Genomic DNA, 60,948 nt, shown 5'->3' on the forward strand with positions numbered 1-60,948 from the left:
CATGGGAAGGGTGGGAGAGCAACTGTTCAGCCTGGGCTGAGGTAAGATCCTCCTTACTCAATTTCCCCACTGACACATGGCAGACTTTAAGCCTGACAGAACTCAAGTTGACAATCTACTCTTGCCTAGAATTGACATGAAGTTGGGGAGATATTGTTTCCCTGAAACGTCCCTACTCTTTTGGTGGCAATTTCCTATAGTCAAAAGGTTTGTAAGCTTAATACCCGATCTATTAAATTATAGTGTTGGTAGGGGAACGTCCGAGGTTAAGTCTAAAATTAAGCTATTAGGCTTAGAACTTTAGACAAACAACAAGTTAGGGTCCTTTAATTCTTAGTAATACTGTGGAGACAAATAGGTCAAGAGCTTGTGAAGCTAGCAAACATAAATATTATTTGTGTCTCAGTTGGTTAATGTTTAAAAAAAATTCTTTTGTGGTCCATATTGTAAATGCTTTAAAAAGAATTATCATCTGACCAAAAGTTTGAATTGTTTTATAAACTGTTTTAAAAATGAAAAATAAAATTTAGAAAAAAAATGAGAGATTGGTAATGTGTTTGTGTTGTTCAGTCATTTTCAGTCATGTCCAACTCTTTGTGACCTCTTTTTGAGGTTTTCTTGAGAAAGATACTGGATTGGTTTGCCATTTCTTTCTCCAGCTCATTTTACAGATGAGGAAACTGAGGCAAATAGGGTTAAGTGATTTGCCTAGGATCACACAGCTAGTAAGTGCCTGAGGTGGGATTTAAAGCCAGGTCTTCCTGATTCCAGTGCCTGCTCTCCATCCACTGTGCCAACTAGTTTGCTTGCCTAATAGGCCTAAGTTGGCAAAATGGGAAGTGTGGCTAAATACTTACTCAGAGTGCAATATCTGTGGATACCACCAGGTGGCACTCCAAGCTTAGGCTTCTCCTGCTTTCTTCCATTGCCCAGGGACAGATAGCTTCTACCTTTCCCTCTTTCAGTACCTTTCAGGGTTGCTAAGGGTTGAATATTTCCAATAATAATTCATAATGCTAGTTGGTTGTTTATCCAGTTCCACAGGATCTTAAACGTTTTTCCAACTTCCTGTGATCCTGAAAGACTGACTTATTCACATCTAGACAAAATGTAATCATTACTGCAACAAAAGCAATATTAATAATGTCAACTTTAAAATTCTAGAGAATGCTAGGCTGCCAGCCCTCCTGTTCTGGTCTGGAGATTCCAATTCTCTCCATACAGCCTTCTGGACCTGATTCTCCAAGAAGTCTTTTTAAGTGTCCCCAAGTGATCCAAGTCACAAGGAAAGGGGAAACCATCTTCCTGCCCTCAACTCTCAGAGTAAAGCACTCTCAACTGCTAGCCACCCCTAGATGAATCTGTCATTATATCTCTCAGTCAACTGATCTAGGGCATAGAGCCAGTGTCTTTCTCTGCCTCTCCTTTAGAGATATCACTGCCAAACTCTTGGAGTCACAGTTGCCCAAAGGGCACCAATGCCCAAAGGACAACTGCTGTTTGATGCCCTCACCAGCTGTTCAGTGTCCTTTTAGTCTTCTCCCAAGGTTCTCTTCTCCAGGTTTGATTCTGGGGTCCATTAGGGGATGGTGTCACACAAAATATGTGCACCTTTCTTAATAGAAAGAAAATGGACAGATGGAAAAAAAAAACCCTTACAGCCATTTTTTTTCTAGTAAGGGCTTGGCATTCAAACTTTACAAACAACTAAGAGATTTCAAAATGATCACTGAAGTCATGGAAGCTAACGTGAGTACCAAGAAAATACACATAGAGAAGGGAAGGTCCAGGGTAGAATCCTGGAGTATACTCATGCGTAAGGAGCAGAATACAGACGATGAACATACAAAAGAGACAAGGAAGGTAATAAGACAGGCAGGAAAAGAGCCACAACAGAGCAGTATCAGAAAATGCTAGGGAGGAGAGAGCATCCAAAATACTATACGACCCACAGTCATATATGTCAAGCGTCCCTTGTATTCATGCCCTAAGCTCAAACCTCCTGAAGAGCTAGAGTAAACTTCAGAATTCTGCCTTTTCAGTATCTCTCAGTTGTTTGGCATCCTTTGTAATCTCTGTTATTATACTTGCTGTGACTTCTTGAGGCTACTGAGCTCCACAGTTCTCATCTCTGTGGTTGGTATACTCAAGATGTATTCAGTACAGCGAACAAGTGATAGGTACTCATAAGGGCTGATCACCTTGGAGCTATATCTCTAACAAGAGAGAGTCTGGAAAGGCCTTCAGTAGGAGTTGTGCTTTGAAGGATAATACAAGGAGAAAGTGAAGAGGAAGTAAATTCCAGACATCAGCAACCCCTTGTGCAAAGGCACTAAAGTAGCAGGTTCTATGTGTAGAGAACAGCTAACAGGTCAGTTTGATTTGTGAAAGGGAGTATTATTAAATAAGGCTGGAAAAGTAGGTGGGAGCTAAAATATGGAGAGTTGTAGTTGCCAGGTTGAAGATTTCTTATTTTATCCCATAGGTAAGGTAGCAGGACTGGAGAAGGAAATGGCAAATCACTTCAGCATCTTTGCTAAGAAAACCCAAAGGGAGGTCATGAAGAGTTGGGAATGACTTAAATGACTGCATATCAAACAGTAACAAGGTAATTGGGAGCCAATGAAAATTCATTACTATGGGTATGGCAGGTGGTAAGCTGTGAAATGATCAGATTGGCATTATAGAAATATTATTTTGGCAGCTATATGGAGGGTAGTTTGGAAAAGGAAGAAATTGGAGGCAGGAAAAATAATTAGGAGGTTATTTTAATAGTCCATGCAAAAATGATGGCCTTAACTAGGTTAGAGGTTGGATGAATTGGAGAAAAGAGATGTGGTAAGAAAGGTGTTCTGCAGGTAGAACTAACATGTTTTGACAACCAAGTGGTATGTGAATTAAGGGAGTAGGAAAAGTAAAGGATTTTTCAACTAGTCAACCAATCCATCAACAATCATTTATTACGTCTACTACATACCGAGAATGGTACTAGACAATGGAGAAACAAATACTTGGGAGTTTACATTCTACTAGGGTGAAAGGACACATTTATAGAGAAGACACACACACACACACCTATATATATATATAGATATATATAATACATATTTTTATATATATTTTATATATATAATGACTACACTGACTTGTGGGGAGACACTAACAACGAAGGGAATCAGGAAAATCTCTTGATGGACTTGAAACTTGAGCCTTGAAGGAAACAAGAAGTTCTAAGAGGTAGGGATGAAGGAAAGGATTCCAGACCTGGGGGATAGTCTGTGCCCAGAGATCAGAGGTTAGAATGCCATGTAGAGAGAGCAATAAGTAGGTCAGTTTGGCTAGAGCTCAGTTATACTTGAAGGGAAGTAAAATGTCAGCAGTCTGGAAAGATAAATTAGAACCAGAAAGTAAAAGGCTTTTTGGACCAAACAAAAGAATGTATTTTATCCTAGTGGCAATAGGGAGTCGTTGAAGCTTCTTGATCTGAGGAGTAACAGATTTGTGATTTAGGAATGGCAATTTGACATCAGGTTGGAGTACATACAGTTTAGGGAGGGGAGAGACTGGTGAGAGGGAGACTAATTAAGGTGTAGTTGAAATCTTCCAGGGAAATTAACAACAAAACATTCAAAATAAAAATATCCTAAGCCACGTCTTAATAGATTTAATAGATGTTGAAAAAACCTTTGACAAAGTACAACACTCATGTATGCTAAAAATCCCTACAAAGCAAAGGTATAGAAAAGGAACTTTTAAAAATATAATAAATATCTAGCTAAAATCAAAAGCAAGTATTATGTGCAATAAGAATACACTAGAACCTTTCTCAATAATTTTCCAATAATTACAGGAATAAAGCAATACTACTGTCCCTGACAATAATATTTGATACAGTTCTGAAAATGCTAGCAATAACAAGACAAGAGAAAGACATTAAAGGCATCAAGATCAGTAAGTAAAATATATTTTTATAAGTATATCTTTATATACATATATAAATATATATTTTTATTTTTAAAAATCAGTTAAGTAAAACAATCCCTATTTACTGGTGATATGGTAGTTTACTTAGGAAATCTTATGGAATCACCAAAGATACTAATTTGAGACAATAGCAGACTATAAAATAAATACGCAAAAATCAATAGCATTTCTATATAACAATTAATATCATTTTCATATAATAATAAAAACCGAAGAGGACCTAAAACATAGAGAAATCCCATTTAAAATAACTACAAAACGTATAAAATTTGGGGGAGTCAATCTATCACCACACTTATCACTTCTATAGAAAAAAGTTACAAAGTTTCCTTAAAGAAATAAAGAACAACTTTTGTAGCTAGAATAAGATTCATTGCTCAAGGCTGGGTCATGCCAATATAATAAAAATGACAATACTGTCAAAATTAACTTACAGTTTTAATACCAATCAAATTATCAAAGGAATACTTTACAGAGTTTGATAGAACAATGACAAAATTCATTTGGAAAAAGAAAAGATCTAGAATATTGAGGGATATCATGAAAAGAGAGAGGAATGAAAGGGGAAGAGCACTTCTAGATCTTAAATTATATTATAAAACAGTAGTCATTAAAACCATCTGGTGTTGGTTAAAAATAAGAAAGCTAGATGAATGGAACAGACTAAAGAAGGACCATCATCATTTTCTTTTTGCATGGACTATCGAAATAATCTCCCAATTGGTTTTCCTGCCTCTAATTTTCTCCTTTTCCAAACCATCCATTGAAAAATGGGACTCAATAACTCAGTATTTGATAAACCAGAAACATAAATTACTTAGAAAGAGTTTTTTATTTGAAAAGAAACTTCTAGGAAAGCAGTCTGGCAGAAATTAGGCTTATACCAACACCTTATGCCATATACCTCTATACATTCTAAATGCATATATGACCTTAATATTAAAGATCATATTATTTTAAAAAATTAGAATAGGAACAAATCATATACTTTTAAAAGCTACTTGTAAAAGATATACTCATAACCAAACAAGGGATAGAGGCAATTACAAAAGAAAAAATAAATGAATTTGATTATATGAAACTGAAAAACTTCTACACAAGCAAAAGTTGTCCACCTAGGTTAAGAAAGAAAGTTGTGAAATGGGAAAAAAAAATCTTCATATCAAATTTCATTGATACAGGTATGGTATCCAAGCTATATAAACAACTAGCAGATAATCAAGATGATCGTTCAATCCATGGGGGTTGATGTGAATACAATATAATAATAAAAGTGTAAGAGGCACTAAGATATAGGGAAATTCCTATAATGAAAGAGAAGACTCATGGCAGAATCCTGAGGTATACTTATATGTAGGGGTCAGTATATGTATGATGAACCTACAAAGGAGAGGGAGAAAAATAATGACAAGTAAGAAGAGAAGCTTAGAGAAGCATCACAAAATATCAGAGAGGACGGAGTATCCTAAAGAGGGGGCATCAACAATGTCAAATGCTGCAAAAAACATACAAGAAAAATAAAACCTAAAAAAGGCTATTGGATTTATCAATAAAGTGATCTTTGGCAATCTTGAAGAGATTTTGCAGTCAAGTGGTAACAGGGAAATAAGATTAGAAGGGATTAAGAAATGGAGGTGATCCAGAGAAAGAACTAATGAACTCTGAATTGAAATTGAAGTATAATTTTTCACTTTCTTGATTTTTCTTGCTTTTTGTGACATGGTTAATACGGAATATGTTTTGTATGATTTCACATGTATAATGTTTGCATTCTAAATGGGTAGGGGAGACGTGGAAGAGAGAGAATTTGGAACTGAAAGTTTTTCTAAATGTTAAGAATAAATAATAATTTTTTTAAAGGAAGTTGAGGTGAGAAAGTAAAATAACAAGTTTAGACAGTTTTTTTCCCTAAGCGTTTAGCTGTGAAGAAAGATATAGATAGCTTGAAGGGCTGGTAAGGCCAAGTAAAAGTTTTTCCAAGAATGGGGGTATTCTGAGTATTTTATAGGCAGCAGGGAGTCATTTGATAAGGAGCAACTGAAAATTAGACAGAGAGAATGATTGAAAGGGAAAACTCCTAGAAGGGATGGGAGAAGATGGGACCAAGGGCATTAACAAAGGGATGGGCCTTGGCAAGGAAAAGAGCCACTTTGTCCTCAAAGATCAGAGCAAAGAAAGAGAAGAGGGGAAGACAATGAGAAAGTGATTTGAAGTGTGGAACTGGGGAGGAGAGGAAACTTGCTAAGTGACTTGCCTAAGGTCATACAGACCGTATATTTAAGAGGTGGGATTTGAATCCAAGTTTGCTGGACTCCAAAGCATGCTTTCTATCCACTATGCCAGGCTTCCTCTAGTCTTAAACCTAGAAAGTACTTAACGTACATTTATTGAATCGAATCTAGTCTCATTTCCCAATTGGACTATAAACTCTCCGAGGACAAAAACTGTGTATTTTCATCTTGGTATAATCAGTGGTGAACATAAGGCCCTTACTATCACAGATGCTTACTAAATATTGAATTGGATGTGACAGAGGGAGGGGAGAAGAGAGGCTTTCTGAGTTAGATTTGAGCAATCCTGGATCTAGTGCAAAGTAATTAGGCAATTGGGAAGGAAACCCATCAAGGATACAACCTGACTCTAGGATTCTGTAAGACAGGAAAAAAAGGAGAAATCATTTATTTCTTTACATTTCTTCACATCCCTTCACCAGTTTAGACCCTCTGCCCTCCTCCTCATTGAGTTTACCGTATTTCCCCTCTTTCCCTCAATGCCTCCTTTCTACTAACTCTAGGGCTCCATGAAGCAACTGAAGGAGAAATACCTCCTTACCTTGGAGGAAACCCCAGACCCTTAGGACAACTGTTGAAGGATGACAAAAGAAAGGGGAAACCACAGACCTCAGAAAACTGTTGGTGCCCAATTGCTTTAGATGCTCATTGCCCATGTAAGGCCAGGAAGGAGGTAGTGAATAAAAGATAACTCCTTCTGGATCATAGCATTGAGGATAAGGATGGCGAGGAGCTGGATCATGTGGCTGCCACCACTACTGCTACTGTTACTTACTCTGATGACTCCATTAATTGCTGACCAGATCCTGAACTACCAGAGTTTGGTGAACCGATTCATCACCAACTACAACAAGAAGTTGCTCTCAGGCAACCTCTTCCGACTCCTGGTTCTGAATCTGCAGCCTGAGATGGTGAGTATGGGGAAAGGACTCCCACCTGCCAAGGTGTCCCAATATGAACCTTTCACTTCAAATAATCTACTCTCCTAATTGAGGAATCAGGAAACTTGGGGAAGAGTTCCAGGCTTGACACTAGTTTCTTGGATCCTAAGCAAATGTGTTTCTTTCTCTGGGCCTTAGTTTCTTATTTTGAAAAATGGATAAGTATTCTTGAACAGTTCAACTGACATCATCTTTGTGAGGAAAACACCTTCGGAATGAGAAAGCATTTGGAAGGAGGAAGTGTGGTTTTCCTCATATTCAGTGGGTTCATTCTTGCTTCCATGATTCTCTTAAGTTATTCCCTTACCTAGAATGCTTTACCAATCCCTGCCCATCCAACCATACTTACATGTCAGAGTGTAACCCAAGTTCTCCCTAGTCACACTAGGTCATAGTTATATCCCCCTCTCCTGATACCCTACAGCAACAGTTCTCAAACGTTTTGGCCTCAAGATTCTTTTATACTCTTTAAAAATTATTGAGGACCCCTCCAAAGAGCTTTTATCTAGGTTTTCTCTTGATATTTATCATATTTAAAAACTGAAACATCATAATATTATTATGAACATAGTTTTACTTCTTGCACCACTGAAAGGGTTAGATTAGATTGTGTCTAATGTGACTTCTAGCACTAAATGCTACCATACCACTGTAGCTTACTGCTGGCCCTGAAGAAGCTCCAATGAGACCTTAGGCTGAAAGGCTATTCTGGTTTTCTCCCCAGAACAATGATCCTGCTACTCCCCGTCTTCTGAACTTTACCATGATGGAGACTGTCTGCCCCATTACCAAACCACACCGCAATCTGGATGAATGCGATTTTAAGCAGAATGGGGTGAGTGTATCGTGGATTGGGGATGTCAGGGTGGTCTCTTTCTGGAGATATTCCCCAGGAAGATGAATTTTGCTTTCCTACTGCCCTGAGGAAAGTAACTTGCTCAATACTAGAAGCAGAGAAAGACACCCCTTCTGGGCTGGTTTGGGGCAGAGCTGTGGTATCAGGTTTGAACTGCTGTTATCCTTGGCATGTCAGAAGTAGATGTCACAGGTTCCTAACTGAGTCCAATCTTCCCAACACCTTCACAGCTGGTGAAACAATGCTCCGGAACCATCTCCTTGGATGCTCCTCAGAACTCTATCAATATTTCTTGTGATGGGGTAAGTGATATCTCCCCATGGAATCTCGGGGGAAGAGATCAAACCTCCAGACTAGATCTATAGCTAGAAGAGTTTGGGATCAACTTTGACCATTCTGCCCTCTTTTGAACCTTGGCTACCACCTAGCTTCCCTTTCTTCTTCCAGGCTACAGTAGGAGATACAGCTGCAGAAATAGGAACATTTCTCTTCCCCATTCACCACACTCAACCCCGGTTCCAGAACTAGAGGGGTCTCTGGTCTCGGAGTCCTAAGGAAAGAGGAGGCAGTGGGACAGGAAGGGCCTAGACCTGTTCTTCCAGAGAATTAATCACAGGATTTAGAACTAAAAGGAACCTTAGAAACCACCTAGTTCAAACCCTCCTTTCCCCTGAATCCCAATTTATAGAGAGGGAATTGAGGTCCAAAGATGTGAAGTGACCTTGCCCAAGATCATATGGCTAGTAAATGACTGAGCTGAAATAGGAGGTGTGGATTTTAGGAAAAATTTTTATTTAATGAATGTTTTTTAAAAATGGGTAATGAAGAAGAAACCTCTGAGGCATTATCCTGCTGTGCTAGCTTCGTCCAGTGGAGTCCCAAAATCTGGGAATTTGAGGTTAAATACTGAGTCTGTCACTTACTAGATGTATAATGATCTGAGCCTTAGTTTCCTCTTCTCTAAAATGAGGTTGGATTGGATGATTTCTGGTCTTTCACCAGTCTAACTGCTATGACCCTAAAGGGCAATCATCTCCAAACCCTTAAGGTTAGTGTCTTTAAATCCATACCATCATTTAAAGAAAAATTTCTGGTGAGCATACTATGATCGAGAAGACATTTTCACAACAACACCTGCTCAATTGCTGGAGTTAGGGTTGGGCTATTTCTGCCCTGAGGAGCTATTGAGTAGCTTAGATGGGATACGATTGGAAGCTTACACAGTTGCAAAAGGAGGTAGAATGTGAAATTCTTGGGCTATAATGGGTGAAGGATAATTGTGATTACAGTTGTAGACAAACCCCATGATGCCTCTCTTGGGGGAGGGGGAATGTGCCCCATCTTCCTCGCCTCCAGTTAGTAAAGCATCTACCCGTTGGGGGAAAGTCATGGACCTCTTGGGATGACATCATACATACTCTTGCCCTGGTCCCCCCACTTGGAAGAACACCACAATAGAGGACAGGAATCTCGGTGTGCAGTTTTCTCCTGTCTTTGCAGGCTGATTCTCAGAGGCTACAACCTAAGGAGTTCTGTTTACCTTTTTTTCTGCAGACTGAAGAGTTAAAGAGTGAAGGTTTTTTACGTCGAATTACTCAGGGTTTTGCAAATCTCATTTATCAAAAATATAGAATCCTGCAGAATGTATTTAGGAAACTCCGGAATATTTTTTCTAGAGGACGTGACGATAAAGAATAATATCCTAGGGTGAATCTGCACCTTCACTTCTACTTCTGGCACCAAATTCTGCCCTGGTCCCCTTGCATTAATAAACTGTGTGTGAAATGGTCAGTTTTACCTTCTCTAACACAGTGTTCTCTCCAACTCCATTCTCAACTCCAGTTCAGTCCAGGTCAACTATTTCTTAAGTGCCTCTCATGAGCTCAATACTAGGGATGTGTGGGAAAAATAACACAGACCTGCCTTCAAAGAGCTGCCATCAGGGAAGGGCTGGGGACTGGGAAGTGCATTCATTTTCTTTTTATTTTTTAAATTTCTTTGTTTGTTTTTAGTTTTCCACATTCACTTTTGTAAGACTTTTGAGTTCTAAATTTCCCCTCTCCCTCCCTTCCCCCCTTCCCAAGATGGTGTGCAATCTGATACAGGCTACACATGTACAATTATATTAAACATATTTCCTTATTAGTCATGTTGTGAAAGAAGAATCAGAACAAAAGGGGAAAACCACAAAAAACAAAAAAGAGAGAAAATAATAGTATACTTTGATCGGCATTCAGACTCCAAAGTTCTTTCTCTGCATTTTCCATTTTCTATCATGAATCTTTTGGAATTGACTTAGATCATTGAATTTCTGGGAAGAGCCAGGTCTATCAAAGTTGATCATCGCATAATGTTGCTGTTACTGTGTATAATATTCCAGTTCTACTCACTTCACTCAGCATCAGATCATGTAAGTCTGTCCAGGTTTTTCTGAAATCCACCTGCTCACCATCTCTTATGGAACAACAGTATTCCATTACATTCATATACCACAGCTTGTTCAGACATTCCCCAATTGATGGGCATTCCCTCAATGTCCAATTCTTTGACCCTACAAAAAGAGCTGCTATAAATATTTTTGTACATGTGGAACCTTTTCCCTTTTTTATGATTTCTTTGGGATACAGACCGATTGTATTGCTGGATCAAAGAGAATGCACAGTTTGATAGCCCTTTGGGCGTAGTTCCAAACTGTTCCCCAGAATGGTTTGATCAGTTCACAATTCCATCAAGAATGCATTGGTGTAAAATGCACTAATTTTCAAAATGTGCTGGGGACAAGAGGAATATTAGGCAAAGCACTCTTGGAAATTTAAAGAGGGGGGTGATTACTTTTAGCCTAGGAGTTAAGGGAGGAAACCGTGGATCAGAGAAGAAGGTATGGAAGACTGCCATTTAACACAAGAAAGAATTTTATTATTGTAAAGAGAGTCACTTTTTTCTCCTTTCCCCAAGAGCTCTAGAAGCAAAAAAGAGTGGGGTAGGGCTGGAGCAGCTCCTCTGAGTGGTGTATCTTCATCTGCCATTAGAGCACTGTGAGCTTAGGCTACCATCTCCTAGCTCCATTCAGTTCCTCTTGGGTACCAATGGACTTGCTTGTGTCCTACCTCTCTCACTGTCTCATCTGAAGTTGCAGACTCACTAACATAGGATGGAAAGTTATGAAGATTATCAACAATAATCCATACATTTCTCAAAATGACTCATAACTCCATGTCCACTGAGATTCTCATCTTCTCAACATTGTGTGACTCAAAGTAGTCACACATTCACATCATAGATAATAGAATGGGATCAAACATAAAAGAAACAGCATTAAAACTCCTGAGAGACCAAGGCAGCCCCTTCTGGTAGGTTCTGAAATCTCAATTTCCCAGAATGCCCCCCTCCTCCTCTAAGACATGCTCTCACAGGGAAGAGGAGGCAAAGTCTCCAGAGACCACGGCATAAAAAATCCTTCCAAGCACCACCCCCCAATCAAAATCACACAGCAGATATCAATACTCCACTCCACTCCACCCCCACCCCATTTGTCTCCTGGACAATCAGCAGGCAAACATTCTCATCTCCTCATGATTCAGCAGGATGAACTCTAAAGGGACTCTCAAGTGTTTCTGACGTCATTTAGTGCTGCTGGATCCAAGGTCCCCAATCAATAACACCTATGTCCATCTTTACCTCCCTGTAGTCCATCAGTTTGAGATGGAGCAAGTGAATGTCCTTACGAGCCACAGGTATGCATGCTTAGAAACTATTCCAATCTGGGATGGAGCAAGTGTGATAAAAAAGAGAGTATATTTTCTTTTGCATTTTAATTCCACGTTATTAAATCTGTGTGATCATATACTGAGTGCCTGAATCTGAGTGCCAAGAGAAGAGATCTGAGAAAGTAAAATATCTCATGGAGTGGAAGCAATGATCCAAAATATAACTATTAGATTTCCTCTTGGGTTAAAAATTTGATTAACATTTCATTTTAGAGACTAGACTTGGATGAAGCAATAAGAGGAAAATAGCATATGTGGAAATACTGCATTGGAGGTGGAAAAAGCCTTGTTCTAGCTTTAAACCCTCCCTCCCCCGCTCTCCCACCCCCAAAAAAGGAGACTGACTTGCATACATATTTAGCAGAACTAAAGTGTGCCCCCTGGTGGCTAAATTATATACTGCATGCTGAGCCCAACACCCCCTCTCCCCCAATATGTTTTGTTACCTCAGTAATAGCGAATTCCACCGTCAATACTGTACAACCAGCACCTTAGACCTGTCTTAATTGTGCTTCTGGAGCAGGAGTCCTTAACCTTTTTTAATGTAATGGATCCTTTTGTCAGTCTGGTGAGATTTTTGGACCCCTTCTCAGAATAATGTGTTTAGATGCATAAAATAAAATGCATGCACACACACATATATATGTGTGTGTATATATATGTATATACACACATATGTATATACACACACATATATACGTGTGTGTGTGTGTATATATTATGTGTATGTGTGTGTGTGTCTATAGACCTCCTGTTCTAGTGAGACTGATGTCATTGTAAAGACCCTTGGGGGGATATTGCTTATATGAAAAAACAATGAAGAAACGGTTCCCATGAGAAATAATGACATCCTGAGGGCAGAACAATGGAAAGTTTCTGACCCATGTATAATACCTTGCTCCTAGAATGTTTCAATCCCATCTCCACCGCTGTGACTCAATAAATTTGGGCTTCTCTCTCTCTCTCAGTTTAGACCACTTTCATCTTTCGATCTGTCACATCCTCAATTTATTATTTGTTTCCTCAAGGGAGTCATGAGACTACATATTGGCCAACCATCCTCCACTTAGCGGAGAACATATCCTTGAGACCTACTTTGATGCCCACATGTGCACAAGTTGTAGAAGGGCATTAGCCAAATCAGGAATTGCAGAATACACAGTCACATGTTCTCAGGTCACATGTAGGGATTTGTAATTTTCATGTGTGGAGATATTCGTCCTAGGATTTTTTTAAGCTTCTGAATTTTTGAGCTGGAAGATATTTCCCTTTCAACTGATTCTTTTTCCCCCTGAAAATATTTGTTTTCCTTTTGATCTTCATTTTGGAACTTTTCTCATTTTTTTACTGGAATTATTTTTTTTAATATGGGGAAAGCATATAATATATATATTAAAATATATTTATAGCTATAAATACTTCTATATACTTACATATATGTGTGTGTATAAATATGTATATGTGTAATATAAACATGTTATGTATAACAATATATTATATTTGTAAATATTATATACACATACATACATACACACAGAAACACACACACATTGCCCTTGGGATTTTCTTCTCTTGTGATCAACCTGTTGTGTCTCAAAGAATTCTTAACACATTACGTTGGTGGATGTCATTCATTATTAATGAATTCTATCTGCTGCTTATAATGGTATTGCACCGTTATTAATCACTAGCAAGTGAAATTAATAACGCTATCATGATACTGATTACACTGAAGCTTAATCGCATTTGGCATTGAATTCCCTGATGCCATTTGCTTTTCCACATACTCACTGTTGGTGGTTACTTTCAATATCATCGTTAACACGGTATTATGGTTTTTTTGCCTCCATTATTAGGTGACACCTCACATTTGTCTACTTGCTATTTGCATTATTGACTTTCTAAGTCTGATTTTTAATTAGAATTTTAACAAAATAGGGGCCAAGATGTTAAAGAATGTGGCATCAAATAGTGGCTCTAGAATCATGATGGTTTCTTTGAGCAGATCCAGATAACAAAAGAAAGATCATGAAAACATTAAAGGAAGCTGTGATAGATTTGGAGGAATGTGAAATGTTCACCAGAAAGTAGGATTTGGGAGATCTCACCCAGACAGCATTTTGCAAACTATTAGAAACAATCGAGCATTCAAAAATTCTTGGCATGGTAACTATAGGAGATGGTATTTGGCAGTTGGCCACCAAGCCTCCATCTAAAGAGGAAGGCTTGCTGAGGGAATTTGAGACCATAATCATCGAGAAAGTTTTTCCGTGGATGCACTGAAATGTTTGATAAAGTCACTACATCCATGGATGGTGTAAGGGGTCTGGATATCTAGGCCACAAGGGAACCACAAGTCCAAGTTAGTTATTTTCTAAAGAAAGGACTTGTTTCTATGTCTCCCTGTACCTTTGGGGAAAGATCATTGGAAGCTTGGATTAATTATGTAATCGAATGACTGCAGCATTGACAAGCACTGGAGGGGGGAGTGGCTGGAATGCACCCTGAAACCATACGGCAATAATGCTTGCAAAAACTGCAGCAACAAACAGGGGTGGGCCAGGATGTACAGAGGTCATATGAAGCTTCTCAATACCATTCAGCACAAATGGCAAATGCTCTTTGACTCTGCGGTATGTGTATAAGCATGGAGTTGAAACTTCTCTGCCCCGTTTTAGTCCTGATATCTTAAGAAGGTGAAGATATGTCTCAATCAATCAAACATTTTAGACTAAATGTGAAAAGCCCCTGAAGGCCATTGAATGAAATGACATGATGCCAAACAGGAAATCTATTTCAAAAGTCTGGGAATATTGGTGATATCTCCATCCAAGGATCATTTGTAAATTATCCAGTTGAGAAGAGGAGGCTTTTCCGGAAACTGAAGCATGTGGGATTTCAGCCCAGACTTGAGAAGAAAGCACCTGGTGGGGAAGGCCAGACTGAGGCTTCAGCCTTAGTCAGGTCTCCCCCTACTCAAAGCACGCCATTCCTCCCCTCCCTCGGCCCCCACCATCGAAAGACATTGCAACTTCAAAGGACCCAGAGGATGCTAGACTTTCTCCCTTTCCGCTGTTATCCTAAATGGCATGCCTGGATTAGCTGGTGGCAGTGACTGCATCATTGGGAACTAAGCATTCCTGGCTCTACAAAAAGACTAAAGGGAACTTCTAGAATCTAGAACAACCCTGTGAGTGGGAGTAAATGACTTCCAGCAACGAGGAAATGTGAGTTACCTCTTTGCCTAGTAATAAAAATAATAGCTAACACTTACCAAGTGCCAGGCACTGCTCAAAGAGTGTTTGATCCTCACAACACTGTGAGGTAGGTGCTGTTATTATCCCCATTATATAGATGGGAAAATTGAGGCAAACTAGTTAAGTGATTTTCCTAGGGTCAAACAGCTAGTAAGCGTCTGAAGCCAGATTTGAACTACAGTCTTCCTGACTCCCAGCCCAGTGCTTTTCCCCTGGACTTTGTATGCACTTGTGGCAGAGTGTCACATCCTAGATTCATTTAAGAAATAAAAGGAGAAGCTACTATCCATTACCCTACCTTTAGAAAACAGGTATGGGAGCAGTACCCTGGGCACTGAAAACATTAAGCCTGACTTTGTTATTATTACTTGATCCAACAAGCATTTTGGAGACAAAGATGAGATTAAAAAAAAGATGAGATAAAAACTGGACAACTGAAAGCATCATAGTTTCTCTTTCAAGTGTGAATGGTAAATAGTTGAATATGGTCTCCATCCTGGGACCTGAGGAATGTATGCTTTGGAAATTTTTGAAGAATTTTATGGCAGACTGTTTCTTGAGATTGTTAAGAAAAAAGACTCAAAGGAAACAAAATAAGGGCCCAGAACAGAGCTGTGATGTGATTCTAAAGATTTGGATAGCCCAACATATACCATAAGAAGATGCTTTGCTGTCCCTGCTTCACCGAGATATTTGATGGACCTTTGAGAGCACTGGATGTCTTTTTCCACCAACATCTTTAGTCAGTATCCCGGGACGTAACTTCACAATCACTAACCTGATGAGGACACTGCTGTTTATATCATAATGTTCTACCAGCAGTATGAACATTCCATAAGGGTCTGGGAATCTTTGAATTCTATCTTTGAATTCATGGTAGAGAAGAGGAAAAACATCTGGAGTCTGACATAAACTTTATATATAAGGAGAATGGATCTCAAAAGGTTTAAAGGAAGGTTAGATAGGATGTTCCGGCCTAACATTCTGCAGGGTCTCAGTTTCCTTCCTTGAGTTAGCTAACTTAAAATACATGAAGGGCTGTCATGTGATACACTCTTAAGATTTAAGTTCTGAATATGCAAATAAAAGCTATTTAAATGGGGAAAAAGTAGGGGAAGTGATTAAAAAGAACAATGCAGATAAAATTGGAACTCACCGACCAATTTAGATTTTCAAATTTGCCTACCGTTGGGCAAGTAATAGGATGATAACAACACGGCAACCAGACACACCCAAGAGAAAAAAAATCATATCCATTCAAGGTATGATTCTGTGAGAATAGGTACAGGTACATTAAAAGTCAGAATGAGCTGAGGCTAGCAGTGAAATAATAGGGGGAAAAAAGGATTTGAGTTGTTCTTATTTTGAGAAAAGAGGAAGGTCAGAAAAGGGATGGGACCCATTCCTAGGGTGGATGACAATAATATTAGGTTAGGGAAAGGAAGCAGTTATTTATTTAATTTTGCTTCTGCTTTCTCGTCCAAGAATAATACTGTAAATGGAAAGGACAGAATGAAATTGTCTGATGGGATTTGGAAAACAAAATAAATAAGAAAATAATGAGATCATCTAACTGACCTTAATGATTTCAAGTCATTAAGTTTAGTCAATTTACTTCTTAGCGTACAGATAAGAGTTGGGTGGGATGGCTAAGCCATCTTTGATAAAAATAGTGGAGAGGAAGGGAGCTGCTGTAGGAACCAGGAGGTGCAAATAGTCTGATTTAAAAAAAAATAAAGGAAAGAGTGGTGTTTGCAAAATGTAGGTCAGCGAGCTTGATAAACCATTCTAATTTCCCTTTCCACTTAACTATGTTTGACATTAATGACTGCAGGCAAGGACCTAGCCATGAAATTGCATCAGATTCTCAGAATCAGAAGATTCAGGTCATCCCTTTCCCATTGCATGAAATAACTCTACAGTATGTCTGATGAACTGTCTAGCAGTGAGTCCTTTGTCTAGACCTAGGTCTTAGGCTATCTTGGATTATTTTTTTGTCTTATCTCTTCTATCTCCCCACCCAAAGTGTGAGTTCTTTGAGGAAATCAGTTTTATCTTACATCTTATTTCATGCCTTATAGTATTTAGCGCAGGACACTGCACATAGTATTGTACTTTAAGAAAGCAAAAGAAATAACAACTGATGTTGATGTATTGAATTGTATGGCCACACTTCCTCATCTCTACCCAGACCTTAACACTCATTTTCTTTTAGAAGCCTTCCCTAGTTAACCCCCCTGAAAAATTGTGACTTTTGTCTTTCCTATATATATATAGGTTCCTAATGAGCAACATTTATTGTACTTTCTGTATTCTTGCCATTCTTAAGGTGTACTGAGGGCCTTTGGTTTTTGTTTCGTTTTGTTTTGGTGGAGTTCAGGGATGTGGGTGGACAGCCCCATCAAAATAGGGGCTCCCTGAGGTCAGAGATTGGGCTTCCCCCATCACAAAAGGGGTTCCTTTGAGAATGCAGGTCATGTCTCATCAGATTGAAGACTCCCCAAGGATGGAGGTCCCTTCTACTCCATCAGACCAGGTTCAAACTTATTTTGCTACTCTTTTGCAGTGGAGGGCCCCACCCACAGAAATAGGGAGGAGTATTCAGTTCCTGTTTACTGATTTTTTTAGGGCTCTACCCATGTACCTCTCTGCTCCTTTGAATGTACAAATCATGGGATGAACTAGAGCCTATTGGGCACACCAGGGGCTTTCAGTGGGAAATACATTAAATTATATAGATTAAGTAGCACATGCTAATTTGCTGTTAGCTGAATGTTTGCAGGGAAGGAGAAAGTAACTAAATTGAGGTATCTGGGGCTTTGTTGCACGATAGGGGGGTATAGAAAGAGATGTATCTTCCTTCCCAGGGCAACCACCATCCCTATACTTCACTTTGTGATCTTCTACCAGCCAGTGACACAAGTCCCTGACCTTCCAATCTCCCCAGAGTGGTCTTTTCCCAGAGTCAGTCTTCCTCCCCAAAACCTGATGGGACATGGACTCTACACCCCTTTTCCTGTCCTCTCTATAATCCCCCTCCCCCACAATGAATTTATTCCAGGTGAAAGAATTTGAACTTACTACTGTATAGGATCTCAAGGATCCATTGGGGAAAACTTGAATAAGTTCCAACCGGAGCAAAGGAGGTAAGAATAAGGCAGAAAGAATCACTATATACCAGTTCAATGAGGGAGACAAGAGCTCCAAAAATTTGTTGACAACAGAGAGATGTCAACACTCAAAGCTGGGTGTGTATATTAGTGGACAGATACAAAGGGAGCTCAGTAATGTAACTGAAGGAAGTGGGCTGGTGACTGGAGGAGGTCTGGTCCTCATGTGCTTGTGGGTCATATTTAGTGTTCTATAGGTGCCTACCCAGGCTAACAGAATTGAGTGGGCCTAGGAGTCTATGATGGGCTACTTTCTTCATGTGCTGTATATACCAAGTATCAAATAATGCTTATGCCAACTGATTTTTGTCATAAACCCTCAAGTTACTCTGTAGCTCAAGCAAAGAAATATCTTCCTCCTCCTTTTTCTTCTGCTTCTTCGCTCTCTCTCTCTCTCTCTCTCTCTCTCTCTCTCTCTCTCTCTCTCTCTCTCTCTCTCTGTCACACACACACAGACACACACATATACACACACACAGAGGCATGCACATGTATACATATACACAAAGACAGTCAACACTCTAGAACTGAATTTTTAAAAATCTAGTTGTGATGTGGGCTCCATATTTAGGCCAAGAGAATGCTGGAACAACAGTGGAAAGAGATGAGACCCATAGTTCTTAACGACTTGGCCAAAGAAGGACAAAACCATCACGGCTACGACGAAAGTCTGGCATAGGCTGATCAGGTTTGATCTCCACAGAGACTTGACGCCGGCGCCCACGCTGGTTCAGCTGGATGCAGTCTGAAACCCGTACTTGCAGGTCCTGCCCCACTCTGTAGCAAAACAAACACCAGGATCTAGAACTCTAGACAAACCTTGGTTGTTCCTCCCATTCTTATGGGCTAGATTCAAGGTGGCTATACCACCCCATCATTCTAGCTCCTGAGGAAGTGTCCTCCCCTAGAGCTCCTATGACATCTGAGTCCTTCCTATACTTCCAAACTTGCTTCCCTAGTTTCATAGAAAGTCTTGGTGGTGTTGAGAGAGGGGTCCTGGCCTTTTGCTTGGTACTGCCTCCTGCTCCTGGCAAAGGATTCTGTTGGGAGTCCACATTACCATTTTACACTTCCCCCCCCAAGCAGAGTCTATCCTTGTTCTGATCACATCATTCCAGGGGTGACTGTTCCATGCCCCCATCTTACCCCTGGAAGTGTCCAGCCAGCATGCCCACCAGCTCCCCAATGCGATTATCCATTTTAGGCTCAGTTCGGTGAAGACATACCACCAAGTCATCCTGGCCCTTGGCATGGAGCACCACCAATTGATCCTGACCACTTGTCACACTCAACCCAGTGACCTAGAGGGAAGAGAGGTACAAGGGAAAGGGCGATCAGCTACTTTGAGACACCAAATGCCAATCTGTGCCTTTGACCGAACCGTGAAACCCCATACTTCTCCCCTTCACAAACTATACATGCGTCATGGCTGGGGCCGTCCCCCATCACTCTGCCTTTGTTCATTCTTTCCTGCATTCCCAGAACATCTTTCTCCTTGATTCTATCCCTGTCTGTTAGATTTCCTCCCTACCCTCAGGGCCAGCCTCAGACGTAGCTCTCCCAAGAAGCTTTGCATGAACCCTCAGAGTGAAAGTGAGCTCTTCCTCCTCAATTCCTCGCAGCCTTCCCTTAGCCCACTCCTTTGTCCTCATCTCTTCTGAATGACAGACACTTGTGCTCCTCCCTTTCTCTCATTAGGCTCTTTGTGAGCAGGATCAGCATCTTCCTTATGTCTGGGTGCTTAGTGCTTAATATATGTTTGTAACATTGTTATAAACATGTATTAATAGTGTACATTATAGATGTTAATAATTCCATGTGTAAAAACATGGTACTTTCAATATAGCAGGTATCTGTTAAATTGGACTAAATTGAATAGTGTCTTATATCCTTCTTGCTCCTTCAAGTGTCCATTGTAAAAAAAACAATCAAACCAAAAATCCTTCAGCGGCTCCCCATTGCCTCCAGCATAAAATACAAATTCTCCGATTTGGCATTTAAGGTCCTTCCTGTAAATTATGGTTCCAAACTACCTTCTGGCTTCATTCCATCATACTCCCTTCTATCCTCTGAGATTCAATTGAATTAAATAAATTGCCATTCTCCGAACTTGTCCTAATGTCCCTTCAATCTGTAAGGGACTCGCCAATCTATGAGAAACCATATTCCAAGCCTGGAATTTACTTCTTCCTCATCTCCCACCTTTCAGAATTCTTCACCATCTTTAGGAAGCAATTCAGATGCCACCCTCTACTACAAAGCCTTCCCTAGTTTCCTTCTGCCACAGGTAAAAGTGATCTCTCATTTCTCTTTCTAGAGCACTTAGGACCTCTCCTTTGCCTCAATTACCTTGGATCTACCTTGGATTATACTTATCTGTGTGTATGTTATATTCCCTACCTCCCCCTCCCTCAACTCCAAGTAGACTAAAAACACCCTGAGAACTGGGAATGTTTCTTTTCTCATCTTCAAGTCCCTGGCACAAGCACATGTACTTAATAAGTGTTAGCTGCATTGAGTTGAATTGAACTGAATCCCTCCTCTTCCTTCCTCTCCCTTCTCCCCTGTTTCCCTCCGCTTTCCCTTTCCTCTTCCCTTAATATGCTTAATGAGTCAGGTGCTCCAGATAAGGATTCAATATATTCTTGTTGATGGACAACTATCCCCACCCAGTGTCCTGAGCATCCTCCTCCCCCCCTCCTCCAACCACCTTCCCTCATGGTGCCCCTGCTCACATGGCTGAGGGGAACTGCCCGCATTACACGGTACTGTTTGTTGGGTTCCAGTTTGTACAGGTGTTTGTCAGTGAGCAACAGTGCTCTGTCTCTGTTCTTGTTGAATCGGTTTACCTGAGGAGGAGAGAGAGTCAGGTTGGCATTATTCAGGGTACCCTTCAGCATCCTTCCTCCCTTTTGCCCACTCTACAATCTCCACCAATTAAAAAATTACTTTTACATAGCACTTTAAAGCTTAGAGAGGCTGCATGGCATTGTGGATGGAGAGGTGTCCTCAGAGCCAGGAAGACCTGGCTTGGAGTCCTGCTTCTCACATATACTGGCCATGTGACTCTACTAATACAACTGTGGTTTGTTGCTTGTATTAATAACGGAAGGAAATGCTAAATTTACTTAGAGGTTTTCACTCAGTGAAAATGAAGAGAGAAATTTTTTCCCCACCGAGGTCACAGACATCCTCTCTCTCTACAACATCCCTTACCCAAAGGTCATCCAACCTTTGCCAGAAAACCTTCACCACTACCTCCCGAGGCAGCCCATTGATGGTACTTAGGGGCAACCCAAATCGCTAGGAAATTTCTCCTTGAATCAAACCTAAATATGCCTTTTGGTAACTTCCACTGTGTTCCGGGTTCTGAACAAGCCAGAGGTCTTGTATCTCTCCTTATCTTTTTATGACCTTTCAAGAACATAAAGGAGGATGTCAAAGACCTTTAGGATCACACTCTTGAGTCATCTTTTCAACTAAACACTTCCAGCTCCTTCAAACAGGCCTCATCTGCATGGTCTAGAGTTATCCTGCTCACTTCTTTCTGGTGGCTGTCCAGATTATCAGTGTCCTCCCTAAAATACGAAGTCTGGCCCTGAAGACAATCATCCACATGTGGTCTGACCAGACCAGGGACTGGTGGGATTAGCATTCCCTTAGCTTGGGATCCTGTATGGGGTTGCATGGAGGGCCAGCCCTGAAGAGCCAGGAATCACTGAGCTCAAGTTCCACTTCTAACACATATTGGCTATATGACCTTGGATCCAATCACTTAATCATTCAAAGTTCTAGGTAACAAAGAGGATGAGCTGCAAAGAAGATGACAGCTTGAGGGAGTTTTATCACCCATGGATTCCCCATGTCAATAAAATTACAGGTTCAGTCCCTAGACTATCTTAAGATCTTGTTAGCTTTTTTATTTTTTGAGGCAATCAGGGTTAAGTGACTTGTCCAGGGTCACACAGCTAGTAAGTGTCTGAGGTCATATTTGAATTCAGGTCCTCCTGACTCCAGGGCTCGTGCTCTATCTAGCCACCCCTAGATTTCATCAGCTCTTTTGGTTACCATGTCAAACTGTTACCAAAGTATGCATTGCATGTGTGAAGTACTAAAACCACAAGATCTTTTTTTCAGATAAATTTCTCTCGCAACATAACATATAAATTTCCCATATTATACTTGTGAAGTTTATTTTTTGAACCTTAATTCATCCTTATTAAATTTCATTGTATGTGATCTGGCTGAATATTTTAGTGGGTTCATTTTTTTTATAAATCCTCACTCTGTCACTCAACATGCTAGCTACTCTTTCTAACTATGTGGTTGTTGTTGAGTCGTTTCAGTTGTGTTGACTCTTCATGATCCCATTTGGGGTTTTCTTGGCAAAGATACAGGAGTGGTTTGCCATTTCCTTCTCCAGAAACTGAGGCAAACAGGTTTAGGTGACTTGCCAAGGGTCACACAGCTAATAAAGGTCTGAAGCCGTACTTGAACTCAGGAAAATGGAATCTTCCTGACTTTAGGCCTGGCACTCTATCTATTGCACCACCTAACTGCCCCTTCTAACTGTGTATCATCTGTAAATTTGATAAGCGTGCTACCAACACCACCATACAAGTCATTGAAAGCACAGGGATAGGACCAACCCCCGAGGCACTTTACTGGAGACTTCCCTTCATGCTGATGTCGACCCACTAATAACCACATGTTGAATCTGGTCATTCAATCAGTCCCAAATCTGGCTAACTCACATCTCAACCTCTTGTCCTTTAGGATAACTTGAAGGACTTTGTCAAATGATTAGATGACCTCTAAGTCCCTTTCAAGTTCTGAAACTGTGAATTTCTAGGTCATAAAAGATTGTAAACTTAGAGTCCTTCATTTTACAGATAAGGAGCTGAACCCTAGTAATTTGCCACAGGATCCCACATTGGTGGCACCTGGATTCAAACCCAGCCTTTCCTCCAAAATATGGCAACCCTCCATGGGTTGGTCCTTACCTTTCGGACATGACTGGAAAAGAGCACATTTCTGAAGCCATCCTTTTCCTGCAGGTTTTTCAGCTGCTGAGCAAAGGGCACTGCTGCCGTGGGGTTATCAATAGTCTGGGGGGAGCCAATGAACAGATGGGTACAGTTAGAAAGACAAATAGGTAGCCCCAGAGCACTGATAATAGTGGAATGTTAAAACCAAGGGGCACCCCAAAGACTGGGAAGATACCAATTTGAGATGAAGAAAAGGAAGCCTGGTGGAGAGTAGTGGAAAGAACCCTGTGATTGGAGATAGACAACCTCAGCTCAAATCCCAGCTGTGCTGCTTTCTACAGATATAACCCTGGGGTAAGTTATTTTTTCCTTCTGGTCCTCAGGTCTCTTGTGTGTAAAATGGGTACAAAATACCTGCTCAATCCACCTCTACTAGGTTGTGGTATGACAAATGCTATAGGGACGTCACTATGAATACTCTCATGTCCCACATTCTAAAATCCAGAGGTCTTCCTTCATTAATTGGTCCTTCCATACTATGATGAGAACTCAGGCTCCTAACAATGACCAGAAAGTCCAGCTCACAGATGAGATCCTCAGTGGAGATGCTGCACTGACCCACCTTCATTTCTTCTTTCTCTAAATTTCTCTAGAACTTAAGAGTCTTTACTTCACAAATCAGGACTTAATTGTTCTGTGACTGGTTGATGCATGTGACGTCTCTCCAATGAGATTTTAAATAGCCCTTAGGGAGAGCACAAATCCTAGATATCTACATCCACCATGGTGCTCAGCATATCAGTATGAGTGCCAGAAATGCCAGGATACTGACATGTTGGTTGACTGTAAGATTTCTAAATGCCTGCTTAATACTCAGAGAAAGACTCCTTTATGGTCTGCGCTTACAGTGCCTGGCACAGGCATCTAATTAGTGCTTATTGATTGACCGACTGTATAGTTTTAATGTTAAGTGAAGTTCTATCAGGTCTCCAATCTCACTGGTAGTTCAGGTATTTTTGGTTAAATGATACATGGAATTATAACCATAATCATGCTCAAATCTCTGTAGCCTTTAAAGTATGCAAAGCATTTAATGGTAACTTGATGGTGTCTTTAAGATAAGAGTTATTATATCCATTTTACAGATGAGGAAGTTGAAAATAAGGTTCATTATGCCCATTTTATAGATGAGAAAACTGAGAACCCATAAGGTTAAGTGACATGTCTAGCTCAAGCACATCTGTCAGTCCCTGCCCCCAAGGAGGATAATGGCTCTGTTTTCTGTACCATTTTTTCTCCTATACTACTAGGTATGTGACCATAGACAAATCACTTGGGTTCCCCGGGACTGTTTCCTCATCTGTATAATGAGGATAATGGGGCAAAAGAAAGCAAGCAATCTCCCAGAGAAGATATGAAGCAAACCTGGAAAGAAAAACAGAACCAACTGGGAAGCCCCCTGAAAGGCAGAGTAGTGATCATGACATGAGGGCAGAATGTGTAGTTCAGGGACCCAGATTTGAATTCTGGCTCTGACTTCTTAGCCACATGACCCTGGGCTAATCATTTCAGTGTTCTGAACTTGAGTTTTTTATCTGTAAAATATGGGTGCTAACACTTGTACTACCTCTAACTCATAAGGTTGTTGGAAGAAAAAAAATGATGTAAAATTTAAACCATTTTAGAAATAGTAGTTATTACTGTATCTGGAGACTAGCTCCTTCATGGGACAGCAATGGAAGTTGATGAGGGTGGGAGCTTGCGGACAATCCACCCCATGAAGACAGCTATGGACAGGGCAATCTCAGGTTGGTCTGTCCCCAGATGGGTACTCAATGCTCTTGTCAGAGCTTGGATCCTGGACTGGGAGAACTTCGGCCAGGTATGTGGGCTATAATACTCACATGAATCAGGGATGGGTAGGTAAATGGGATGAACAGGCAGGGGCAGACAGGGTAAAGACTGAGCAGAAAGAATATAGGCATGAACAGCTGGAGTTGGAAGAGTGGGAGGGGCAGGGGAGAGACAGATTGAGGTTAAGGACAGGATAAAAGTGATCCTCCATTAATGCTTCCCTGGCACCTTCAGTGTCCATAAGAGAGGAGCTCAGAATGCAGAAGGGCTTCAGTTGGAGAAGAGACATTCTCAGTATTCACATGCTCATCCCCAGGGGCCGGCCATCTGCCAAACTCACCGAGGAGAGGTAGTCCCGTGACCAGGCTCTTCGGCATCCCCAGTCCTGGCGCAAGCCCTGGAGCACTCCCATGGCTGCCACTTTGGCCTTGATCTGAGCCATATCTGAAGGGGGGATGTTCTTCACCAGCTGTCGGGCTCGCCACCTGATCAGGAAAGAAATGGAGCTGGAGCTGGAGGAGAAGAGGACTAAGACTGGAAGAGGGAAGGAATGGGAAGGAAAGAAAAAATGGAGGAGGGAAACTGGTTGGAGAGAAAAAAAAACAGAAGGGGGGGAAGGGAGAACTCTGGAGGAGAAGGAAGGCTACCTTCGGAAGAGTCCCTGGCAGGTGTCTTGGAAAGGTTGGAGCACAGTAGGGGGTGTGGGCCAGACTAGGTCTCGCCCATACAAGGGGGGGTGGCGGGCAGCCTGGAAGCGGTTTTGCAGCTCAGTTAGGTGGGTTCGAACTTTGTGCCGCCGGAAGCAGCCCATAATTTTATAGATAGCCCTCAGGCGCTGGCACCGCCGCCTTGCCAGAGTTCCCCGCCAGGCCTGGAAAGAGAGGACAGTCTCAGTATTCTATACTGCCTGCTCAATCCCCAGCTTCTGTCCCATGGACCCTCTTAATTCTTATCCCTTTCCTAAATCTTTAGCATCTCCCCAAATCAAACCCTTTCAATTCCTCTCCAGTCTTCTGAACCTACCCTACAGACCCTCTGACCCCATCCTGTTCCTATAGAATCTCCACAAAGCATATTGCCCAACCACTTCCAGCCCCCAGATATAATCCATTGGACCTGCCACATTCATGAAGATGAATTCATTAGTACCTTCCCAAACCATGCCCTATTTCCAGCATCCCCAGACCCTGCTCTGTGGATCCTCTTTATTCTCTTAGGCTCTTTCCTGACATTTCAATACCTCCCCCAAACATCTCCCCTGCTCTTTTCCCCTTTGTACTCTAGGCCCCTGTACCTTCTGCAGTAGCAGTACTATGATAGGGATAAGCCGGGCCCGGCTCTGCTCCAGCGTGACCAGGGTGCGGGGTGAGCGGATGAAGAGTTTGTTGTGTCCAAAGGCCACATCCCCCTGGAGGCCATGCTGCTCCACCAGCGCACCTACAGCTGCCTTGTCTGAGTCCAGCAGGTGGTTGGGCCATGTGTACTCACAGGTCATCTTGTACCTAGCACAATGAGAAGGATGAGAAAGAGCTCATTTCTGGGCCAGGGGCTATTCTGGTCTGGACCTCAAAGTGGAGGAAGCAGAACGGCCCCTGGCTCCATATTCCTTCCTAATACCCATCACGGTCTCTGATATTCCACTATTAACATTTTCTCCCTTTGGATTCATAATTTCTTGTCTTTGGTGAAAATGGGAACGTAGCACCTTGGGTTAGCCATTCCATCTCAGATCTCTTGGTATGAATTACAAAGTGGTAGAGGTGAATAAGACCTTAGAGACAGACTCTCCATCTTCCTATTTTCTAGATGAGACTAAAGCCCAGAGAGATGAAGTGATTTTTTTCCTAAGGATATTTAAGTTCTGGGACTTGAACTCTAAATCCAATCATCATTCCATTAGACACCCTGCTCCACTAACCCCACAAATGACCACTGGGCTGCCTAATCTATTGTTGACATACCTGTGCCTGAGTTACAGGCTCAGTCTTTGCCCCAGGAGACAAATGCAACCTCAGAGCCCTGGGGCCCCCCAAAAAAATATCACAGAAGGAGGCTAAAGCTGTCTCTCTCCCATGAGGTTGAAATATCTAGATGAAGTTGGAGGTTGGAGGTGGGAGGTGGGAGAAAATAGATAAATGGTAAAAGTCAGAATAGTGTGTGTGTCAGGGTGGGGTTGGGGGGAGGGTCACCTGAGCAAAAATCGAGGATAGGGTTGGCGGGAGGCAAAGCCAGCCCTTCGGACTCTCACATTCTCCAGCAGCCCCAGGTATGCCACCTGGTGACGGCAGCGTTCCTCGTCCAGCTGGCCAGGGGACTTTTCTTCATTGGGTTTTATACAGCGAACGTAGTACGGTTCCTGAAGAGATCGTCTGATTAGGAGCTGGAAAGGACCTTGAGGTTCAACTATCTCATTTTACAAGAGAAGGAATTGGGACCCAGGTCAGTGAAACTGATCACCCATGGTCACACCCTCCTCAAAGGCAAGGGGCCTGTTTTCTCTTATGTCCCTTCAGACAGAACCGGACACAGGGCTGGACACAGGGTTGGACACGCAGGAAGACTCATTATGAACATAACCGGGTAGATGATCAGAGGGTCTCAGACTGCTGACCAGTCAGCGCTGCATTCAAAAGCCTCATCCTGCTGGACCACTTCTGTTCCTTCACTCCTCTGGATTGTTGTTCATGTCTTCTCTACGCCTCCCTCCCCATTGCCTGTCCCTGGAAGACCACCTCAAATGACTTCTTCCAGAAAATTTTCCCTGACTCCTTCAGGTCAGTAAAGAGCTTCCCTTTCAGATCCAGTCTAGTATTTTGTTCTTCCACTCTTGGGTACGTGTAACAGGTAGTATTGTCTAATATAGTAATCTCTGTTGCACTGAAGGTGAACCTCCAGATGAAAGGAGACCTCAGACATGGAGCCCAACCCACACTAGAACAAGAGTTCCTCGTCCAGCATCCCTGACAAGTGCTCCAGCTTTTGCTTGATGACTGGGCATACACAGGTTCCTGAGGCCACCCATCCCACTCTTTAGAGAGATGCTTCCTACTTAAACCCCAAGATCTCTTTCAGACAAATGTCTGTCTAACCATGCCTCCCCATCCCCTCATCACATACTCATGAAATTTATTCTAATTGCAAAGTAAAACTTTATATTAATCTCTATTTGATTTCATTGAATGAGATTTGGTTTAACATTATAGTCTATCAAAATCTCTTTCAATCCTGTCAAACAAATATGGTAACCATTCCTTCTAGCTTTGTGACATTCACACTGATGAGCATGCCATCTATTCCTTTCTCTGAACCTTTGATTAAAAACTTAAATAGCACAGGGCCTGGCACAAATCCTATGGGCATTCAACACGTGACTTTTTTCCAGGTTGAAATTAAATCATCAGTAACTACTCCTTGGAGCTGACCAAGAGCAAATCCATCCATACCAATACCACCATCTAATCCACATCTCTCCATGTTGTCCTGCAAGTGAGTCTTTGTCCATGCTTTGTGAGAAGTTAGCTCAGCTCTGTCTCCTGCGCTCCCTGTCTACTGGCCTAGTAACCCCATCAGAAAGGAAATAAGATATGTTTGGCATGACTTGTTTGTGATGAAACTATTATGGCTCTTTGGAGTTATTACTTCCTTTTCCTAATGCTCATTAACCATTTCCTTAATAATATATTCCAGAATTTTGCCAGAAGTTGAAATCAAGCTCACTCACCATTCTTACAGAATGCTATATTTCCATATTCAAACAGTGTTACCTGACCTTGTGTCCATCTTCCATGTGTGTCTTTAAAAAAATCTAAGCTCAGTGCCCATCAGCTGGAGACTGGCTGGACACATTATGGTATATGACTATAATGGAATACTATCATGCCATAAGAAATGATAAATCGATGGTGTCAGAACAACCTGGAAAGACTTAAATGGATTGAGGCAGGGTGAAGTGAACCAAAGCAGGAGAAGAATTTATAACAACTGCATTATAAAGAAAAACAACTTTGAAAGACTTAGGGTCTCTGATCAATGCAATGACCAAAAACTCCTCTAGAGGACCAATGGTGAAGTGTGCTACCCATCTCCTGACAAAAAGGTGATGGACTCAAGATGCAGAGTAAAACATACATTTTTGTTGGCTACAAGGAATTCATTGTTATTTTCCTTTTTTCCCCCAAAGGCAGGGAGGGAGGAAAAAATAGATTTTTGCTAATAAGAAAGAAAAAAAGAAAAACTTAAAAGTTTAAGAATACCATGTGCATCCACTTTGGTCTAAATGATATCCCTCTTCCCTCCTCATTGTTTCTCTTCAGAGTTTCATTCACTTCCCCTTTAGAATTTGAGGCCATGATCTCCTTATTTCTTACCTATCTTTTCTCAGAATACTTTGAAGTGGTCATGTTTTGCATGACTACACATGTGTAACCTATGTCAAACTGCTTGCCTTCTCAATGAGAGGGGGAAAGGGAGAGAGGGAGAGAATTTAGAACTCAAAATTTGGGGAAAAAAGAATTTTAAAATTATCTTTACATGTAACTGGGAAAAAATTAAATATTAAATTTAAAGAGAAAAGAAAGGAGAAATGGCCGTGTTCTTCTACCTATTTCCTACCTATCTTTTGCCCTGCCTTCCTCCTTTTCTCTATCACAGATTCCAAGATGGAATCATCACCTCCCACTCCACCTAAACTTCCAATCAAGTCCACCATAGCAAGCAGTTCCTCCTTATCAGTGACAATCAGATCTAGAATGGCAGCTCCTCTCATTGGTTTCTTTATCTTTTTTGGTTGGTTGATTCATTAAGGCAAGTTAGGAAATGATAAACTGCTTTTCCTTTGACAGAGAGTTCAAGCAGTTGTCCATATAAGCAAAGTCCCCCATCACTATCGTACACCAGGTCTGTGATCTGTTTCCTACACATCATCTAGTTCCTTTTCCTGCCCAGGTGATCTATATTATACTCGTATGACGATATCAGTTCCATTACTTTCTTCATCTGGTTCCTGGATTTCTTTCCATGATGATAGCTTTTTAAAATACAAGATTACTTCACCACGACTAATAACTCCCTTCTCCCTAACCCTTTTCATTTTTATACAAGTTTATTATCTTTCAAATCTTCAAATGCCTCTCTATAGAACTTTTTTTTTAACCCTCTCAACAAATTGTCCAGCAAAACAAATTCTTACACTGACCACGTCCAAATAAACATGGCTCATTTGGGATTTTATGCCCATCGCCTCCCTGGCAAGAGATGTGTGACATACTTTATCTTTAGTCCTCTGGAATCCCCATCTTTTTTTTAAGCTATCCTGCTTGTTTTAAATTAGATATAATCTTTCAGTGATGTTCCAATTATGGATCCTGTTCCACTAAGTGTTACTGATGAAACTAAATTTGCTGTCCTGTCTTATCTCCCTACTAGACTGTGAGCTCCAATAGGAAAGGAGCCATGTTTCGTCTAAACTTGCATTGAAGTGCCTCCTTAACTATGTGCCATGAATTCTCTGAGTGGCCAGGGTTACAAAGACCAAAATGGGAACAGTCCTTGCCCACAAAGACCTTATATTCTACTGGGGGAATACAACCTGTACATCAACACGTAAATACGGAAAATATGCAAAGTAATTTTAGAGGGTGAGGAGAGGAACTAGGGAGTCAGGACGGGCCTGGTTGGGGAGGAGGACCTCCAACTGATTCTAGAAGGGAGCTAGGGATTCCAAAAGGAGGAAGGAGGGAGGGAGAGTATTCCAAAGAGGGGAAAAGCACCCTATTCAAGAGAAATGTTTCTGAGTAAAGAGAACAACAAATTGTCCAGTTCAGCTGGAAGTGGAGTGGTGAGGGGTTGCAAAGGGAAATCATTCTAGAAGGACAGGTTGGAGTTAGAAGGAGAAAGGCTTTAAGGGCCAAGTGGAAGTGTTTTCATTTATCCTAGAGGCAATAGGGAGCCACTAAAGATTCTTGAGTAGGAGATGGGACATGGTGAGACTTGTGCTTTATAGATACCAATTTGGTATTTGTGTCCAACCACAAAGGAGGTTAGTTACTAGTCCAGGTCCCGATGACCTGAGCTAAAGTGTGTCCTTGTATGTGGAACACTGAATGCCCTCTACCAACACAGAGTAAGTACTTAATAAACACTTATTAAGTTACTGTGCAAAGGTCTCTCCATTTTTCCTCTTACTAAAGTGTCTTATTCCTACTTCACCTCTTGGCCTTTAGCAGAAAAGAGGAAGCCTCATCCTTGCAGCCAGAGACCCCAAATCTGAAAGAGAAAACCACCTCAAGCTAATCTAAATTGAGTGGTTTAACCTAAGCTTCATCCACTTTCTCTCTCTCTTTTTCTTTTTTGGAAATGATGAAATTTGCTCTACACTTTCTACCTAATCCCTCATCCGCCAAGCACGCAGAAATAAATAAAAAATTATTTTACCCTAGAAACTACTGAGGAGGTTTGTTTGATCTGTAATGGGTTGGTACATTCATGCCAGTCTTCTGCCCTGCCCCCAACCCCAACTCCAACCCCATCCCTTCTCCCTGGAATCTGAGAGGTGGAACACAAGTTGTGCCAGACAGAGGTAACTGGAGGTGGGGGCTCATCCCTCCCCATTGGGCACCCATACCTTGGACGCTAGATTCTCCACCAGTGCCACCATTGAGTTCTTGAAGAGTGTTCCTGCAGTCAGGGGACGCTTGGTGACCTCAGTGATGTCCTGCTGTCCATCAGGCCACATGCCTTGAAGGGTGAGGTCTGTGCTGTAGGTGCCAGACTTGAACTCTCAGTCCTCATTCCAGAGGCCAGCCCATGCCAGTCCCTCTCCTTGGGCCCTCCTCTACTATTTCACTATCCCTTTGGCTCAAAAAGAAGACTAGGAACTAAAATTTGAATCATAAAATGTTGGAATTGTAAGGAACCTTAGAGATTATTTAGTAAAACCCTCTCATTTTCCAGATGAGCAAACTCAGGACCAAAGAGATAGAGAGACTCGACCAAGGTCACCCAGCTAGTAAGTAGCAGAAACCAAATCTTTTGGCCCCAAGTCAATGTTTCTTTTACACCCTACCCAACACTGCTGGAGAACCTTGGTTCTAGTCCCAACTCTGCTACCAACTTGCCACATAAGCTTGGGCAACTTTGGCCTCTTCCTCTTTCTGCAACTCAGTTTCTCCATCTGTCAAATGAATGGGCTTGACTATGGTCCACTTCCAGTTTTAACATCACCCACTTCTATGAATTCTTCTGCCCTGCCTTTAACTTCCACCCTAGCTCTTGCCCTCTCTAGCATAGCTCAGTAATTTATCCTTTATCCAACCCTCTACCAGGTCAGTCAAAACTCACCCTCTCTTTTCCCAGACCTCTCACCTGTTGTACAAGAGCCTTTTAAAGTCCTGGAAAAGAGAATCTTTGTTCTTGTCAATGAAACCCTCCACAGAGTACCTAGAGGGGTGAGAAGTTTGGAGATTGATGGAGAAGAGGGAACACAGCTGTGAGGCAATCAGAGACACAGGGAGGGAGTGGGCAGTGAGGTGGCACAGTGGATAGAGTGCCAGGCCTACAGTCAGGAAGGCTTCCTGAGTTCAAATCTAGCCTTAGACACTTACTAGCTGTGTGACCCTAGGCAAGTCACTTAACCCTGTTTGCCTCAGTTTCCTCATCTGTAAAATGAGCTGGAGAAGGAAATGGTAAGTCACACCAATATCTGTGCCAAGAAAACCCCAAATGGGGTCACAAAGAGTCTGACAACAAGAGTACATTTAGTCAAGTGAGGGATTTTGAAATAGTCTTCTGTCTCTTCTCCTACACTCACTGCAACCCATTTCCTCTTTTTCTCCTCTCCATTTAGTCAAATCTTACCCATCCTTCATGGCCCAGTTCAAATTCCAACCCATCTAGGAAACCATCCTCACCTAGAAGGAACATCTTTTTTTCCTTTGTTGTGTCTCTCACCACAGAGACCATCTAGTACAACTCTTTCACCCTCTGTTTTTGTTGTTTTTCAGTTGGTTTAGTCACATCCAACTCTCTGTGACCCCTTTTGGAGTTTTCTTGGCAAAGACCCTCTGTTTTACAGGTGAATAAAATGAGAGAGGTAAACTGACTTGTCTTAAGGTATTCACAAAGAAGAAAAACACAGCATCAGGATTCAAATCTAACGCTCCGTCTACTAGGCTGTTGTATTTCCCTGTGTCTCTATTTTAGTCTCTGTGGTCATTCTAATCTTATTTACTTCTCTCTTGACTCAGGCATAACTATGCTTACGCACTGTCTCTGTCTCTCTCCTCCCTCTCCCTCCAGCCCTCCCTTTCAGTCTCTGACTCTCTTGTGTGCTTGCTCACACACACACACACACACACACACACACACACATATATACAAACACACTCACATACTCCCCCACTTCTACCATCCCAGCTTTCTCTCTCTCCCTTAATGTGGAACTAAATGCAGCTTATCTGTCCTATTTATTGAGTAGAGTTTTATGTTACAAAATTTCCAAGTTGGAAGGGACCTCAAAGACCACCCCATCCAGCCCATACCCAAGAATCACCTCCACAGCATGCTTTACAGTTAGGTCAACAGTTTTTGCACAAAGATCTCTAGGGAGAAGGGGCTCACCATCTTCCTGGGCAGCATATTCCACTTCAGGATAGCTCAAATTTTAGGAAATTTTTTTTTAATAAAGAGCCAAAATTTTCCTCTTTGCCATTTTCACCTCTAGTGCTTTCTAGAGTCAAGCAGGTCAGGTTTATTCTGTCCTCTACCTGACACTCCTTCAAACAGCTGCCCCCTCTAAGTCTTCTCCAGGCTAAAAGCACCTATCCAGTGAAGCTCATAGATCATTGTAAGGTTAACAGGATATAAGATCTTCCCAGACCATTAATAGGCCTCAGATGGAGCCCTGAGGCCACAGCGATATCCACACCTTTCCAATTAAGTGTTGATTTCAAAGCTTCTCAGTATTAAGTCAATAAAGTGCCTAGTCTTTGATGGAAAGAGTATAGATTGTATTGCTTGGAGGGAAAGGTGTGGGCAGAGAGAGCAGCAGGCAGAGAGAAACAGGTAAAGGGAAGAACTTGCCTAGGGGAACCTGTTTGCATGTCTTTCCTCCCTGGATTGGTGATGAGTACCTTACTAAATCTCGCCTTTTGGTATCCCAATAGCAATGGTCCAAATAAACATTTTGGTTTTGTCTTGGAGGAGGAGAGTTTATTATATTTTGTGAACAAACCCTGGGAATACATATGCAAATTCGTTGGGTATCACATTGGCATTACAGGCATGAATTCAAGGACCTTCTTGAATTCTAGTTGCCAAACCCTGGACATTCTCCATCTTATCAATATCTTCCCTAAAATATGGTTTACAGAACTAAACACATATTTCAGATGTGGTCTGACCAGGACACAGTACATAATGCAGCCTAAGAGCTTAGTGGCTTTCTGGACTGATTCCCAATTAGCTTGTGTTCCACTAATCCTCTCAGATCTTTTTCAGATGAACTGATGTCTAGCTGTGACTCCCTTATCTTATATCTGTGAAGCTGATTCTTTTTATCTAAATGGAACACTTTATATTTACCTCTATTAAATTCCATCTTAGTCAAAATTGATTATTCTTCCCAGTTGAGTCTGTACTTGATCTAAAAATTAGATATGACAGATAGCTGGGTGGCACAGGCCCTGGAGTCAGGAGGGCCTGAATTCAAATCTGCCCTCAGACACTTGTTAACTGTGTGACTCTGGGCAAGTCACTTAACACTGATTGTCTCCCTCCTAAAAAAAAAACAAAACACCCACACACATGCACATATTCATTTAAGTTGCTGTTCCTTTAGATGTCACCCAATTCTTCCCCTCTAGCTTAAAGGTTCCTTCAGGTTAGAGGCTTGGTAAAATAGTCCTTACGTGACATCCCCAGCATAATGTTTAATGCGGAAATCTCTGCCAAACTCCATGGTCTTGTCTGTGGGAGAGAGCTGCAGAGACAAGGAAGGGTTAGAGATCAGGACAGTGGGAAGGATCAAAGTAGGGGAGGTGGAGGAGGTAAAGGAAGTGGAGGTGATGGGGAAATGAATAAGGAACGTTCCATTAACCTGGAGTGCGAACCCTCTTTGCCTCCACTTCTTAAAAACCTGTGAGATTATGGCTCTAGAGCTGGAAGATACCTCAGAGGGCAACAGCCAGTCTAACTTCTTCCTTTTACAGATGAGGAAACTGAGGCTTGGACAGGTTGAGGGACTCATTCAGGAAATGTCACAATCACACTTCTACCTTCAGAACTATCACTTTTCCCATCGTGCCATGCATGAGAGCCCGCTTCAAGGTGAAGTTTGAGAGGCATCTTTCTTGATCTCCCCAGTCATTAGAGTCTTTCTCCCCTACCCTTATTACCTTGTATTTACTATGAATGTTTTCTTTAGAAAGGCAGCTAGGTGCATTGAGTGGCCTGGAGCTAGGAAGGTCTGACTTCAAATCCAGCCTCAGGTACTAACTAGCTATGTGACCCTGGGCAAGTCACGTAAGTGTTTGCCTCAGTTTCCTCATCTGTAAAATGAGTAGGAGAAGGAAATGGCAAACCATTCCAGTATCTCTGCCAAGAAAACCCCAAACAGGATCACAAAAAGTTGGACATGATTGAAATGACTGAAGAGCAACAGAAAGGAGCTGAAATTAACCCCAGGTATCCTGACTCCCAGCTTCAGGACCTATCTAGTAGATCATGCTGGGGATTCACTGAAGGGCTATACCGTAAGGCTGTTTACTGATAGCACAGTGAGAATATCTATATGGTGGGAATCAGACTTGGGCTTTTACTCTTTTTTTTTTTTTGGCAGGACAAAGGCAAGATAGGACAGACAGGCAGGGGTAAAAGTGGGAGGGTACTAGCAAATATTTAACAACTGGCTCTCAAAAATACATGTGTGATGCACTTTTAAATTTAGTCTATATTATTAATGCTCTTTCCATCACTTTCTGAAGTCTGCGTAATCAACCAAACAATAACCAAAGCCCTGGTTTGTGTGGCCTTTGCTGATTTCTTGGATGTAAAAGTTTATACTGAACATTTTAATAACCAGTTCTCAAGCTGGCTCCAACACTCCCGGACTGGGAGAGACACAGGGAATTTAGAGAATCTAGAGAAACTTTTCATCTAATAGAGGAGGAACCTGAGGTCCCGAGAAAGAATCCAGTGAACAGATTGAGAACCAGAGGACCTTGGTTTGAATCCTACCTCCTGCCACAGGCAAGTCACTTTAACTAGACAGGTCTTAGAGATCAATCGTTCAAAATCGCACAGGGAGTAAGAAGCAGGGCAGGCAGTGGGATCCAGCTCCTCTGACTCCAAAGTCCAATGCCTTTCCCACGTGCATTTCCTTATCAGCAAAATGAGGGATAACTGCTAAGGCTGTTTTCAAATATAACATCATATGATTTCCATGACAAATAACTTCCCCAGGGTAACACTTTGCACTTAATAAGTGTTGAATAAATCATTCATTTGTTGTAACTAGGTACTTAATAAGTGCTTCATTCATTCTCTTGAGGTTATATTGTTTGCTAGTTTCAATCATGTCTGACTCTTGGTAAACCCACTTGAGGTTTTTTTGGGGGGGGTCAAAGAGAGTGGAGTGGTTTTCCATTTCCTTCTCCAGCTCGTTTTACAGATAAGGACACTGAGGCAAACAGGATTAAGTGAGTTGTCCAGTGTCACACAGCTGAGTGTCACAATCTGAGACCAGATTTGAACCCAATTTTTAACTGAGATTTCCTAACTTCAGGCTGGCACTCTATTCAGTGTGCCACCTAGCTGCCCCCCTGACTTGATACACAAATGAACTGAATTCAATTTAGTGAGTTAAGAGTATAGCCAAGATTAAACCAAGGTGTCCAGACTTCCAGGCTTAGGGTCCTTCTGCTCTGCTACTTGGGCACTGTGTGCTGCTTGGGATATGGGAAGGGGAGGGAAGTGAAGGTAGTATCCTTGGCATGGACAGCCAGGGTAAGGGGAGAACGTTGCTGGTACAGCTGGACCAGACAGGAATGAGGAAATCAGAGGAGAGATACCTGGCGGCTGGTGTAGTGGGGGTGGTGTCGGTGGTGGGTGTCCAGGCTCTGAAGGAATAGACGGTCTGTCACAGTGCCAACAGTGCAACAGGCCTCATCCAGTATGGCTAACACGCCTCGATGGGGCCGCTCTACCAACTCCACGATGGCTGAATTGTTGAAATACTCAATCTGGGGTTGAGAGACAAGGAAAGGGAGAAGAAAATCAATCCAGCTTCCTGATTCTGGCATTCAAGCTCCTCCAAAATCTGGACCCAAGCTGCCTCTGCAGCCTTGGCTCCCACTATACCCCCACACAAGCCCTCCTCTCCAGCCAAGCTGAGGATAGGCCATTTCCCAAACCCACCTTGGTCAATCCTAGCTTCTCCTGCCTTCCCACATCCTTCCTGGATATCCACAGAATCCTGACTGTTCTTCTAGGCCTAACCACCCTCATGCTGTCTCTACCAGGAAGTCTTCCTGGACAGCTGCACTCCAAATTGAGAGCATAGTGTGATAGAAAGCGTGTGATGGTTTGACTGAATGCACACTCAGAAAAATTGGGTCTGAGTCTTAGCTCTGCTCCCCGTAGACCTTGGGAAAGTCCCTTAATCCCCTGCGCCTTCAAGAGACTGGACATGGGCACACCGTTCAATCCCCAAAACTGCTTCTCCTCCCCAGTGAAGCTCCTTTGCCCCACCCCATGACAATGCTAGCAAATGTATAGTGCAAGCAAAGGGGATTTAAAATTTACAAGAGCTTTCTTCTCATCAATCCTGTGAGGTAGAGGGTGCAAGGATTACAATCTCATTGGACAGAATTGAGACTCAGTAGGAAGGAGGGATTTGCCCAAGGACATACGCAGGGTTTGAAGTGGTATCTTTTGTCTACAAGCCTAGTCATCTTTCCACCACACTATGATGTTTGTATTTGACTATGTTCAGGAGTGATCCAATGATTGAATGGGCACTCCCAGTCTCTCCACCTTCTGCACCCTGTCCCTCATCCCATTCACAGCTGTGTGTTCTACCCTGCCCCAGCTGGGCACTCACATTCTGCCAGGTTATGCCCTCTCGCTGATATTCCTCCTGCTCCTGCTTCAAGATAAGTTGGATGAACAGCTGCTGGAGTTTCTCATTGCAGTAGTTGATGCAGAATTGCTCAAAGCTGGTTAATTGTTGGCAGGCATTAGCGGGGGACAAAACATCATGAGGTATCAGTTGCTATATGTCCATTAAATAGTTGTCATCTCCCTTAACAAAGGAGGCAAGTGTCTACATGGTGTCATGGATGGGAAGGACTTGGAAAGTTCTTTCCAAAATATCCCTTTCAAGAAACCCCACCATTAGAGTCATTCCTTGGGGTTCAGCATTGTCCACTCACTCTAGGCTCCCTGAGTTCTCCCCTTCCTCCTCCCATTTGCCTACTCTAGCATTTCTGAACAGCTAAAATATACTCCTATCCACTGTAGGGGAGAGACAAGGGCTCCGCCAAATTCCTAAGACAACCACATACCATCCCTAACTCTCCCAGTTGAAAGAAAGCAAACATTCTCTTTGGCAATGAAACCCCCAGGTATCTATCTATCTGCCTGAATTCAAGTAGATCTAGAATTGCAAGACAAGACATTGACGAGATGGGGGAGATGTTGGTCTGGTCTTGGGGAATGTTTGTGAGATAGGTAACATTGAAGAGATGGAGAGATGGGAGGGATGGTCAATGTTAAGGAATTGGATAGTAGAGGTTACCTATTATCAGGGAAGATCTCAAAGCCATAGATGTCCAACACCCCAATGACGGTGTCCTTGCCATCTCGCCGGGGATCCCGACCTCGTGCCTCCATCACGTCGTTGATGCGCCCCACAATCCAGCCAAACAGCCGTTCATATATTGCCTGCAGAGGGTCCAGGGTGGAAAGACTGCTCTCTCATTTCTGAGCATTCTCAGAGGCTGGGCACAGGTGGACTTCCAAAGTGATTCCCTCCCTGGACTAGAGAAGCTGACACTTTATACCAATGAGGGAGTTCTGTTTTCTAGGGGGATGGTGTATATAGCATAAGTGAGGACCCTAACCCAGACTGAAGTCAAGCAAAGACTTGGAATAGAGCGATGCTGGGGAACAATGAGGGTGCTGAAACATTGTAGGGAAAGTGTTGGTGTTATCTTTAGGATCAGGAAAAAGGTGCTTGCCCAGGAGGGCACCCAACTGGGGACTATGAAATTAAAGACTGAATAGAAGCTGTAATGTTAGAAGGGCCCTTAGAACTCAAAATGTCAGAACTGAGGGGAGAACCTGGGACTTAGAATATATGTAGGCTGCTAAAGCTGAAGAGAACTTAGAACTTAGCACATAGAATGTTAGAACTGAAGGAAAGTTTAGAGATAATTTAGTCTGACTGGGGCAGAGAATGAGGTTGGGAGACAGCTAGAGAGAGGGCATCACAGGGTTTCCGAGGGACTCTCAAAACTGCTTTCCCTAGGTACCTTGGCACAGGCATCACGAGCATATTGAGCCTCAGGGGCACTATGGCCCTTCTCAATGAGCTCCCGGCCCCCAGAGGCCACAGTTCGAGACAGGAGGGAACGCATCACCAGCTCCGGAGGTGTGGCTGTCAGTCTTGCCACATGGTCCACCAGCATCTTCTCTGCCACCTCCAATCCCGACTCGGTCTCCACAAACTGAATATTGCCCTGGCAACCAAAGAATCCCCCCACTTGTACTTAGAGCCCATGTGGGACCCCAGAATGTTCAAAGTAGAATTGCAGCTCCTTATGGACATTTGTGTGTTTGTATCCCTGACTCTTAGCACAATGCCTGGAACATAGTAGGTACTCAATAAATACGTGATAAATTGAATGGGAGACAGCTAGATGGCACAATGGATAAAGTGCCAATCTGAAGTCAGGAAGATTCATCATCTTCCTTAATTCAAATCTGGCATCAGGCACTTATTAGCTGTATGACCTTGGGCAAGTCACTTAAACCTATTTGCCTCAATTTCCCCATCTGTAAAATGGGCTGGAGAAGGAAATGGCAAATCACTCCAGTATCCTTGCCAAGAAAACCCCAAATGGGGTCACCAAGAGTCAAACAAGACTGAATGACCATAAAATTGAGTGGAATTTATGCTTCTATACTTGGTATTCATGGAGTACCTTGGTCTAGCCTCAACTTGCATCTTTCTGCTCTCCCCAGCTCTCCTCTAGGCATAGCTGTCTCTTCTCCATCTTCCCTAAACCCTTCTGCTGTGTCACCTCTATTCACAGTACTGCCCCCTCCCTCCTTGATCTTCCTTTTGATCAGATCATAGGTTTCCCACACGCCACCCCACTCTCCTTTGTGGAGGTGAAGATAGTGGTGGTGGGATCCACAAGTGTGGAATATCAAATAAATTGTCAAATTTTTTGATGTAAAAAGAAGTCATAGGTTTAAAACTTCAAGGGACCTTAGAGGCCATCTAATCCAATCCCCTCCCATTTTACAGATAGGGAAACTGAGACCAAGAGTAATTAAGGGACTTGCCTAAGGGTACACAGATGCAGAACCAGGATTCACACTTAGGTTTTCTAAATCCAGGACACTTTCCACTAAAACACCCTTTAACTCCTATAACACTTACTGCCTATACCCCTCATTTTAACATGTATTTCTTCTATTGTTTTGTATTTTGCCTCTACAAATCCAAATCCAAATGTCTAGAAGTCTAATACTAGGCCGTAAACATCTAAGCTATTGTCTGCCCTCTTTCTCCTCCCCATTCATGCCCTACACTTTCCTGAAACGCTCTATCCTTTCTCTTACTTTGCCCCCCTCTGCCTCTCCACCTGCTGAATTTCTCCTGTCCCTCCTGTAAAACCCAGCTCAAGGTGCCACCTCCTCCAGGAAGCCCTCCCCACTCCAGAGCCAATCCATAACAACTTCCTCCTCAGATCTCAGAGTACTTCAATTGTCTATCAGAGGAACTTATCATGTAACATTGTGTAAGATGGTTGGCAGTGTTTGTGTCTATCTCTTTACTGAATTGTGAACTTCAAGAGAGAGAAGGAGGCTTGTATTCACCCCAGTGCCTAGCAGAGGATTGTTTGCGGTAGGTCTTCCGTAAAAGGGATAGGGCTGGTGACATTGGTACAGGGAGCTCACAGATAAGGACATTCCTTCTACCAATAAAATTCTGAAACCTACTGTCTTAGAAAGTTGCCCAGAGCATGAACTTATTGACTTTCCCAGAGTAACATTTGCCCAAGCCCAGGTGGGACTGATTTTGAGGCAGGTTCTATCTACTACCCTGTCCCACCTCTTAAATCAAACTTTGCTGAAATGAAGTGTTAACATCTATGTAGCCTTGACTTGAGAGGCTTAGATTTATGTAGAAGGGGACTCTTGGGAAATCTCAGTGACTAATTGTCAGATTCCCTGGTTCCTCTTCTCACCACTATCCTTTCCCTTTTCCTCATCACTTTCTTTATATCTCCAAACCCAGGGTTCATTGAACAAAATGAGGCTAGATAATAGCTAAAGACCAGGCTGGGGTCAGGGATAAGGAGGGGGGTGGTATGTAACAGGATCATAAAAGGAAAACAGAGACATACAGAAGAATAAAAGGTGATCTTTTCTCTGCCTGGAGTTGGCCTCAACAACCATTGCCCCGCCTTTGTTAACCAGAGACCAGAACTCTCCCTACCTTACTTCCACCTCCCTACTTCATCCCTCTGACTTAATATCCATTGACTCATGAGAGACACGGAGTGCCACAGCCCCACCCCTGCTGTTCTATCAGCCAGACCTGGGGAAATCCAGAAGGAAGCACACCCCCCTCCTTGCCCCTTCCCTCCTTACATAAGGAGGTATGTTTCACCTCCCACTGCTTACCAAGTGCAAGATGGCTGCGAGGATACGGTGCACACAGTCCACCTCATCAGGGCTGAAGCCAATAACCTTCATGGCCTGGACCACAGCCCGGTAGTTGGCCTCATCGCTATCTGAGGACTGGAGAAGAGGGTAGGGTAAGATGTGAAGCTGGTTCTACTGACCCCTATCCTCAACTTTTTCTTCAGTGACCCTGGTCACACAGCTGAACTTGGAGTAGAGAAGATTCCTTCTCCCTGGGCTTCCCCAGCCTCAGTTAGACCAGATTAGAGGAGTTCCCCAGGCTAAGGGGAAGTGGACTTCAGGGTTTCCCAAGAGGAAGGAGGAATTCCCTGAAGACTATATGGGCTCCCTGGAAAAGCAAAGACTAGACACCAAGAAGTTTCTTTCCAAGAATAAATTATATATTAAATTTTATCTCTATGGTGCTTAATAAAGGACCTTCCTCATAACTATAAAAGATAGGAAGTACATTATCCCTCTTCATTAATATTAGCATTATTATCCCTATTTCATAAGTGTAGAAGTTAATACTCAGAAAGTTTACATGATATGACCAAGGTCACACAGTCAGACCAGAATGTAATTATTCAGAACTCTTTCAGCTGCTAAAAACTAGTGAAGTCTGGGTTACTACCAGGGGTCATCCATCCGTGTCCTGTTCTGTTTGAGGATGTAGTGAGTTGTTTCTAACCTTCTCTTCCCTCAGTACTCACGCTGAGCCCTGCCCCTTGCTGGGTAAAGGTGTATAAGGCTGGGTCCCTCTGCAAGTTCAGAGTCTGGAGCTGATCATCCGTGGCTCCTCTCAGCAGCTGGAGGGAGGGAAAAAAAGGGAAAGGGAAGTTGGGGAAAAAAGGGGGCCATCAGCATCTGGCAACCACCTGCCCCACCTCAACCAATCCTAACCCTCTCTGCTGTGTGCCAGAGGCAACTCCCAAAGGGGTGCTAAGGGAAAGTCACATGACACATTCTCATGTATTCACATGCAAACTTCCCACAACCTGGGAGGATCAAGGCACCTCATGCATCTGCTTGCACATAGGCACATACTGTTACACACAAACCAAGACACTCACTCAAACATGGGCACACAGATGGAGTTGCATAGTCCTATATAAGGCACGATACCTGTCACATACCTGGCCCATAGGCCCACACCATCCAATGAGCATAAGAATGATAAGGGGAGAGTATGAGGGGGTGGGGATAAGGAGGGAAGGGGTGAGGGAGGGTGCTTCCTTCTAGATTTCCCCAGGTCTGACTGACAGAGCTACAGGGGTGGGGCTCTGGTACTTCCCGTCTCTCCCCAGTCACTGAGTTGAAGGTCAGAGATATGGAGAGGGGAGGCGGAGGCCCACAAAGTTTCTAGATCTGACTCAACATGTCTTCTCTAGACTTCTAGGGGTATCCCAGTCAAGAACTTTCTGGTCCCCAGTGACCTAATTCTTCCCCCTCAAACTTTTTATCAACAGTTCTCACCAAAGCTTAAGCCAAGGCCTCCCTCATTTTCCCCTTAACCCATGTAATCATAAGATTACAGATTTAGAGCTAAAATGGAATCTGGGGGTCATCTGGTCGCCACCACCAACCCATTTTACAGATCAAAGGACCTTAAAGATCACCTATTTCAGTTCTCTTGTTTTAGAGTTGGGGGATGTGAGGACAAGAAATTTTGAGTGACTTGCTTCACCCTTGAGTTCCCACCTGGGAACCATTGATCCAATTCCAGCCCCTTGGTCTGCCCCATCCCTTACCTGGTAGAATGAGTGGAAATTCCTCTCCCCAGAATGCTGCTTAAGAACTCTAGACTGAAGGGAGATAAGAAAGAAGGGATAAGGGGTCTGTGAAGCTCCAACTCTCCCTTCCCCACCCACAACCCCAGCCTTTCTTCACTTTGCCTGGAATATTCTGCCAGTGCAATGCCTACTAGTTACTCAAGACCCAACTGAATTTCTACTTCATTCATTCATTCCCTCCCTCATTCATTTTTTCAGAGTTTCACAGTACTTAAACTTGGATGTCATCTGATCCATTTTTCTCAATTGATTGGGTGATTCACTTTCTCATAACCTTTATTAAACATAAGTTGTATACAAAGCACCATGGAGAGAGGAAATACAAAGTTCAGCTAAAACACAGTTACTGAAGTCACAAAGTTTGTAGAGATAAGACAACACCCCCAATCTTGATAAAGCCTAACGCTGAGCAGTAAGTTCATGAAGAGGTACAAAGCAAAGTTCTGGGTGAGGTCTGAGAGGTAAGATTGTTACCAGGAGGATGAGGAAGAATGAATAGTGGAATCTGCCTTGAAAGGCGGGAAGGGAGGGCACTTCAGGAATGGGACCCCATCTCTACCAGACAATTTAAGATTTTATAGGTCTTTGGTTGCTTCCCCTGTTTATAAACCTTCTCTCTGGCTAGGCCATAAGCGATTAGAGGATAAGAACTGAAGCACAGTTGGGATGAAATATCCTTCCAACTCTTAAGATTCTAGCATTCCATGAACCTCTTTATTTCCCCTACAAAGCCTAAAACACACAGCTGGGCACGTGACAGGCTTGCAAAAACTATTTCATATCTCAAAGCTGATTGGGACTTCAAGATGTCATCCAGGGTTCAGCTTCTTCCTTCAAGTTCTGGTTTAAAGGATGCCTTCTCCGGGAAGCCTTCCCTGATCCACCTGATCAGCAATGGTGGACCTCACAATGGATCTCTCTTAGTCCCTAATGCGTATGTAATTTTGTACCTTAGATACTTGTGCATGGGTCCCATCCTCTTACTTGCCAGTAAGGTCCCAATTTCTGCCTTAAATCCTAATCTCTCCTAATCTTCCCCTCACCCACCTTGCATAACATCTGGAACATAATAAGTGCTTAATAAACATCTACTAACTGATCACATGATACAGTGCTGCCACATGCTGCTCAGAGGAAGCCTAGGCCTGGAGTCAGAAGACCTGAGTTCCAATTCATCCTCAGATACTTACCGACTGTGTGACTCAGAGCAAGTCACTTAATATCTGTTTGTCTCAGTTTCCTCATCTGGGAAAAATAATAGCAACTACCTCCTAGAGCTGTTATGAGGATCAGATAAGATCCTAAAGTGAATGGGACTTGTTTTGTTTCTACCACAGAGCCTAGCATAGGATTGGATCCACAGAGCAAGCAAAAGGTTGCTGTCCTCATTTTATACATGAGTCAGTTGAGGCCCAGAGAAGTCAAATGTCCAAGGTCATAGAGTGAGTCAAGGAGAGAGCTGGGACTAGAAGCTGGGTCTTCTTACTGTCTTCTAAGGTAGAGATTCTTCTATCACATAGAGATGTCTCCAGACTGACAAGGAGCCAGGTGAGATAATGCCCTTTTCCTCTCCCCTCCTTCCCCGCGTTCATTCAGTTGGCCTACCTTCTCCAAGAGGTAGCTGTGGATGTGGCCCCCTACTGGGTCTCCCTTGAAGTCAAAGTTGATGTCCATGTACTTGCCAAATCGGCTGGAGTTGTGGTTGCGGTTGGTGCGGGCATTGCCAAAGGCCTCTAGCACACATGTTGATTTGAGCAACACATCCTTGACCCTTTTTTTAGGGGATAAAGGTGGGAAAGGCACAGAAGAGATGATTGTTATGGTGGAAAGGGCCTCAGGAAGCCAGGGTATGACTCAGCATTTGACCCTTGTCATGCTGGCCTGTCTCCATGAGACTAAAGCAAAACAACAGATCATCAGCTTCCACTCAGGTAACAACAACTCTAGTTTCTATAACACTTTAAAGTTTACAAAAGGGCTGCCCTCCATGTGGCAGGTAGTGGGACAATTATTACCTCCATTTTACAGGTGATGAAACTGAGATTCAGAAAGTTGAAATGACTCAGTCAATATCACACAGCTTCTAATAATCGTAACTTTAAAAACTCAGGTTTCCTGACTCCAAGTCCAATGCTCTTCTCACCACGCCAGGTTTCACAAGTGTTCTGTCATATCTCAAAAAGACAGATCTCACGACCAAGTCTCCCCTCTTCGTTTAAACCTTCCCTGACCATTCCAATCCACACCAAACTCTCCTTTCCCTGTTCTTTTATACCACCCAGTAGTGAAAAAAGCACTGGACTTGGAGTCAGAAGGCCAGACCAAAATATCCCTAATCTAACAATTATTAGGTAGTGATTCATTTTGACCTCAGTTGCCACATCTATAAAATGGGGGTAGAAAGTTTGCACCATCAACGTCATTGTGTGGTTGTAGGGAGAAAACTTTAGAAATGTCAGCTACTGGGTCATCCTATCGTTGTATCCTACCATGCAATGTAACATTTAATTCTTTAGTATCCTACACTGCTCTCTAGTCAGCCTCTATCTAGCCAGAATGAAAGCTTCTAAAATGAAAAAACTATGTCTTCTCTTGTCTCTATAATACTTGGCAGAGGGTTGAACTAGGAATAGCAATTTAATAAATTTAATAAAATAATATAAGCCATTTAATAAATAATAAATAGCAACTTAATAAATAATAAAATAAGCAATTTAGTAAATGATTTTTGTTGAACTTGATGACTGGACAATTAAACAAGGAAGCAAGCATTAAGTGACTACTATGTGCTAGGCACTAGTGTTACAAAGGCAAGAGTGAAACAGAGTTCCTCCCCTCATCATGGAACTTACCTTCTTAAGGGGAAGACAACATGGACATATGCCTAAGAACTCACATTTTTATGTTGTCATATAGCTTGTCAAGGATCAGCATTTTACAGGTTAGATAACAGACCAGAGAGACTTACTCAAGCTTTCACAGAGTTGGTTATAGCCCAAGGAAGGATGGGAAGGGGATGGGTCTCCTGACTATGAGTTCAAGGATGTTTCTAGCATCCCCCACCTCATCATACTGTGCCACATCACACAACTTCTGGATCTGGTATTGGAGGAGAATGAATGGGGTATCTCTTTTCTCCTCCACAGCTTGGACCCAATTCTAAATTGCTAAGTTAAAGCTGAATGAAACTCTAGGACAGACTCTTATCACTAGAAAGGTCCTCAGAATGCAGAACATAAAATAATAGTGCAAAAAGAACCCTTAAAACATGAAAGGTCAGAGATAGAAGGGATGTGAGAATGTACTAGAATACAAAGGGATGTTAGATCGTAGCATTTTACTCTTGGGAGGAATCATAGAATGTAGAAAATAGAATGTCAGTTGGAAGTGGCTTGGGAATATGGAGCTGAGAATGCTTCAGTCCTAATTTAGACATCAAATAGTCCAGTCCTTTCATTTTGAGGATGAGGACTCTGGGCCTCAAGAGAGGCCAAGTAAGCAGCCCATCCCCAGGGGCAGAGCCTGGGCTTTTCTCCTTCTCCTCTGTGCCCAGTCCTCTCGTTCCCACTTCATGATCTTACCTCTCCACCTCTGCCCTCTGACTGGGGTTGGTGATGGCTGCAATGTATTGCATGATGTGCTTGCTGGCTTCTGTCTTGCCTGCCCCACTCTCCCCTGGAGGATGGACAGATAGAATGGACAGAATGGATGGATAGAACAATGAGACTGCACCCACCCACCTGGCTAAGATCCCTATGGCCTTCTAGGGCAGAGTCCCGGCTCCAGTTACAGTGAGACATGGAGGGAGCAGGTCCCTGGGACTAGGGGCCAAAGTGCCAAACAGGCTCAAACAGCCTCCTGACTCCTCACACTGAGCAAGGAAGTGAAGAAGAGTTGGAGTTTAAGCAATCACAAGGCACAAAATAGGAGAAAGTCTCTCTGGGAATGGGAAAAGGGACAGGTTTCTGGGAAAGGGGGTGGGTCCTTAGGGAAGGAAGAAGGAGAAATAGGTAGGGATGTCAAGGTTGACCTGAGATGACAATGCAGGTGTCCTTGGCCCTGCGCTTCATGGCCTTATGGGCAGCATCAGCCACGGCATAGAGGTGGGGGGGCCGCTCGTAGAGTTCTCGTCCTTGGTACCTGGCAATCACCTCTGGCCCATACAGGGGCAGCTCCCGGTAAGGGTTCACTGATACTACCACCTCACCAATATATGTGTAGATCCGGCCTTTTTCAAACCTGTGGGCACCAAGGGGCATATCACTCAATCAATCAACAAGCATTTACTAAGCACCTACTAAGTGCCAGGCATGTGCTAGGTAGTATGGATATAAAAATAAAATTATCCCTGCCCTCAAGGACCTTGTATTCTATAGAAGGAGATATTGTACGGGAGGCACAGTCAATCTTCAACTTTCCTGGGGGTAACATTTCTAGAAAACATCATGAAGAGGAAAAATGTGAATGCTAATACATTGAACTTACAGGAAATGGGAGTTTAGGTCCAGCAACCACCAAAAGCTGTAACCTTTTGCTAGAGATTGATGAAAATAAATTTTTCTTCACATAATTCTTTATAGCAAAGCAATAATTCTGATAATAAGCACTTTTCCTAATACATTAACCATGGAATAACCCATAAAATGCAGAGCACAAAATAAAATTGTTAACATGCAAAACGTTTTTTCTTGCTAGTAATTCCCTAGAATTCTGTGATCTTTTGTGTTAACATCTCAATAAAAAACCCATTTATTTCAGATATAATTTACTTTTCATAAGACATGAAATCTACCATACCATAAATATTGCACAGCAAATGCAATTCTTAAAACTAAAACATGTTTTAACATGAATTTTACCTTCCATTGTGTCAGATGGCAGAGTGAGGGGATTGTATTGAATACTACACTGCTGTAACTCTCTCTACCTTGGCCATGCTCTGAAAACCAAGGGATGTTGGGATTTTAATCACTAAACTGCTGATCACCTAAGAGCCCAGAGGACTCGGATCATGATTTGGGGGCGTAAATGCAACATAAAACTTGAGTTTTAAAGGCAAACAATGAAAACATGCAATGAATGGACGAGAGCTCTTTACAACGGTAGAATGAACAAGACAAGTGAAGTACCTCATAGGATACCAGCCATTCCACAAACTTGTGCGCAATCCACCTCTTTCTTTTTCCCCTACGACACATAGCTGGGAACATCTTCGGTGACCAACATGAAAATAAGATCATGCAAATGCTTGAAGTTTCAAAAATAAAATGCTCAAATGTTGAGGGCTGACTATATATGCAAAATAGATACAAGACAATTTTGTCAAGGGACTCTGTCAATTGGGGGAATCCAGAGAGGATATATATAAAAGGTTGTATTTGAGTCGTAAAGGGAATAAGAGGTATAGGTGAGGAAGGAATGCCTTCCAGGAATGTGGGGCAGACCTTAAAAAGACATGGTGATGAGAAATGGAATGTTGTGAATGAGGAATAATAAAAAGGCTGATTTGACTGAACCATAAAGTGTGTGTGTGTGTGTGTGTGTATGTGTGTGTGTGTGTAGTAATGTATAATAAGGTTGAAAAGGTAGCATTGTGAAGGACTTTACATGACAAGCAGAAGAGTTATCATTTTATTCTAGAGGTAATAGGGAACCACTGTAGTTTATTTATAGGAAGGGGAGGGGAAATATCATAGTCAGACCCATACTTTAAGAAAATCACTTTGCAGGATGGATTGGAGTGGAGTCTTGAAGTAGAGAGACCAACAAAGAAGCTATTGTCCATTGCCCAGGCCAGAAGTGATGAAAGCTTGAACTAGATGTGTTGGCTGTGTGGAGAGAGGTGATGGATTAGGGGGATGTAGAGGAAGAAGTGACAAGATCTGGAAGTGGATTGGGTAGGGAGAGTGATGGAGAGCCAATAGAATCTGACTCCAGCTTCAGCTGCCTCAGAGAGGGAGAGGTTCCCAGGAATGGGTTGTGTTCCTTTTCTATGTGTTCCTTAGGTTGACAATCCCTGGAATAACCCTATGCAACTTAACTAGTAAGGGGGCCATCAGAATCAAAGAATCTGGACTCTGACCAGTTTTCTATCTATATGACTTGGGTCAAGATATTTTTCCTCTTAGTAAATCAATTTCTTCATTTGAAAATTGAAGGTGTTGTTCTAAATGACTTTTAAGGTCTCTTCCAGCCCCAAATCCTATTCTTTTATATAAATATGGAGAACAATCCCAAGAGTCACCAACTTGCTTTGTGGCCTTAATCAATTCCATCTCTCTATTAGAGTTTCAGCTTCCTAATAAATGGAGGATGTGGACTAGATGATTTATGAGGGTTTTTCGGCTTTTGTTTTGGTATTTTTTGCTGTTCTGCATCTTAAAATCCTAGATGGGATTGACACTTGAAAGAGGGGAAAGGGACTGACCTGTACAGGGAAGGAGGAGGGGAGGAAAGAAATAAAGTGAGTAAAGAGAGACCCAAGAGGACTGGTTCAAAGGGAGGGGCATGGGCTCAGGGCCTAATTGTTTCCTGTTCAGAAGCCTGGGTGTGACACAGCCAGAGGAGTAGAAAGGGTAGGGCTGCCTCCCCTGCTGCCCTACTGTGTGGAAAAAATGTAAGACTAGCACCCTAGAATTGGTGTTTGGCATAGAGATGGCGGAGACCTTAGAGGCGATCCAGTCCGTGGTCCTGATTTTACAGATGAAGAACCTGAGGTCTAGTGAAGTTGAATGACTTGTTCAGTCACACATGTGCTGAAAATGGCCCAGTCCAGATTATCTGGTTCCAAATCCAACATTCCCCTTCTCTCTGCCCCCATGGCATTATGCTGGGAGACAGGTCCATGTTGAGTAAGGGGGTGGGGTTTGGAGAGTGCTGAAGATCCATATAATATATTGAAAAGAAAAGGGAGTGGGAGTGGGTAGTAGGGAAAACCCATGTTAAATATGAGAAAAGCCCAGACTGAGTCTGGGAAAGACCCATGATGATTACGAGGGAAAAGCCAAAGTGAAGTGACTGGTGGATTGAGATGAGTAGGGAGACTCAGACTAATGTTAAACTCTAAGGCTCCCTCCTTTCTGCCTGAAAAGCCAATGACTGGAAGTCATTGAAAAGAGAAGGGAACCACTAATCCTGAGGGGAGGGTGATGAGGACAGGGGAGAGAAGGAATGAGGAGATGCCTGGAGGTCTCAGTACCTCCACACTCAGTACCAGTGTGTGGACAGCTATATGTTATATAGGTGGCCATCATCTTCAGCTACTCTCAACCACTGATGGGTGTGATCCCCAGTTATTACATTATGTCACATCCTAGAAGTTCAACCATCCCAACCCCTTGAACTTCAGGTACACAGAGAGCCCAGGAACTCTTCCTGTGTCCAGGTGTTAATAATAATAATAACTATTATTATTTATTATTATTTTACAAATAATTATTGCAAAGTGTCTTACAAAGTGTTAGCTCACAATAACCCTTGTACTTGCTGCTATTACCATCCCCATCTTACAGATGAGGAAACTGAGGCAAACAGAGGTTAAGTGACTCGCCCAGGGTCATACAGCTAGAACATGTCTGAGACAGGATTAAAACTAAGGTCCTCTTGATTCTTACCTCCTTTTCAGATTGTCCATGAAGTCCTCCATGGTCACCTGGTCTAGTAGAACAAAGTCCGGTTTGCCAAACTCTGGACCTTCCTCTTCTTCCATGATAGATGGACTAAGTGCTGGGTGTTGGGAGGTGGGGCCGTGGAGAGCAGCTGGCAGACCTCTCCCAAACCTTACTGCAATAAAGGTGGGACCTTCAGTGGGGAGAATGACTCCCTCAGGCAGGCAGACACGTAGCTGCTATGCTGGTGTGGAAAGGCAGCTGTTCTCAATGGAGTTGGAAGCCTGGTCAGCCACATCTACTCTGTCACAAACTCAGTTCTCCCTTCTTGCCACCACTGAAGAGTGCAATAGGAAGTGGGTTTGGGCTCTGGGAGGTTCCTGTTCTCACCACTTGCAGGGCTCCCCCCACCCCCATCCTGAGGTGATGTGACCCCTACTTCCTTCTTCCCCTCTGAGAGGGTGTGTCTAACGGTTCATGGAGGGGAGCCTCTCCCAGTTAGCAGTGATTACTTAGGCTTCCACAAGAAATGTCATCCTCTCTTTGATTTGATTTCCTGTTTCTTCTCCTAGAGTAAGGATAGGGCCTTCATCTATCTGAATCTTGCCCTCTTCAGCTCTCACCTCTTCCAAGAAGCCTTCCCTGGTCACACCTGCCCATTAGGAATCTCTCCCTTCTCTGAAATCCTGACCATGGCCCTTAGGGTCAGAGATCATAGGCTCATATCTTAAAGAACGTTAGAAGTCATTTAGTCCAATTGCTCATTTTTAAAGGAATGGAAACTGAGACTCAGAGAGGAGGATCCAAGGTCCCAGAGGTAGTAAGTGACAGAGCAAGGATTTGAACCCAGATATCTTGATTCCAAATCCATGTCTCTTCCCATTGAACCATACTGAACACTGCCCTTTCCCTCCACATCTCTTCTGGTACTGAACTCAGAATCCTCGAGTGTTAGAGCTGGGAGACACGTCTTCCTGACTCCAGACCCAGCACTCTATCCACTTTGCCATCTAGCTGCCCCAGAACTCATCTAATCTAACAGTATTTTACAGGTGAGGAAACTGAGGCCCAGAAAGTAGTATTAACTAACTATAGAGTTAATAAATACTTGTTTTACATACTTTAAAGCTTCTTGTCTCTGTCATACTTCTTATCTGTCCATAGCATCTAGATAGTTTTGGGCCCACAGTAAATGTGTGGTGTGCTGAACTCAATATGAGATAGTGCAATCATCACTGGATTTGCATCCAAAGGTCCTGAGTTCAAATCCTGATGATACCAACTCTATGACGTTGGGTAAGTTACTTCCTCTGCCTTTCTTGTTGCCTTCATCTGCAAAAGGAGCGAGGCTGACTAGATGATGTGCAGAGAAGCCATAGAATAAGCTTGAAGACTTTCCTGATCCCTCCTTCTCTTTATTGTTTCCATGTCACTCTGTCTACGTGTTGCTTGCATGTTTTCTCCCTCATTAGACTGTGAGTTCCTTGAGAGGAGGGACTCTCTTTTGCTGTTCTTTGATTCCTAACACAATGCCTGGCACATAGGGAGCATTAATTGACTAAGAGCATTGGCTTTGCCACCAGAGGACCTGTGTTCGAATTGCACTTCTGTCACCTACTATCCATGTGGTCTTGGGTACATCTCTTTAGGTCACGGTTTCCTCATGTATGAAATGACATTGGATCCAGGGGTGGACAACCTCAGGCCTCCAGGTCACATGTGGCCTTCTAGGTCCTCAAGTGCTGTCCTTTGAATCCAAACATCAAAGAACAAATTCCCTTAATAAAAGAATTTGTTCTGTGAAACTTGGACTTGGTCAAAAGACTGTATCCAAGGACCTAGAAGACCAAGTATGGCCTTGAGGCTGCAGGTTCCCCACCCCTGCAGCATCTCTAAGGTTCTTGTCAGCATCTTCTTATGGTAGGGGCCTCCTCCCTCATGCCCTCTGCTGGTGGTATTCACAAAGATTCCCTGGAGGTCCCATGCCAAACCCAGGCTATAGGAAGCCCCAAAAGCTACAGAGATGGTAATAATAGCTCCCATTTAAGGTTTACAAAGAGTTTCCTCGTAAGAGCCAAGGGGGAGAAGGTAATAAGGTTACTATTCTCTCCATTTTACAGTTGAGAAAACTGATGATCAGAAATTAAGTGATTTGTGTAGGATAAGACACTACAGAGAGCAAAGATAAATTCCCCCACACCCCAAACCTACTTCCTCTTGGACAAAGCCCAACACCCAGAGAAGACCAAGAACTGAGAGGAATAGCTCCCAAAGTCTGAGTTACTAAAAATTCTAACCCTCAGCTTTGAGCAGAGCTGGTCACCTCCAAACTGTAAAGGGAAAAAAAAGATTTGTTTTGAGCACCCCTGGACTCTCCCCTTTTCTGCATCTTTTCCCCCCTCCCCCTATCAGGCACCCAAATCCTAATGCTGTCTCCCTCCTTGCCTCAGTCCAAAGGATATAAACTCCATATAAAAGTTAAAATGAATGATAAGGATCTCAGCAATCACTCTTTCCAGGGAAATGTGCATTGCAACTTAGGACATATCAAGTTTAATTCAACAAAATGTTACTGAAAGCACCTAATATGTATGTAGTCCTGTGTTTGGTGCTGAATACAAGAACAGATAAGACTCAGACCCTGCAAGGTGGGAGTTCAGGATCTAGTGTGGAGGGGCCTTAGGGAGGATTTAGGGATGGAAGGAAACTTAGAGATCACCAACCTCATTTTAGAGGTGTAGCAACTGGTACGACCAAGACTGAAAGACCTGTAGAGGTCTACGGAAAATAGAAGAAAGGATAGATTATACTGTGAGGAGGAAGGGAGAAGGACTTTCAGGGAGGACTTCACGGAGGAAGGGGCATGTCAGCTAGGCCAAGAAGGAAGGGACTTCTGAGAGAAGCCATCACAGTGAAATTGCACTTACCAGTGAAAGAATTGAGGGAAATTATCGATATTATTGTTGTTTTTATCTCAAAGAGAGACATAACCAAAGGGAAAAATAGTGCCAACCTATCAGGCGTCACTGATAGAGCGCTGGTCTTGGAATCTTCATGGGCTCAAATCTGGCCTCAGACACTTACTACCTGTGTGACCCTGGGCAAGTCATTTAACCCTGTTTGCTTCAGTTTCCTCATCTGTAAAATGAACTGGAGAAGCAAATGGCAAAGGAGTTCAGCATCTTTGCCAAGAAAGCCCCAAGTGGAGTCACCAAGGGTCGGATGCGACTGAAACAACTGAACAACGAAATTAGACGTCAAAAATTCTCCAGAGAGGAAATAGCCAAGCTTTCTCTCCTAGCTAGTTCCCAGCACTTAGCCTTGTTGGTGAACCGGGCTGGATAACAGAGACCTAAATGACACCCAATTAAACAATCTGGAATTTAGATCATAGATTTTGACCTGGAAGTGACCTCAGAGGCCCAGCAGTACAACTCCCTTATTTTAGGGAATGATCAGAGGTGGGGCTTTCGACTCTCAGACTGGTACTTTCCATTGTATCATGGCTACCTTCATTTGAGGGGCTAGATAGGAAGAAGGATGAAGGGAAGAAATTACAGAGAAGCAGATTGAGAACTGATACCAAAGAAGACCAAGTTAAAACTGAGAGGTTTGTTTTAAGAAGGCAAAACTACTTGTCCATTCAAAAGTGAAATGAGTTATGGAAGCAGCCAGTTTCAAATTACATGATCTCTTAGGCCAAATTTCAGCTCAGGGGAAGGCACACTCCTCCCCACCCCCAAATCATTCTTACTGTAGGGCCTGGAAATTCTATTATAACTTTGCCCTAAGGTTCCAACCCATGGAATTGAAAATCCCAGCTGTTATTTCTACTTCAGTGATTCAATTTGTCATATCCTAGGGGTGCCCTAAATGTCTATGGGCAGCAAGTAGTTTAGTTTTAAACTTCTTTACATTTTGATTCCCCAAATTCTTATGAAGTAGCATTTTATAGGGAAGTACTCAAAAAAATTCAGTCCAAGAATTTGGGTTTGGAGCCTTCCACTGAATTGGTGTGCCCCTGGGTCTCTTCTCTTTAGATAGGTTTCTTTTTTCAAGTGAGGTAGGACTAGATTTCTAAGGTTCTTTCCAACTAAATCTTATGAAAATTGAGTCCCACAGGTGAAGTAACTTCCATGTGCAGGGTTGAAAGCTGGTAGATAGGAGAGCAGGTCTTTGTGTAGATACATTTTTCATTCCATGGGGGAAGGAGCAACCTCAAATCCCAGCTTTACCATCTACCACCTGTGACCTAAGGTTATATCACAACTTGGGTGTGCCCATTCCTCACTTCTTAAATGAAGGAATTAAGATTATGTGACCTCCTGTCACTCCCATGCCCGAATCTGAGACGACAAACCTTCCCATTATCCATCCCTTGATACCAGCCAATCACCATACTTAGTCAGCTCAGTCTCCTCATCCCCCAAATGGATCAGTGACAAAGCCTGATTGGTCTCCCTGCTGCCCTTCTCTCATGATCCCCTCCTATAACTCTACATTTTTGTTAGTACATCATCTCCTCTGGTAAAACATTAGGTCCTCGAAGGGAGAGACTGGTATCTTTGGATGCCAGCACCAGGAATACAGTACTTAATAAATACTAGATTGTCTCACCAAACAACAAACTGGTATTTCTAAAGCATAGGAGTGGCTACCACTATTTTGTTCAAAAAGCCCACTCCCTGTGGCCAAGTCATTTGGCATTCAAGGTCCTTCACACTTTGCCAATTATCCATTTCTCCCTCTCAAAGACCAAGATGACTAGCGTATGCTGGGCCATTTCCAAGCTCATCTACAGTTCCCCCTTTTCCAAAGGGCCTTTTCCCCATGTGTTCCCTTCAACTCACCTCCCTGAATTTACTGTTTATATCATCTATTTAGTTAAGTTGCAACCTCAACTTTAAAGGAACTGTATCTGCCAGATACAGAGATCAATACTTACTGCTCCAGAACAGAAATCTACCTTCCTATAATGTATCCTCAGGGCTTACTTCTGACCTCTGGATCTTCAAAAGCTTGGAAGTTGGGAACCTATTATATAACACCTCCCTACCCCACTGCCCATGATTTATTGGCTCTGACCCCACTCCATGCCACAAATGTTAACAGCAATGATCACAATCTTGACACTCTAGAGCAGAAATGAAACTGAGAGAGCAGTATTTTTGCAAAAATTAGGTTTATTAAGTATCATTAATGGCTCTAAAGTCCAAGAGGTGACTATGGCATCTTGAAGAGGGCTCCATTCTCCGTATTCCTCCTCTGTCTCCTTCACAAAGCTGATGCAAAGCCTAAACCTAAAGAACAGAGAAGTCAAAATGAGTTAGACATGGCTTTGGTTTTCACACAAACATTTACTTTTTCCAGTCTAGCCTGTAATATCTGAGATTTCTATAACCTTACTCCGAAGTCATAGCAGAGTGAGGCCTCAAACCATCTCAGGGTTACTCTAGCAAGTCTTTAGGAATGTCTGGAATCATAGAGGACACCGACATGCTGGAAAGCTTGCATACAGCCCACAGGATAGACTTCCATCAAGCTATCCTGAGGTGGGGTAATCTTTCAAAGAATAGTGAGGCACAGTGAACCAGCCGCTTAACTTGATAAGCCAGGGAAAAGCTAAGACTGGCAGCCAAGTCTGCACACCTGGCTCCATCATTCTCATGGATGGCAATGCTGGCCCTCACCCAATTCCTCTCCCCTTCAAATAAAATGTAAGGGTCATAAGGGGACTGGAAATTTTTTAAAGGACATATCAAGTTTAAAGGAGGCCTTTGGAAATTGAGGAGCAATTGAACAAGGTGATGTTGACATAAGTCCACTAGTAAACTGTACACCTACCAACTGTAGTCCACCAAAGAAAGTCTCACAATTGCTGGAAGCCAGTCAATGACCAGCACCTGAAACTAAAAACAGGAGAAATGAGACAGAACTTGTTGATTGTTTCTATGATTTGTTGTTTAACCCACTCATTCTTTAGGATTAGATTATTTAGTTTCCAATTAGTTTTTGGTCTATCTTTCCATGGTCTTTTATCACATATAATTTTTATTGCATTATAATCTAAGAAGGATACACTGACTATCTCTGCCTGTCTGCACTGGATTGTGAGGTTTTTATGTCCTAGGACATGTTCAATTTTTATATATGTGCCATGTACTACTGATAAAAAGGTATATTCCTTTCCATTCCTATTCAATTTTCTCCAGAGATCTATCATATCTACTTTATCCAGAGTTTTATTCACCTCCTTAACTTCTTTCTTGTTTATTTTGAGGTTAGATTTATCAAGTTCAGAGAGGGGGAGGTTGAGGTCCTCCACTAGTATAGTTTTACTGTCTATTTCTTCCTGTAACTCTCTTAATTTCTATTTATTTACCCCAATAACATAAAAGAGATTAGCATCAGAGCCCCAAGAACTGAAGCCTAATGCTTCCCACTAAGCCCAAATCAGAACTCTCAAATAACACAAGGCTCACCTCACCGCTCCAACACCATAATCAGAAAGGGGAGGGCAGGGTCTTGAACCACTTCCAAAGTGTTTCTGGGAATGCAAAGGGTCACCACAACCTGAGACAGGAGGAATGAGATCAAAATTTAAAAACCTAACACTGAGCTATTGACTCAGTAACTAATTACCATGCCATAGCATATACTCTTAAATGAACTTACCCAGTTGGTTTAGTAGCCCCATGCATTAAGAGGCAGGTTCAGCCTACTCCTGTAAGAAGAGAGAATCTGGTTAATAAGAGTGGAAAGTGGCATCATAGAGAACACTAGATTAAGAGTAAGAAGGCTGAGATTCAGACTTCTAGCTCCCCTCCCCTATTTCAATGGTTCTCACTGTGAAACCTTAGAAAAGAGATTGTTTAACTACTGAGGATGTGGGGGGTCTCAGCTGTTTCATATGTAATCTCATGTTAGAGCTTGGACGTGAGTCACCACCTGCTTTAATTCCTTTGTTTTGCGTTTTATGAGTTATTCTGGAGTCTGGGTGGAAAGTTTAACTCCTGGCACTTTTCTCTATTAGGGAATTTTAGTCTAAACACCAGAAACCCACCATTACAAGGTGGAGAGGGAGGTTAGTCCTGACTCCCGTTTCCCCAGTACCTTCCCTTTGTTCCTTGGATTTCTCTTGTCATCCGATGTCCCATCGCTGTTACCAAGTCTTGGAAGTTCACAGGACATTTACCTCTCATTTCACAGGTAAGACAACAAGACTCACAGCGTTTCCTACGGCGTGCCCGAAGTCACCGAGGGGAAGACAGCCTGGGATTCGAACCCAGGTCCCGCGTCTGCCAAGTCCAAGGCTCTTTGCTCTTGACTTCCTCCCTCCTCCGCCTCTGCCTCCTGGCTTCCTTCGCGTCTGTCAAAATTCAGCTTTTGCCCGACACCTTTCCCTGTCCTCCTCCACGTGGGTGCCCCCTCGGAGGGCACCGGGATCACGGCACGCGTCTACGCGGTTCGTATAGGGCTGTTCGCACGTGGCATTCTCCCGGCATATCTGCGAGCTCCCCGGGAAAAGCTTCAGGTGTTTGTCCTTCCGTTGTCTGCACAGAGCCTGGCACCGCGGGCGCTAGGGGCATGGGGAGGCAGGGCACGTGCCCGGGGCAGAGGCCACCCCAAGGATGCCCAGGTCGCCTGGCAGAAGATGGCCCTGCACGTGGCGGGCCTGGGCTGCGCCCCCTCCATCCCGGGCTCCTCCACTGAGGAGAGAACGGGACGTCATCAGGGCAGGTGCCCGGCGGGTCCCGGCCACGTGCCCCCGCAGCCCGCCAAGGCAACATAACCCTCCGTGATGAAGGCTCCAGGGCCTCACCGTCCTTACCGGGCCACAGCCACCGGCTGGAAGTCTCCAAGGCCCAGGATGGACTCGGATACGACTTGAGAGTACGGAAGCCATGCCCACCACCGCCATAGCGCAGAGGCCTTGCCACGCCCCCGTGCGCCTTACGTAACCGCGCAGTCCCCGCCCCTCGTAGGTGGGTCGGAAGAAGGTGGGCGGGCTGCCACGTGGTTTCTACTCCGCCCTCCCGCGCGGCTGGTCTGGCTCTAAAGTTTTATCCAGATTAGAAAATACCTCTGTGTCCTGGCCTGCGCGACCGCTGTTTTTAAGGGAGGGGCGTCTCTTTCCTTTTCTCACTTCCCTCCCCAGTGAGAAGTTTTAAGGAAGCAAAGTATTTGTTCCAGACATGTTAGAACGAGGGGGGAAGGACTGTTGGCCACGTCCGGGGGGCACCGGGAGCCGGAGCTTTCCAAGAGCGCTGCATGGGGGGAGCCCGAGGTCCCGCGGTCTCGTTCCGACATCTCCTCCTTCTAAACCTCAGTTCCTCTTCTGAAAAGCAAAGCTCTGTAGTAAAGTAAAATCTTTGAAGTCAGAGCTTATAAGCCTTTGACCAAGAAGGAGACTATTCCAAGTAAATTTCCTCCTTCACAGGGAGAACTCTTGGGAAAGATGATGGGGATACTTGTTGCAACAAAAGTGGTGGAAGTGTGGGATCCTGCACTAACACCCAAAAACGTAAGAAAGTCTAGAGGGAGGACGTCATAGCGGATCAACAGGAGAACCTAGGAGTCCTCCTGTACTCCACGTGACCTCACACCCTGCATTTCCAACTGGTGATTTCACCTTTACACCGCCCTCCTATGTGGCCCCTTCAGTCCTCTAACGCTGCCACTGGTTTTCCCTTCACACCTGGACTACTGGAATAGTAGTGCCTCCCTTCCCAGTTTGGTTTTTTTCTTTATTAAAGGGGCCAGCCCTTGAGCAACTACTTAAAGAAGCCTATTCATTGAATGGGTATATCTCACTCAAAGTGGGAACGTGATAAGACCTTAGCCTGAAAAGCCCAGGTCTCCCATGGCATGCTGGGCCATCTCCAGTCATCCTGATGAATATCAGGCCACTGGGCCCAGATGACTCAGGAGAAGAAAGTGAGGTTCCTCACAGCCCTCCCTCCCTCAAATCAAAGTCACCTGCAAGTCATATAGTCATCTTGATATCATGGTCCTCTTCAAGAATGAAGGACAAATACAACAGCTGAAATAGTTGCCAGCTGTTGGATCTGCCTGCCCCAAGTCTCTCCCCACTCCAATCCATCTGGCCTTTGAAATGACTTTCCTAAGGTGCAGGTCTGATCATGTCACTCACCCCACTCAAACTCCAAGGGCTTCCTATTACCAGATGTTCTGTTTGGCATCCAAAGCTCTTTATAGCTTAACTTCCTCCTACCTTTCTCTACTTGAACTCCATACTCACTAACATGCATTCTTCAGTTCAATGGTCTCTTGTTGATTTCATGAATGAGGCATTCCATCTGGGCATTCTCTCCAGCCATTCTTACTATTCCTGGTAAGCTCTCCCTTCTCAACTCTGACTACTGACCTCTCTGGCTTCCTTAAGTCCAACTAAAATCCCACCTCCTATAGGAAACCTTCCCTAACCCTTCTTAATTTCAGTGCTTTCCCTCTTTTAATTACTTCCTATTTATCCTGTATATAATTTGCTTTGTATACCTTTGTT

At 43.0% G+C, this 60,948-nt stretch overlaps 2 protein-coding genes and 1 non-coding gene across 4 annotated transcripts; 1 reads left to right on the top strand and 2 right to left on the bottom strand.

Annotated features, from left to right (window-relative positions):
• Window positions 1-6,997: 6,997 nt before the first annotated feature.
• On the top strand, window positions 6,998-9,845 carry LOC140522396 (protegrin-3-like). Its single transcript, XM_072637777.1, has 4 exons — window positions 6,998-7,186; window positions 7,941-8,051; window positions 8,303-8,374; window positions 9,627-9,845. The coding sequence occupies exons 1-4, from the start codon at window positions 6,998-7,000 to the stop codon at window positions 9,768-9,770; spliced, it is 516 nt and encodes a 171-aa protein (XP_072493878.1). The 3' UTR covers window positions 9,771-9,845.
• An 8,949-nt stretch (window positions 9,846-18,794) lies between these two features.
• MYO1G (myosin IG) lies at window positions 18,795-51,784 on the bottom strand. Of its 2 annotated transcripts, XM_072654242.1 has the most exons (22): window positions 51,429-51,778; window positions 47,846-48,054; window positions 47,397-47,490; window positions 45,421-45,586; window positions 43,774-43,827; window positions 42,736-42,831; window positions 42,023-42,139; window positions 39,637-39,843; window positions 38,901-39,046; window positions 38,205-38,319; window positions 37,174-37,344; window positions 35,014-35,084; window positions 32,471-32,545; window positions 31,731-31,863; window positions 27,298-27,464; window positions 26,403-26,610; window positions 25,756-25,979; window positions 25,449-25,593; window positions 23,270-23,374; window positions 21,002-21,115; window positions 19,413-19,567; window positions 18,795-19,043 (listed from the first exon to the last, which is right to left on the bottom strand). In XM_072654242.1, the coding sequence occupies exons 1-22, from the start codon at window positions 51,521-51,523 to the stop codon at window positions 18,887-18,889; spliced, it is 3,024 nt and encodes a 1,007-aa protein (XP_072510343.1). In that variant the 5' UTR covers window positions 51,524-51,778; the 3' UTR covers window positions 18,795-18,886. The 2 variants fall into 2 exon arrangements, 1 of the variants encoding a protein (XP_072510343.1); XR_011977099.1 differs by lacking the exons at window positions 18,795-19,043; window positions 19,413-19,567; window positions 21,002-21,115; ... (4 more) ...; window positions 27,298-27,464; window positions 35,014-35,084 and having other exon boundaries at window positions 31,757-31,863; window positions 51,429-51,784.
• A 5,017-nt stretch (window positions 51,785-56,801) lies between these two features.
• On the bottom strand, window positions 56,802-56,936 carry LOC140521864 (small nucleolar RNA SNORA9). Its single transcript, XR_011973143.1, has one exon. It is a non-coding gene; the product is annotated as a small nucleolar RNA SNORA9 (small nucleolar RNA).
• Window positions 56,937-60,948: the final 4,012 nt, after the last annotated feature.

This window comes from Notamacropus eugenii, chromosome 1 (assembly GCF_028372415.1).
Source record: "Notamacropus eugenii isolate mMacEug1 chromosome 1, mMacEug1.pri_v2, whole genome shotgun sequence".
In the NCBI taxonomy this organism is placed as follows: Eukaryota; Metazoa; Chordata; class Mammalia; order Diprotodontia; family Macropodidae; genus Notamacropus; species Notamacropus eugenii.

Bases quoted from the DNA above. Each gene is read 5' to 3' on its own strand.
- MYO1G (XM_072654242.1), bottom strand. From the start codon at position 51,523: ATGGAAGAAGAGGAAGGTCCAGAGTTTGGCAAACCGGACTTTGTTCTA. The intron at 32,546-35,013 runs GTAAGGACTATT...TCACCCCTCTAG, and splicing joins CATTATGCTGGGGATGTCAC to GTACTCTGTGGAGGGTTTCA. The intron at 19,568-21,001 runs GTGAGCAGGGGC...TCTTCCCTCTAG, and splicing joins GGGCAGTTCCCCTCAGCCAT to GTCACTGGGTTGAGTGTGAC.
- LOC140522396 (XM_072637777.1), top strand. From the start codon at position 6,998: ATGGCGAGGAGCTGGATCATGTGGCTGCCACCACTACTGCTACTGTTA. The intron at 7,187-7,940 runs GTGAGTATGGGG...TTTTCTCCCCAG, and splicing joins TGAATCTGCAGCCTGAGATG to AACAATGATCCTGCTACTCC. The intron at 8,375-9,626 runs GTAAGTGATATC...TTTTTTCTGCAG, and splicing joins TCAATATTTCTTGTGATGGG to ACTGAAGAGTTAAAGAGTGA.